The sequence below is a fragment of the Colletes gigas genome, unplaced genomic scaffold, assembly GCF_013123115.1.
Source record: "Colletes gigas isolate AHSC1104 unplaced genomic scaffold, ASM1312311v1 Colletes_gigas_Sc00013, whole genome shotgun sequence".
NCBI classification, from domain to species: Eukaryota; Metazoa; Arthropoda; class Insecta; order Hymenoptera; family Colletidae; genus Colletes; species Colletes gigas.
The window spans coordinates 343,610-413,095 of NW_025106642.1; the positions used below are offsets into that span (position 1 = coordinate 343,610).

The following is a 69,486-nucleotide window of genomic DNA, read 5'->3' on the forward strand; positions in this document are numbered from 1 at the left end:
TTTTAGCCATCTACGTTGACGGTGTTAACGTTCAAGGATATTATCTGTGGTCGATCATCGATAATTTCGAATGGAGACGGGGTTATAGGTAATTTATTTGTCGATCTAAAATAATTATTTGTACAGCAACGCGTAAACGATAATAACGCGAGTTTGGGTAGATATAAAATTGAAGGAATTATTTTGTTAATGTTAATATTTGAATTCGCAGCGAAAAATTTGGCATCGTGTCTGTCGACTTCAACCACGTAAACAAAACACGTACCTTGAAGGATTCTGCTGTTTGGTGGCAAACGGTTTTAGCCGAGAGAAACCTTGTACCTGCAGAATAACCAACTAATTCAATCTGTCAGTCATTGACCATAATACCAGTTACTCGAAGATTCTTGTTCCTCCTATTTCAACTGTATCTGAAATATTTTGTACGCTTTTACATATGTACTTGAGCAAACATTCATACATCTATAATATATAAATTTTAAAATAAATGTGTTTAAGAAGCGTTATTCGATGTTGTATCTGCATGTTGCATTTGAATCATTGTCCTCGCACGATGGAGTAATCTTTCTTCAGATCCCACGTTACGAGCATCCAACGCGTAATAGTTTTCTATCTATCCAGAGAGGGGTTATTCGCTGATCCACTTTCTTCGAAAACTGTCGTAAACCTGCGCCTTTTGGAGTATTATGGCAAACGTACAACGTGTCTCGTATCGGAATATCGAGAAACAAACCACCGAATAAAAGGAAGGACGACGTTTTCGCGAAAGAAACAAACTTTTACGCGCCTCCCCGAATTTTTCTATCCTGTTTAGTATAACCGGGAACCGAATGTTTCACGGAGATTACCTGTCAAGGCTTGGATCCAGATTACCTGTAGCCGTTTTCCGGCAGTAAGATTTCTTCTGCGAGCTCAGGAGCGCGAGAAAGAATACCTTTGCCATAGAACACCCCTTAAACGCGCCCGTTTCTGTTCTTCTTCTCTCCAAATTTCCCTTTTCTGCGTTGTTGCGAACGCTTTGACTTTGCCACCCTGTAAATAAAGCTGACAGCGATGGGAACGCTAAGCAGAAAACGTCATTATCTTGTATCCGTCAGAGTGGGATGAAGTTTAAGAAGGTTATCGGGATGGAGTCCCGAAGATAAATTACTCATAAATGGTAAACAAATATGATTTCACTCTTTGGTCTAAATACGGATACGTTAATTTGACATGGAACTGCAATGTATTCAGCTCGTACCGAAAGTTTCCGCAGTTTTGAATTGTTCGTTCTACACAAACATAATTTAATATTTAATATTGAAAATTGAGATCGCTGAAATTAATAAACTCTTTAAATCGGATAGGATCATTTTTATTTTTTACCACCGGATACAATATTCGTATCGGATATTTTAACAGATTACAAGCGTGAATATGACATTAGATATTTAAAGCTGAGGTTTCGTAATAATAAAAATATGTAATATCAAACCCAAATATCACAAAAATTACAGAAACTTCCACGATGTGCCAGAATAAGAAGGCAATATTTTTAATCAGACGATAAGAGGATGGTATAGTTTTTGTGAAATTTTGATAATGCAAGCAATTACTGCCTAATCAAGAAACCGTGACGGTAAATTCGAAAAAACACAGAGTATTGCGTACAACTTCACATACACCGTCTTCGTCATAAATGGGCCCTGAGAGTGAAACTGTAGACTTGAGAACTGATCTGTTCAAGTAACTTTGCTCGACTAAAAATTTTGTGGATTGATAATCTTTCTCGTTGAACCGATCATGTTTCTTTTTCTTGTTTTACATCTTCAGAGTGACTTTCCGAGGGGAGACAGTATCAGATTCATTCTTATCTTAGCGCTATGACGGCGAATTAAATTATCATGTAACTAGCGACCACTCGAAGCGCAAAGAAAACAGTCGCTTCTCAAAATCAATCTTCGAGTCATCGAGAGTCGAAAGGCATCAATATATGTATATTTTTGCTTTATTCGAGGATCCGTCGTTTCTTTTAGGAAAAGTTCCTGACGGAACGCAGTTTTGACTATTTCACGAATAAATGGCGGTAAATGATACGTCCGTTCGAATTGCGGAAGTATTTGTAAATTAATCATGGTTACAAAAAATTATACGCGATTAGATATCATGTTAATAAGAGACATCTTTCAAACTGTATTATCAACTGATTTGATAACATATGGATCAGAAATATATAAATAACTCCAACGATCGTAACTATTTTCACAGTTCCTCAGTCAACATGTTCGTCACGCTATCGTTCACATCGAGCATCCTTCTCTTTCTCGTGATGTGAGTACTTAGTTTCTAATTGATCGAATAAAAAAGTATTTACGTGTCAAAGTTTTAACAAATTTCTTTAATTTGATGAAACGAGTAGAAAACTTCTTCGGTGATATCTAACTTTGATAAACGATTTCGATTTTAATTAGAAAGCTTTTTCGCGCAATGCTTACCTATCCGTAAACGTGTTCTTTGCAGCACTGCAAATGGCAATAGTGTAGAGAAGGATGATAAATATCTAACGTTTCCAGCAAATTTTCTCCTGGGAGCTTCGACAGCCGCATACCAAATCGAAGGAGCTTGGAACGTGAGTGGTAGGTCGGTCAAATTCAAATGTCCTGTCTTGGTATTGTAAACTTTTCTAATCATTTTCCTTCTACTTAAAAAATGTAGATAAAGGAGAAAGCGTTTGGGATCGATTCAGTCATTACAACGATGGTCGTATTATTAACGATGAAACTGGCGACGTCGCTGCGGACTCGTATCATAAATACAAGGAAGACGTAAATATACTAAAGAGACTCGGGGTAAATAAATTTTTTTACGGAATAATATTGTTTCTGGACACAGCGGTAACAGTTGTTATCCATGTATGGAATGCGTGTTTGCGAATACATATTGTTAATTCGATTAGAATAATGCTAGAGGAATCGAAACATGTCTACATATATTGTTTGCCAACAGTTCACGTCGTACAGATTCTCCGTGAGTTGGCCCAGAATATTACCGACAGGATTCGCGAATAATGTTAGTCAAGATGGCGTTAATTATTACCACAATCTCATCGACGAGCTATTGGCAAACGGTATCGAGCCACTGTTGACGTTATGTCACTGGGATCATCCTCAAGTTTTGGAAGACGCGAACGGCTGGTTGAATCCGGAAATGGTCGACTGGTTCGGCGATTTCGCCAGGGTTGTGTACAGAGAGTACGGTGCAAAGGTGAAACGGTTCATCACGATAAACGAGATCGGTGCTTTATGCAAGAATGGTTATTCTTACGGGTTCCATGCTCCCGGGAAAAAACTGCACGGTTTCGGCGAGTATCTTTGCGTTCACAACGCATTGAAAGCTCACGCGAGGGCTTACAGAATTTACGAGAGAGAGTTTAAACCGACGTACAAGGGTCAAGTCGGATTCATGATCAACTCGCATGCCTACATGCCTAAAATTCCGGAGGACGCAGTGTCGGCGGAGATCGCTTTTCTGTTCAACTGTGGCTGGACCTTGCATCCGATTTATTCGGAGAAAGGCGATTATCCAGAAATTATGAAGAACATGGTAGCCGCCAAGAGCAAGCAGCAAGGTTACGCTAAATCTCGTTTACCGGAGTTTGAGCCCGAGTGGATAGAGTACATACGGTAATGCGCAATCATAACAAGTGGAGAATTTACCGAGATCGTATTAAATCGAACATTGTTATGTTTTCTTACGATAGGGGAACTTCCGATTTTATGGCGGTAAATCACTATACTTCGAAACTAGTTGAACCTGGAGAGAGGGGGAAGGTACCTTCCCATGACAACGATCAGGGTGTAAAATTATCCGTGGACGATTCTTGGAAATCCTCAGCCTCCGCGTGGTTGAAAGTAAATATTACAATAATTGCTTTGCTTCTGTCATCGAACATTTAATTATCAATTTGTTCAAAGATTCAAGAAAGAATTTCATAGAAGATGGCAGTTGTATGAAAAACCATGTATAAATTAAAATGGATCGATCGTATTTAGCGATTATACTTCGATAATTAAGGTTATTAATGCTTTTATTATGTATGGTAGGTTGTACCACGAGGTTTCCGATACGTTCTTCGTCAGTTGTCATCAAAATATGGAAATCCACCAATGTACATCACCGAAAATGGTTTCTCGGACTTGGGAACCCTCAACGACACCGATAGAGTCGATTACTATCGCGAATATTTGAAACAGATGCTTCTGGCCATACATGTTGATGGCGTAAACGTGCGAGGATACTATCTATGGTCTCTCCTCGATAATTTTGAGTGGGAACGGGGGTACAGGTATGACTCTACGTTCCTATAAATCACTATAATTTAACACTATACCAGTATCTTATAACGTAATATGTTGGCGTAATATTTGAATTTGTAGCGAACATTTCGGCATCGTGTACGTCGATATCAACGATCCAAATAGAAAACGGACCCTGAAGGAGTCTGCTACCTGGTGGCAGCAGGTTGCAACCAATAAGAGCGTAATCCATAAGTAAGTCATTGTGTTTGATCATTGGCAGGACTCGGATGTATGTATACATATATGTACGTATCGCCTTTCAGAAAAAGAAAATCGTAGAACAGTAATTTTCTCTCTAGTATTATCCATCATTTTTATATAAATTTTGTATTCATCGTCAATGAATAATGTAGAAATTAACCGAGGAACGAAAACGATATATCGTAATAATTTATTTAAACGTTATTTTATTCGGTCAACGATACCTGTTATCGGCGTTAATAGCGTTTAGCGTAATTCTTCCGATTTTCGTTCGTTTTTAAACGGAAAACACGTCCAACGATTTTACGAGAGTTCATTCGTTGGGCGTTCAACCGTTCCACGTTTTAACCCCATCCGTATTGGAAGATCGAATTGGCCGAGGGTGAGATAAGGCGTTAGGTACGAAGGGATAGAGATAAGGGGCGGGGTTGGAGTTGTAAATGCCCGAGTGCCTATCTCGTTTGTACAGCTTCCTATGCAGTCGGCAGACAGCAGAAAAAGAAGTGCTTTGGCGAGCAGAATCTCCTGTAATTATCTGGAGGCATTGTGCGTGTAGCTTCGGGGGATGCTCTCGAAAACGTACGAAACAATCGAATACAGATACGCGACGGCGCGGCGTGGCGCGTCGCGGCGGTGTATACGCCTCTTCTCGAACGGCACGATCATTTATAGGGAAGATACGTTTCATTCGTCGATAGTCTAACCGAGAAATGCCGTGCTTCGTACGAATTAACAAAATTTCAAATCATTCCAAGTTCGTTCAATTCGATTTTAGAAAAGAAAACGTTACGTCGTTCCTATTTTACATAAAATACTGCGACACCACTTCTTTCATTAATCTATGGTATTCTTTTTCGGATATTCCGTGAAGAAATATCAATATTTGCATACTTTTAACAGCAGATTTACACAGAGGAGTGCGTCCACAGCCCTAATTGGTCGCAGAATGGCGCGGAGCGTCGCTTGGAATGAAAATCAGCGAGGCCTAAAGGCGGTCTGGAGATATTCAAGAATCCTTGTTCCCTAGAGTAAATATTACGTGTGTATAATATATGCAGAGAGTCCGGAAATCCGTGCTTTGGAATCCCATGCGAGGGATTAGCCATCCACCAGAGCTGAGTAAATTGGGGGGACACCGGCCCGAGGAAGTGACGCTATATCCGGTTAATTTTATTACCGGTGCTGGTGGAAGGAACGAGTAAACGCTTCGAATGACACGAGGCGCAGGAACGAGGACGACATGGACGGACGGACGGACGAAAATAAAGGGGAATTACGGGGAAAGAAAGTACGTCACGATGAATGGTAGGCGCAAGGGATGAAAAGAGATTGTCGCATTAAATATTTCCCGTATACGCTCGTTAATCTCTTTTGTAACGTTTGCAGACTGGATTTTTTACTTGTCTTTGATATCGCGTAACTGTCTCTCGAAGGAATGCTTTGCTCGGCAAATAAAGTTACGTCACTTTTATCTTTCTTATCGCCTCGACGTTCTCTAACACGGAAGTAAGATATTTAACGCGTTATTTAGATACTACTAATCTAGACTTCCGTGTTTAATGTTATTATACCAGTTCTACTGTATTCGGTTGTTATCCAAATAAGAGGATAGTTAACCGAAATAAGATTTACGTCAGGTAAATATTACGATTGTATGGTTTGCTCATGGTGTTACGAACTTCTTTCCTCACACACATTACACGAAGGTGAGTTATTCCTTTGTTTTTTAGATATACGATAAAATTCTCTTTCTCCCCTCCAAAGTGTCGCATTACGTGTACGAAAACGCCGCGTTACAGAGTTCTGCGGTTCCATAGAAATTCGGAATTTATTATTCTCTTTAAAGTGTAAAGCACCGTGAGAAGTCTTTTCCGTAAGAATCGTTCTCCCCTCGTTATCTCACGAGCCCGTAATAATCGGCGATTCGATAAACGCGAAGAGACAGCATCCACATGGAAAGACAGTCCTTTGTGCCGGTATGAAAAGCTCGGTAAAGTGTGCATCAGAAACCGAAGAACGTCGGAGAACAGAAAGAAAGAGCGGAAAATCCTCGAGACGTCGACGGTGTAATTGTAAAAGTTCGCGGTGACGATGTACGAAACAATAACTGCCGGCAAATCATATGAAACAATGGCGGGGCAGATTGTATCTTCCCTTCCTCGCCCCCATCTTCTTTTCCCTCGGCTTTTCTGTCCCCCGTTACTCGAGCCGGGTTCGACGCGTTTCTGACAAACAGCTTCGCGTCACTATCGTTCTATAACATCGTGATTCTTAAAGGCGTTTGCCTTTGCCGGATCGAAAGGAGCTTGAAACCGTCGGGAATGAAGGAGGCAAAGGGAGATGGCGCGTTATCAAGCTGAGAAACAAAGAAACTCCCTGTAGCATCAGCTCCGAGAACTGAAAGAAAGCACTTGGAGAAAAGGAAATCTCCTCCTCTATCGTTTTCTGATAATCTTCTCGGTACGTCGCGATGAAAAGGGTTTTGATTCCGTCCGATTGTGACCTGGCTGAGACCAGAGGACTGGGAAGTATCGGGAAATGTTAAAGCGACCGGTGATAGTGGAAATTAAATGCTCCTTCTTGTCGAAATTCACACTCTATCGTATCAGTAGTTTACATTTTCGAACAGGCCGAAGACTAGCAGAGCCAAATTTAAATACTTTGGCTGCAATGAAACGATATCGAAACATTGCTTAAAATATATAAATTGAAATTAATTTTTAATATATCGATCTAACGTTAACTGGTCGACTCGTTTTCTGCTTATCGTTGCTTATATGCGTAAGTACGCGAGAAATTTTATGATTAAACCGAGTGCATTTGAAACCGCTATGCACGTAACGATTGTTAAAAATATCACAATGTCCATGTCAAATCGTTGATACCAAGGTACCCAAACCAAGTCTGTATGAAGGTGCTTAGCGCCTTTGTGACGGATCACAAATTCCGTCCACCAAGCAAGGTGCTTCACCAAATCGTAGGGCTGATCCTGAACGAAACTTCGGATTTCAAGCATTCTTTCTTTGTACCTGAAAAAAACAAACAAAATCATCGTAAGAGAGAACTTCTATCATTCGTATTTATAAAAGTTCATTTTGTTGCCTGTATCGTATAGCATTTAATACTGTTATAGTACTTAATTTTTGTTCGTTATGATATCCTGAATAGCAGATTCCAATTCATTCTTCGTCAAAGTCACAAGTTCTAAATATTTCCCAACACCAAGGGCTTCCATCCTCTGCACTTGATAGTCTTGATCCCCTAACACTGGGAACCCTAGTAAAGGTACCGCGAAATGAACAGCCTCTTGACTGCTTTGGACGCCTCCTTGGTACATAAACAGCTTGATATTTGGTTGCGCTGTATCAGAACAGACATTCATTGACAATCACAGATCGTAAACATCCGATAAAAGCTACAGCTGTACCGAGAATAGTTTGTTGAGGGAACCATGTTGCGGTAAAAATATTGTCAGCTTTTCCTGGAAGTTCCTTCTCTATTTTCCACAAGATTGTGTACGGCAACTTGGCGAATACATCCAAAAACATTTCTATAGTTTCGTTAGGCATAGACGAGCTTAGTGCATTGGTACCAAGGTTGAAGTAGATAAAGCCATTTTTTGCGCCTTCTACGAAACGTTTCATGTCCTGCGACCAAAAGTATCGGCATAATTGTACAAGTTTATCCGACGAAGGATGCTGGAATATACCTTTGGTAGTGGAACAGTCTTGTTAGAAATGTGGAACGAAGTGAATGTTAGCAAATTCGGAAGTTTTAGCTTGGCAGGCGTTAGAACTTGGTCATGATTGACAAATATAACGCTGATGTTCTTCATTATGTTTATCAGAGGCGGTATATTGGCTCCGAAATACTTTTCAGCGATCATCTGTTGATAGGGGAACAAGTCACGATAAATTACGTATATGAAGCGCCACAAAGTGTAAAAGTTTTGTATTCTTTTCCAGAATGATAAGTTTGATCCTGTGTTCCTTCCGTTTTCCCAGGTGGATTCATGCGAAGGCAGTATAAGTCCACCTAGTGCGTGCTCCTCGATGGAAGATAACGACAATGAGCTCAAACCTACGATAACGTAAAGCATACTGACTCGAACGAGAGGTGATAGTGTAACAGCAAGGAATACCTATTAGAGGAGCATTAAATCTGTGGGCGAATGCTAATAGCGATGAAACGGTAAATAGTTCCACTATAACCACATCGAAAGTTGCGTTACTGCAAGGATCGTATAGCTCTTTCATCTGTTGATTAGTGAATACGGCCTCTACAAATATCTCGCTAAATTTGCATGCGTTTTCGTGAATAAACTTTAACCAAGGCACCCCTTCGAATCGTTGACGAACGTAATCGTTATCTTTTATGTAACCGTAAGAGTCTTTGATATGGATCTGGGTTATGTTCGTCACGTTTAAGATGGGTATAGGATTCGTAGTGGCGAGCACAATTTCATGACCACGTCTGTTCAATTCCAACCATAATTTTGTGTACGGGATGTGATGACTATAGAAGGGCGTCGGAATTATCACTAGGATCCTTGTACATTCGAGCTTCGTCACGAAACACAGGCCATATACGATCATCGGTATAGTCACGTTAACGAACTTCATGATGCGGCGTTAAAAAGAACCGTTATTAAAATTATCAACGAAACTACCGAAGGTATGAACGATTTGTCTTTACGTTAACAGTAAACTGTAGAGAGAATGACTGATACAATCGTTATCGACGAAAGATTTCCAATTTTTTTTTACATTCTAATTACTTATTATAAATGTAGAATTTCAAATCTATTTCTGTACGATGTTGACCTCGTTAAAATTCACGCGATTATCATAAAATGATTAATGAATGAGACCGTCAATATATTTAGATATATGTGACATTTAAGGAGGGACAATTCTGTAAAAATTAACTACAAAACAATTTATTGCATTTGAAAAAACGATAGGAAAATTGCTATGCGAACAGACGTTTTATTAGTATTTCAAAGGCAAATGTAAAATTTATTTGCCGTATACCTTTGAAATTCGTAATGAACATTGGAACCTAGGTATCGCGTAACGATAACATTTATACATGCATACGTATCGATAGAAATTTGTTTGGCATGCACGTTTCAAATGGTAACCATAATGCACATTGAATTGTTGAATTATGCAAAACTATTCGAGCATATATTATATTATATGTTAAAGCTTTCAAAATTTCAGAATACATGGCACCTGGATCGATTAGAGGGTTGATTTATTTCTTAGATACATAGATTATGACTGTTGTGTGATGAATTTTCCAACTTATTCTTCGTTAAAGTCACAATTTCGAAATACTTCCACATGCCAATAGTGGTCAGGATCGATGATAGGAAGATTCGAATGCGTAGCTGTTTCTTATTTCTCCACTTTGCCTATTCTTTATTTTAAAAACAGAGAGAACGGACATGACGGGAAACCGTTCCTTTCTGGGCATGGAGACCAGTTGGCTTGGCTTTACCAGCCAACACGGAAAGACTTTCAACGTACAAGAATACTTAACGAACAGAGTGATTGAGATACAGCAACGTTGAGAGAATTTTCATCTACTTTACATTCGACTGTTGGTAGTTGAGACCGATGGGATACGGTATTGAATTTTACTAGAAAATGAACATTTTGGTTTCTATATTTTCCTCAGAACGTTATCGGAGTCTTATCGATTAGCATATGCATTTGGAAGTAATAAGTATCGTACTATCTTGAAAAATAATTGAAATCATCGATCTTTTAGAAAATAAGTCTCGAGCATTTACCTTCAGACCAACGAACGAGTATTTTCCAATTTCCAATCATGTACTGCAAAGTTGTGCAAGTGAAAACATAAAATGAAACTAGATTACGACAATAGAATTTTTTTGAAGAAAATTTATGAAAGGACTTTTCTAGAAAATGTTGACAGGTAACGGAACCTTCCTATCAATCGCTCAACTTGAAGAGTAAATGAAATTGAACACTTTGCATTCAAAGTACACTTTGAGCCACAGACATTTTATTTCTGAGATTATTCCATTTAGTTGTTGGGCACATTTGCTTAAGTGAAAACATTGTTTTTTTTATACTTTCATATTACATTTTATACATAGAATACACGTACGTATTGTTGAAGAAATCATTACATTCTGGTTAGTATATTACAAATCAATATACACATAACTATTTCACTGACGTAAATTAATCGTACACTCTTTGATCTGTCGTCAAGTGATTAACTTGTTTTCTGCTTCAGATGTACAGAATTAATTCGTCTTTGTTTACAAGTACGCAAAATTAATTTAATGATAAGTCTGAATGTATATGAAACTAATATGTAGGTTAATATCGTGAAAGATATCACAATGTCCATGTCGTTCCGTTGGTACCAAGGTTGACTGATCACGGTGGAACGAAGATGCGGAGCCCCTTTGTAACGAATCACAAATTCTGTCCACCAAGCAAGGTATTTCGCGTAATCGTATGGCGTGTCTTTAGTGAGATCTCGGAGTTTCAACATGTTCTGTTTGTACCTAGGATAGTCACAGCAAAATTGCCACGAAAAAACAAATATACATATAGCAGATGCCAATAATAAGAAAAGCAGCGTATTGCATTTCTTCAGCCATTTTCTGTTCAAGAATAACATATACTTACTCTTTGTTACTTATGATCTCTCGAATGGCGCTTTCGAACTCATTACTATCCACAGTAGTGATCTCTAAACATTTTCCAACACCGAGTTTTACCATTCTTCTCACTTGATAGTCCTGGTCCGCCATCACCGGAAACCCTAACACAGGTACTGCAAAATGTATAGTTTCCTCGGTACTTTGTATACCTCCTTGGTAGACGAAGAGCTTGATGTTCGGGTGTGCTGTGCAACAAAATTATTAATGCTGTTGGAAATGAAATGTAATTTAACTCACGCGTGTAACAAATAGTATATGCGCGCAAGTCGCTAGAATAAAATAAAAGTATTGATAAATGTAGGTATATGTATGTATAATAGAATGTGAAGAAAGCAATAGACATCCCATCTTTATTGTACCAAGAATAGTTTGTTGAGGAAACCAAGGCGCGGCGAAGACATTATCTGGCTTCTCCGGGAATTCCATTTCGAACTTCCATACCACTCTGTATGGCAACTTGGCGAACACATCGCGGAAAATTCGTATAGTTTCGTTAGGTAGAGACGCGGACCGTACATTGGTGCCGAGGTTGAAGTAAATGAAACCATTTTTCGCGTTGTCCACGAAATGTTTTAAATCCTGCGATCAGAATAAACAATTATCGAGATGTACAGAATAATATCTTTATAGTTGCTAGATGGAATATACCTTCGGCAGGGGTGTCGGGTTCTCCGAAATCTGTAACGTGGAGAACGTGATGTGGTTCTGTGATTTCAATCGAGCGGGCGAAACAAATTCATCGTTGTTGATGAACACGAGGGTGATGTTTCTTATTATTTCGATCAAAGGTGGTATGCTTTTGCCGAAGTATTTCTCGACCATCGAATGCTGACGAGAAATTGTCTCCTGGTAACAGATGTACAAGTGACGCCATAAGCCCACGAAATTTTTCACTCTGTCCCAGAATGTTGGATCCGTTCCGGTATAGACGTTTTCCCATGTAGATTCGTGAGAAGGCAACACAAGCCCACCTAAGATGTACTCTTGAAAAGCGGGTAATCCGAAGGAGCTCAACCCTACGGTCAGATAAAGAATACCAAACTAAAGACACCATCGAACGACGATGTTTTAGAATTTTAAAGTAGACAGACGTATTAAAACGACTAACAAACTTTGGTAAGGATCGTACAAAAATCTAAACTCAAGTTTAATACCTATAAGAGGCGCGTTAAATCGATGAGCGAGTGCACAAGCACCAGGCGTGAAAAGCATCTCTGTCATAACCACGTCGAACGTCGCGTTGCTATTGGGCGAGTACAACTCTTTTGCCATTGGATGTTCAAACGTGTTTTTTAAAAAACCATCACCCAGCACCCGTATGTTTGTTTCTAGAAATGTTAGCCATGATATCCCTTCGTAACGGTAACGAATAAAGTCTAGATCTTTCATCAACTCGTAACTCTTTTCAATATTGATCTGAGTAATATTCGTCACATCCAAATCGCGAATGTAATTCGTGGTGATGAATACAATCTCGTGGCCACGTTTGTTCAGTTCCAGAAATAATCGGTTATACGTGATTTGATGACTGTAGGATGGCGTCGCGATAACTACCAGAATTCTAGCGCATTCAAAACGTTTAAGGATACAAAAAATACACAAAATCGAGATTATGACGAACTTCATATTGATACGACGAAACGAACCGTCACTAAAGTCGATCATAAAACTACTAAAATAAGAGATTGCAATTGCATTACCGATATGATTACCAAGCTGTGGGCGTTATCGCCTAAATTACTATGTGCATACATATTGTTGATTGTCAGAAGTAATATAGAGACAAAATAAATTTTTCAGTCATCGATCCACAGAAAAAAGAAACAGGAATTCGTAACAGGAGAATATAGAAGTTAAATTTTTTCAGAAATATTAATATCAAAAGCATATCAATAGAATATTTTCAGTCCATTACAATGCTACATCATTTACATAATGAATAACTCGGTTGTACATCTTTTATTTTGTTGGAATCCGGGTGATCAAGTAATGCTCTGTTTTTATTATAACAGTTTATTCATTTACGTTGACTTCTTGCGCAACTGAAAGCTGTCTCATTACTACTGTTACACATATGTATACATATTTACCATTGGATAGGAATTTCATTCGGTGATAAAAAAAATAAATCCAAGAGGCAGAATTTCGTTGGCCTTACACGCAAGCTCGACTGCTCGAAATCGATTTTTTGGCAGACGCTAATATCGTCGAACGGACGGGAAATTTAATTTCACGCCGCGAGTGAAATGGCCTCGGCGAAAGGGAGGATATTTCGAAAAGGACGGAGAAAAAGTTGGAGCAGTTTTCACGAACATCAGAAGGAATTTGGTCGTTTCGTGCGAACCGGTATTCCGGTGCGCAGCCTTTTCGAATTCATTTGCCGCTTAAAATTGCGCAGGAAATCTGCGCACGGATCCGCTCCCGGATTGGAAAGCCATTCGCAGCTCGGCTGTGCGATAATTCGACTACTCCATTACGGCGTGTTCCGTCCGTGTACCTTTCAATTCGGTGCACGGTTTCGCGAAAACGGGCGAGAGAACGGAGGGTAGAAAGGGGTTTCGCGATCCCACGCACACGCGACGCGTCGTTTGCCCGCGGGCTCATCAACATGTACGAGACAGTTTCGATAGTTTCAAATAAATACAATTCCGAAAGGAATGTTGCGACTTTGTACCAGTCACCGGCATATGTATAATATAATGCGTTCGATCGATACAACATTGAAACTCTAGACAAACAAATCGATACACGAGATACTTATTTCGTTTATTTGATGTTAATAGCCAGCGGGTGATTAGAGAAATGATTACTTGCAACGTCGTAACTAATTCGTAGCGATGGTTTTGATCCTCGTGGGTCTTATCGAGGAGATCGCCTCGCGAACGACCGATAGAGACAGCTCGATGGGATGACGATGGAAAGACGAGCGGATTAACGGAACGAAAATCGATGGCACGGGGGTTATCAGGATGGGAAGCGTGACAAGGGAGGGGTGTAAAAAGTGTGAGAAAAAGGAACGAGGCTCGAAAGCTCTGTAAGTACCGGTAGTCGAGGAGGCTTCCAGAAGTTAGATCCCAAGGAGCAGAATCGGGTTGAAAAAGTGTTTAGAGTCACGGGTTATGCTCGGCTGCTCTGGCAAATGAGATTGAGTGAAAACTCCTAGCGAACCATTCCAACCAATCCACCCGCTGGAATGTATCACTTCGGCGTAGACGCGCGTGATTAATGGCTTTCCCATGGAAAAGAATCTCGTTTACGTTGGGAGAAAAGTACCACGAAGCCCCAAGGTACCGGGTTACAATTGATTCAACCTATTCGAATGTGTGTTTTCCTTCAGTCAGCGGAAGACTTTCGTCAGAAAGCGCAACAACTTGTTCCGAGAGGTGGAAAATCGCAACATATCAACGCGTTCTTGACAGTTTAATTCGCATTGCTCTTCTTCTGGTCGGGGGTATCGTTACTGTTGCGAACGTTACGACCATTCCTCGTTTTACATTTTATGTATGAAATTCTCGTTATCTTGTTGACAAGTTTGATGGGATATTGATTTTTGGTATTTCAAGTTTTTCGAGTTTCAATTTCCTGAACAGCACCGAATTACATGCGCTTGAAACGTTTACGTAGCTTCGAATGAACCAGTAAAACTAAAAAGCGATTTTAAAATGCTCAAAAGTCTTTTACTTTCTCCATAATATTTTCATTTACGCCGTTAGCGATTCTGCAGGTTCTTTGCTGTATCCAGTGAACCCCGTAACACACCGTATAAGAAGAATCTGTTCTGATAGCAAGTCCCAGCGAAGACCCGAGTCCCGGATCGTCGCGTTAAAAAATTTACGAGATATCTTCCGTTGCAATATTAATCCCTCAATTTCGTAGACGCGGCGCAGAGCCGTGGCCAAGTACTACGCAACTCAATTATCAGCGTAGCGCAACGCCAAAAAGTCTTCGCCTCGTCATTGATCAAATAAAAGTTTCACGCGCAAAAACGGTTGATAAAGAGGCAACGGCGGCCTTAGGAAAAGACTGGAGCGAGATGCGCCGACGGGGGCTGAGGATAAAATAAGTCGAAACCGGGCGTGCATCCGTACACAAGAAGCCGGCTGAAACAGCGAAGGGATCAAAGTATTGGTGAACATGATAGAGGAGCGTGTCCCGGAGAAGCAGAGAGCCAAGGCTAGCTCGTTGCTCACTCAAGAGACGAAGATGAATGGCATCAGCTTGAATCCCGACAGAATCCATCCACCTCCGACTTACCAGCCTGCAGGAGTCATCTTCTTCTTCTTCTACTCTTCTCCTTCCTCGCTCGTTACGATTAACTTCACCTGGGAATTTTCAGTTCGATTTTTGCTAGCCACATCGAGCGATCATTCCACGAATTAAGATAACATGTTTCGACGAGGCTCGCGTACGCGTTAAACTTGTCTTGTCAAACTTGCAGGAAAAGTAATTTATAAACTCCTAAATCCAGTACACCCTGCTGCATTTACCGTTCGTTTCACTACTCTCTACCTTGCACCGTTTACAAATTTTTAAACTGGAAATCACTTGAGATCAATTTAAAGCGAAAGGTCTGAGAAGACTGCACGGGAACGCAAACATTGAAAATATTTAAATAAAATTAGGAATTGTGAAATAGCTCGCATACGCGATACGCCGAGATTTTCGTAAAATGCCTTCGAATTGGATTCGTTCGACATTTTCCAGCGAAAGTATGTCCGAGCGAACTATCAGAAAGAATTTCTCTGGAACGCTTCCCTGGAATTTACTTGGAGGAAAAATTGGAAAGATGTTCAGTTGATCGGGGAATGCAAATCTCGGGGGCTTTTAATTAGCTGCCCGTCCCCGTTTAAATGCAGCCTAACTTGTTCCGCGACAGGTTCTGAGATTCAAGTCGAAATTGAATTTCGCCCAAGAATGAGAAGAGTTCTTCGTGAAATCGAATGAGGGGCCAGATCTCCTGACACCTCGTTAGTTGGAAAATTTCATTGAATATCAACTACGACGAGAACGTTCGCCCTCGATGTCACGTTATCTTCCCCCGTAAAAAATGGCACAATTTATATTAATATAATCCCAAGTTACCCAACTGCTGTCGATTCTACGAAATCGTATTTTTTTTTTTTTGTTCGTTTAAAATACCCTCGTAGAAAAATGTCTAGTTAGCCGATGGAAAGCCACAGGGTAGAGAATTTTTTAACGTACAGCCGAAAGACCATAAAATTTCCTCTATTTTCCGTGATGTTTGAAATCTGTTGCCTTACAGTTTTATACCATTTTTATTTATATTTAATTTATATTTCAAACGTGTCTTGCTAACTGTTTTCTAAATGTATAATGTGATACGTTCATCCGCAGACCTGGATACACCGTGATACATCTAGCAACCATGCATGATATGTAGCCGAAATGAACCAATCCTTCCGCGTCTCATAAAGACTGATGGCAGTATAAAAAGATTTGAGAGGCAAAAGTGCAGCTTTTTATCGCGGAAAACTACCCCAATGTGGGATCTCTGTCAAATAAGTTTAGTGTCTTGCCCGTGTGTAGCGAGAGTCGAGCAGATTTCTGAAAATGGCGCGGGGAAGGGATGCCGGATAACAAGGAGGAACAGAGTCGTATATGGTCTACGACAACATGATCGAAGAGAAACGAGATGATTCTCGAGGGAGACGCTCGGTCGAATCAGTTTCCGCTGCCTTTTATTATATTGCCCTTCACCGCAACGGCAAATACGATAATATTCTTGATTGTCTAGGGTTTCCGAAGGAGATTTTTCATTGTTTATTCAATATTCTTGAAAGCTCGCCAAAGTAAAACTTATTTTCCCAGTAAGTGACGTTTTCTGTAATTTCGAAAGATTTTCAAAGCAAAATAGTACGGTCACTCTTGCAGAATTTGAAGTTTTCAAAGCCTTTGAGGATTTAGCTCCAAAGTAGCGCAAATTATTTATGCTTCTCTCAGTTATAGTATGGGAACACGATTAAAATGATGTATTCCAAACGTTAATTGTTTCACATTTTTATTGTACATATTATAACTATGGAGAGTCATATAACCAGGTGATTTAAATGTCGCATTAATAAATTTAATTAACTCCACTGTATTTGTTCGATAAAATTAAATAATACACGGTTCCCTTATCAGGTTAATTAATATGTTCAAACAAATAACAGTTTATCCGAATAACTGTTTATCGAATACATGTTACAAATAAATTGTTGCACAGAGTTTCTATACTTTATCTATTATTAAAACAACATTCTGTACCTTTTGCCTTGTTCTTGCAATTACCGTTAATATCATCTTGTAGACCGTCGGTAAAAATAGTATCTAATCGCGAGATTCCACTTACAGCACTTTAAACGAGCTGAGATCGATACCTCGAGAGATACGGTGATGCCCACCGGGCCGGTTTCCTCAGAATCCAATCAAGCTTTAAGGGGTTTCGACGTGACAATTCCGGAGATTGTACCATGGTAATTTCAATTCGTCGCTTCAAATCCTCGATCGTAACGAATCTTCGCGTTTAATTGTTAATCGTGTCGATATCGTGTCAGAATCTCATTTTACATGGAACAGAGCGAATGTTCCATCAACTGTTCGCTTGATAATCATGAAAATACGCACCAACTTCGACATTACGTAGTAGTTAATGCAAATAATGAAGAAGTTAATTAAAATATTAATTAAATATTATTATTTATAATTGAAAGCAAACGTCAAGGTATATTTAACAACGTGTACCGTTATAAATTCGAGTAAATAAAATGAATTATTCAAACTTCTTTCCTATTGTACGAATAATTGTTCAATGAGCATAAATGGAATCAATGGAAACTATTCCTTTTTCATCCCTTTGCTTTCCCTTCCATTTTCTTCCTTTTAGTCTTTTATTTCTACTTTCTTCTTTGATCAATTTGCAGGTGCATATATTTAATTGGATCATTAATTCGTTCTCTTCGAATGATTTCGTTTGTGATTATCGAATTCATCTGTATGACTACTTTTCAGATTCATATCACCGGGATCACTTTGTAATCAGAAAAAGGTGGAGGTTGTCTGGTAATCGAAGAAAGATACGAATCGGTTGCTGAGTAGAAACCGATGCGAATAACATAGTAATCGCGAAGTGATACAAATCACTTAGCAAGCGGAAAGGACGGATGTTCGCACATTTTACCGTGACGTTCGATAGTCGGAATTATCGACGATGTACGTCATGAAACAGGACGAACTAAGTTCCCCGATAAAATCTCCGGAATCCTTGCCAGAAATGAGGCCATTCGAGTGGAATCGAACTTCTGTATCTCCTGATTTCCTTACGCGATTTATTTCCTCGATTTCTCGCAAAAGAATGGAATGTGTGTTTCACTGTTCTCTATTATCTCCTTTGCGACGCCGAATATCGCGGGCTGTGAACCGATAGAACCGTTACCGTCGAGTGTCCAGGAATCGTTCAATTTCATAACTCAATCGTTACCGTTCGTGCGCGAAGCTACTTTCAATGAATCGGATAAAATCAAGTCCCACGCTTTAACCGTAACTTTCTCTACCTTTAAAATATCGTATATTACAGTAGATATACTTTACAAAATCTGTACAATTAAACAGTTTCTTCTAGTAAAACTCGACCGTCTAAATTCACAGTAACGACGAATAAACAAAGGTGTGTAGGATGTAAACTGAATGTAACAAAAGATACATAGCCCAGGTGGATAGTGGATAAGAATGAAAAACACCATCAGAAGTTAAGATTATAGTATACACCGGGTAGATACTATGTTTCCATTCAACAGAGTTACTGTCACGGAGGGCCATTGGAAGCGAAACCTGCATATGCGCTTTCAACTGCATTCGCATGATGCCAAGCTATTTGCTAAACTTGGCTCAACATTGTTTAGGACTGCGACGGTAGATGGAAACCAGAAATTCGAGAACGGCGACAGTATACAGGGTGTTCGACCACCCTTGGGACAAATTTTAACGGGCAATTCTAGAGGTCAAAATAAGACGAAGATCAAGAATATCAATTTCTAGACTGAGACTTCATTAAAAAGTTATTAATGTTTAATGTTCCGCCCGTAGAGTGGCAATCTGCGAACAGTAGTTCTCATCACAGACAAAGTATAGAACTGGACCTTGTACTCAATGTATATTTTCAGTCCATTTTTTGGGGGCTCCAGAGCCCCATTAATACGCTGTGTTTGCATTTTCAAACATTAAAATCCTTCAAACCGTTCAGAAGTTATGATTTTTTAAACATACGTATGAAATTTCAGTGAAACATGTCAATGTATGGTCAGTCATAAAATATACGTCGTTTGCAGTTTGAAAAATTTAAATCCTCCAATTCGTTCAGAAGTTATGATGTTTTAAATATTCGCACGAAAATTCGGGCAGATATTTCTGGCCACAAATTATATTTTCGGTAAGGAATTTTTTTCTCGAAACCGAGTAGGATTTCGGGGGTACGTCTATTGACCAAAAATGCTTCTAATTGACTCCTGCAACTAAAAATGTTTATTCCAGAACGATTTGAAATTTTTTAATTTCACCGAAAAATTTCAACACATACTCGAATTTTTTTCTCGAAACTGAGTAGGAATTCGGGGGTATGTGTGTTCGTTAAAAATGCTTGTAATTGACTCCCGCAGCCGAAAATAATTTTTTTAGAATGATTTAAAATTTTTTTTTTCTCCGAAAAATTTAGGCATCTACGCCCTGTCGATTCTTCTTTAGAATTCTCTAAAATCTCTAGAATCTCCCATTAAAATTTGTTCGAGTGGTGGCCGAACACTCTGTGTACGAAGAAACGGATAAAGAAAAGCGAAGAAAAGCAAGGAAGAAAGAAATTTCAACTTTCGAATGCGAGTCACGTGGAAATAAAAGCAATTTGGAAATCCTGGAACTTTTCTATTGCATCTTGGTATAATTAGAAAAAAAGAAACACCGAACCTCGTAGAGGCTGTCGTTCCTAGGAATTTAAAAGTCTACTTCTACGCCGATAAATCTGACGAATCGACGGTCCTCGAGAAGTGAAACTTTACGGTTGCAGTTTAACGGATCGCCTGAATAGCGTCTCGTGCTTAGCTTAGTTTTAAACGCAAACTGTAAAGTCGGTGTTATTAAAACGGCGAGAAAACGTTTCAGTGAAACGATCCTCTGGTGCGTTTATGTTCAAGCGGGGAAGTTTCTATGCGCGAGGCGTCATAATGATTGTCAATTTCATTTCTGAAACTGTATAGCATTTTATATTTTCTATAATTTCTTTAGAACCACTTTTTAGCTAAAATATAAAATAGCTGTATGATTAGATTGTACTTGATCGTGTAAAATTTAATTTTAGAGTGTTTCGATCGTGGAACTTTCCTTGCAAGCACTCGACAATGTTCAGATCGTGGATGGCGATAAATTATTTTCAACTCTCGATTGATTTTGCTGTCACCTTGTAATGCATCTTACATACACGGTTCGTCTTACGCGGAAACCTTCAAATAGAATTAATCGCTTAAATCGAAAGCTTACTGTATTTATTAACGCGGTCCACATAAGTCAACCTCCTTCTACTTAGAATCGTGGTTGAATTAGAATGGTATCACTTTACCTGTGCCTGGCCTCTTACGTATATTCGCCCAATACATGTCTACCGTACGTCTCGTTTCATTAATGTTTATATTCGCGTATCAGTGGTCTGGTATAGGTAAACGAACAAGAATAAATAAGAGACGTGTTGAGTATCAGAAAATCGTTGAACTAAAAGTAAAAATGGGGGTCTGCAGCATCGAGAACGGGAAGTTTCTTGGAGAATATCGGCGATAGGCGACCGGTAAATCGCACGGGGTGCGAAATATTCCAAGTATGTACAGAGATTTGACGTATGTAATCGATAGCAGTGGGATTGTTGGCAGGGCAGACGTCCTAATGTATTCGGCGCCTCGAGTATCGACGTACACGTGTCGTTATACATACATACATACAGATGCTCGATACGATTCTCGACGTCGCGTCGTGTCAGGGTTGCGAATCCGACTGCGAGAAATACATGTATATCCACGGGGGTTGGCTCGCGTTATTTCGGAAGAATGGCTGTCGTTTTCCCGGCTGGTGCGTCGACATCCGAGCCTCGACGTGTGTATACATACGTACGTGTACGCTGAGCTCGATCAGCGCAATTTTTCTGTTCGGTTGGCTCTGCCGAGTTCCGGTGCCGGGGAAACGCGAACACTGAAACGGGAGGACCGTTTGCGGGGGATAAATCGCAAGCAATGTTTACTTTTAATTTCATTACACCGACACGGACTTAGCGGCTTTAATAAAGAGCGCCGTTCCTCGTAAAAATTGCTACGCTCTGTTTTACCGGGGAATGCGTTCCCGCGGACTTCACTCCCTTATTTCTGCCCGTACAGAGCAATTTTTACCGCTTCGTTCCATCTGCTTTCGTTTTTCTACGATCATTCTCGAAGCGCGATTACACAAATAGAATATAAACCTTTACCGAAAAGTTTCCGAATAAATGGACAAAAACTGCCACTGTCTATCTTACACTATATTGCGTGCATCGTATCGATCGATTTCACCAAGGAATTTGACATTCTAAATCATAACTTGTTGCTTGACGAAGCACGGTAATTTAGGCATTCGTGGTACTGGTTTAAACTTGTTCGGCGTATATCTTACGTTTCGCTCGCAACAAGTTATGATACTAATCCAGATATTTGAGAAGATAATTGCACATTGAGCTTTCGTCTCTGTACGGTAATCTAATTAGAACCGAGGATAGGCTCTTATCTGGACACGAATTTAGTAGCTTACGACACGAGAGCTACTTTTTCGGAACGCTGTATGAACTTCAAATCAAATAATACGAAACCCGTATAATAATTTGATTCTTTACAGCGTAATGGAGAAGTTATTATTACGTTTAATAAAGGTGAGAAATCTAGCGTCGTCAGTTTCTGAGGATTCCTGCTGACAAACTATGGAAAATCGTGGTCTTGGCACGAGCAAGAACAGTCTGATTAATGGATATCCTTTAACGGGTTTCCAGGAGGCAAGATAAGGAGAAATAAAACACGGCCCTCAAGATAAAGTTTGATAAGAGCCAGCAGCTTGTTTTGCAATGCTTCCCGATATATCGATAATATCGTTGATGAAGAAATCGCGTTTTATTTATATTTATCTTTCGAGATGTTTCCCTGTCTTTCGTAAGATTGATGAAAACTCATTAAAGTGAACCTTCCTCTAGAAAACATTGTGCTTTACATTTTCTTTCGGGTTCCGAGCGTTTATAGCTGCCTTTCGAAGAGTTGCGTAATATATCATCCTGCCGCTTAAAGGGAACCGTAGCTTAAACGGTCGTAATAAATAAGAATAAACGTTGATGAGATTTCTCTGCCAATTTGATCATTTCTTCTCTGGTCCTATGCAATATATCCAGAGTATATTATGCAGAATATTCCCTTTTGATATTAAGAATAATTGATTATACGCGGTATCTATTACGTTGTTTCACAAAATATTGCGCACTTCATAACCTTAATTTATTAAGCAATAAATGCATACAAATAGAATTTCAAGGACGATGATTTATGATCCTCTGCTATCGTCCTGAAACTAATTGCATTTCTCTACCAACCCTTGCAATTCTTTTTCATCTCTCGTTCAAAGAACGCGCTATTGCTCGGAAAAATGAGTTATCAATTTTACTGTTTACAGACACCATAATTAAATTCAATAATTATCATATAAAAATTTCTCATATTTGTCCGTATTTCACATTCTCTAAAAGCATTGCTAATATTTGAAACGTTCAAAATTTTTTAAATTTCATAGGATGAGAAATTTGACTAAAATCTCCGCAGAAACCAAAGCCCCAGCGTTTATTGGATTCGAATGAAAGATTAATATTCGTCCGTACGGTGATTCTGACGCGACTCCTTTCATTAGTTTGAATCGCATTCCACGATGGTAGAAACAAAGGTCGAAAGAACGAGGATCTTACCGCGGACAAGACGTCGCGTCGGGCCGTTTCATGGAGTTACATTCCATCCAAGATTTTCAAATTACCGGATTATCTCGATGGAAGCTGGCGTAGCAAGCATCTAGAGCGCTTAGCGTCGGCTTGCGGCGACCGCCGCGGTTTTCAGCTCGATTATGTCGACGCTTCTGACGCTTCCGTTCCTCTTCTCCTTCTTCTTCTTCTTCTTCTTTTCTTATTTCCTTTAAATAGAGCAGGAGAATTATGCTCGTGACTCAGCGGATAGTTGAAATTCCCTCGTCCCATGAACGACATTTTATTCGCGACTAGAACGATCCCCTGTCACGCATACTGTTCGAAGCAGAAATTCTTAATAACTTCGCGTCGAAATATTCTCGAAATCTTTTCGCGCAACGTATGCATTACACGTCTGCGAATCACTGAAACGTTAAAGGTTAATATTTTCGAGATATGAAATTCTCGAGGCGAAGCGCGGTGTATTGGATCAGGTTTGCTGTTCGACCAAACCGTGTAATCTAAAAAATAATTGTTGTCCGTTGAAAGAATCGCGAAAGTATTTTAGTTACTCGAAAATAAGAATTTCGCATCTCGTTCGGTTTAAAGGATATTAGCCTGTAACAATTTTAGCGACCCAGCCTGCATAACACGCGATATCCTTGTCATTTTTCATCGTGACCGAGAGACAGGAGTTTAAAGCGATAGCAAATTCGATTCGACCGTGGTTTAAACGTCTTTCACGAGGTGACCCAAGGAACTGGGTCGAACTTGGTGCTCTTTTCCAACCAGTAAGTAAAGGCTTGCAAGCGAGATAAGAAATTGGTAGAGAGAAATATTAAATGGTTTAACGAGTGGTACCTCCTTTATGATACTGTATTTCTACAAGATGCAACAGCGTACTCGGAGAATGCAATTGCAAATTTTTATTTTATACAGTTACGTAATTTACTTCGACATCGAAAACGCTTTACGATGTTTCGAGCCTAACAATTGTATCGGATAAAAGTCCGCGTGACTCGTTTCGCTTGCACAATTTCCAACGGTACCGTAGCTTGCTTGAGAAAAACGGCCCAAGAATGGTAATTCGCGCCGCTTCTAACGTTCAGCTGACTGAAACGTCTCCGTAACAGACGTGAGATAATGCACCGCCGAAAAACGATCCCTCGTAAGAAACGTCGATCTTGTGTCAATCGCTGGTAACTAAAAACGGAAACACTTTCGCGGGTGCAATGATCTCGAAGCCGTTATGTCACTCGATTTTCTACCGATCGATCTCGACGCAGATTTTTATTCACAGGAGTGGAAAGTGCGAAATCGTTCGTGCGGCACGCGTCTCGCGGACACAATTCGTCCGCGTTTTAGCGAGGTGTTCCTTGTCTCCTTCCCTCGACGACCGCTGGATCTTATTCTAAATCCTTTCGTCGAAACAGCGAACGAGACCGTACGACGAGTTACTCGAGCAGAAAACAATTTCGTGACAATAGAAAGTTCTGTCATTGATACCAGGAGCGACACAAACTTTTAGAAAGCACTCCATCGTCGTTCAAGTAAGGAACATTTCTAGCAACGTTGAAACATTAAACAAATATTATTTATTCGGTTGTACGCGCAATCACATACATATTTACCAAACAGTACGTCGTCTCTCGGCGATTAAAAGCATCCGACACCTGGGATTACAATTTCCTACAAAAGTAAATACCATCGAGGAAAGCGAAAAAATTTCATCGTTTGAATTTCATTCGACGGATTCGGTAAATACAGTTAACCCGATTACGCGAAAATTCGATCTAAATCGCTTTCGTATTATACATATAGGGCGTGGTATAGAACTGTTTGAACAATGCTTGCAAACAGTAGATTTTTTTCTATCGCGTCAGACGATCGTTTCAAGTTAAAAATACAAACATTCTTTCAATTAGTTAAAAGCATTTTAAAAGCTGCACCGACTTTTCAAATTATTCCCTCTTTTATAACTGCTTCGTAACATTTTGATCGACCGAATCTATGCGCGCAATTAAATAAATTACGTACTGGAACTTTCGTTTCGCCGTACGATCTAACAACTGTTCGAACTTGGAACCAGTTTTATTATCCCAAGTAAATTCCGAGTCGAGTATTTCCAGTTCCAACTATGTCAGTCCGCGAAACGACCATGCTGAAGTCGTTCAAAAGCTCGATAGCCCGAGGTTGTTGCGAAATTCGTTCAGTCTCCGTCATCTGCCTCGACATCCCTTCTGCCGCGAAGAAAATTCCCAGTCAGAGTTTGAGTGGGAGGAGGCGGATAAAGCAGTCTCTGCTCAAGTTTAGCAACGAACGATCGACACCAATATCGGTGAATCAGAAACATCGACGATATGTGGCGAGGATCGGTCCTTCTTACCATTTTCATCTGCCGTGGTGGCTTCGCCGCGCCTCTAGGCCACGACAAACTGCTGTCTGTACGTCGTCGGGTCGTTCGCGAATTGCCGCCATTAGCGATCGCTACGGAGCTCGAGGATCTATTAAGCGCAGAGAACGCTCCGGGAAAGGATCAGGCACTTAAAACGCGTATGAAAAATACATCCGGTACGTTCTTTACCATCAAACTAATTAAGTAATTATTAAATCGAACCATTCACTGTCGAGTAACTAAAGGTACATGCAAAATGAACATGAATTTTGATTAATTTAATTTCTACTTACGACGAAATTAACATAAATTATTACGCTGTTGATCGCACGGAGCGCGAAATTTATGATTAAAATTCTCCCGTGTTTTAAAGTTTATAAACGATTCTATTTAATTAATTAATAAATTTTCATTAACCGATTGAGCTCGCGGTTTATTTGCGTCCGAGAAGAATAAAATAAACAACGCCGGTAGCTTTTCAATTATCGCATAAAGTTTGATGCACGTTACCGCGATAGAATGAATTCTACTAATAATACGTTTCGTTTCCAAGCAATCTCGATAACGTTGCAACAAATACAAAAATGTACCAGATCGTCAACGCCGAGTGAATTTAATCATGAACAGTCGTGATTAAATTGAATAGACTCCCTGGAAATTAATTCAGGGAATCCCTTTTCAGCTTTCGTTTAAAAATTGTTATTTTCTCAATTGAGCCCGAATTCTTCCATAAAAAGGTACGAAAAGCAGAAACGGCAACGCATTCGGCGAAAAGGATTCGCGGGGAGGAAGCGTTAAGATCTGTCTCGAGTTTTCGCGAGGTTTGGGGGCTACCGTAAGCGATAACGAGGAATAACATGGTGGTTTTAGGGAAATCAGACGAGGGAGGTTACTACAAGACGTACGGGAGCGACGCCGAGGGCGAGAAGGGTTACATGAAGGCAAGCTACAGCAAGGGCAATCATGGTTATAAGACCCTCGACACCTTCCACAAGCAGGATGGCGACAAGTACGCATTCGAGAAGCACACTGCCTACGGCGGAGCACGAGGTGACAAGAAAAGTAGCCACCACGACGATGCCGACTCTCGTTCCAGGAAAAGCGGTGATCACGAGGGCGCAGGTAGAGCGAAATTGTACAATGTAAAGCACGTAATTGCACAGCAACCACGGAGAACAAGGGAACCTGGGGAACGACGTTCCTTCCTAATTTGCAAAGTCGGGGACATGAATTTTTAATTGAACAAGGCTTGCTTGATGGTGCTTGCGAGGTAGCGCAGACGATCATCACGACCGGTTGCAATTTTACTTTCAACGAGAGACGATCTTGTTCGACTTTCGATCAAACACTTTTATCAGAATATTCGCGGATAATTTTCAATCTTGGTGGCTTGGTTAAACGAGGACAGAGGCGATTGTTTGCGATATCCTATTCCACGAATCGTTACTTGAACTTGAACTTGAACAGATCCTTCGTTTATATTTTCCGTGAATTTTCTTTGTCCTTGATTTGAAGAGACTTTCAATTGAACTGTCGAGGGAACAATCTGACTACATCTAATAAACTTCCCAACGGTTCGAAAAAGTTCTACGCCTCGAAATTAATGCGATCACCTCGAAACGTTGTTTCGTGCTCGTTTACGAACTGCATTATAAACTTGTCCAGGTACCATCGTCGATACTCATTACGCGGCTGATGAGGTGGATCTCGACGATCATGGCAATGAACACGTCGAAGCCAGTGATCACGGTAGCTATTCCAGCAACGACGGTGCTTCCTATACGGATCATGGACCAGAATCCTCGAGTTACGGTCACAGTGAAAGCTATACTGCTGGAGACGGAGACGATGGTTCTTACCAAACCCACAGCTCCTACTCGACGAACTACGGCGACGAACATGGAAACCAGGGAGGCCATTACTATTAATTCTCCACCCACTGAATTGGCCTCTTGGGTTATCCACCATTTTACCTCGAGCTGTCTCTATGCTAGAAAACTTTTATACGCTGATTGTTTTCCCGTAATTATGTATAATAAGTCATCGACCTTTCGCGATTAACTTCTAAGTCAACTTGGCATTTTCCAAATTATTTTCTTTACATATTGAACAAACGTAAAATATTTTCTAAAGTATTGTTTTTTATGGCTTTATTGTTAAACAACAATCGTAGACGAAACTACTCCAAGTCACGTCGCAGGCGAAATATAATAGCAGCAACGATCGTTTCCGTCCTTTGATACGATTATGATTGGTGTATTGTTACGGACGAGCGTCCATGACGTACAAGAGAAGCAATACTGTTATTAAATTTTACACGATAGACACATAAATATCCCAGTTTACAATGTTACGAAAAATCAATGTACACGGTTCAATGCAATTATATTTCGGTATAATGTGGCTTGTTAAGACTCGGCGTTTCCATCGAACGTTGTGTTCCAGCTAGCAACGTTTCGATTGTTACTTTGCAATAACACGAGCACCGATAATTTCTGAAATACATTGCGTACACTGTGTAACGAATTCAACGCGTAATTTTGATGCTGTTTAAAGGTGGTGCATTGTTATTACGAAATTTAATGATATCTTGCGTGTATCGTATCGATGAATCGATCTAAATTGCAATTAGTCGATCGAACCTAATGTTCGTCGGAGCTAGTTAAATTAACATTGTCTGTCTACGATCGATAATTTATTCCCGACGGGTAATAAGTAATAGGCGCGAGTGTGTTCTCGGAATCTGATATGTTTGTTAATCTGGATAAGCAAACAATAAACGCTTTCGACCTTTAACGTTTAAAGATGTTATACAAATAAGATGCATTTCGCCATTCAAAACGATGAGTGAAGTCGATGTGAAACGTGCTCTAACTGTGAGGGAAGCATTAAAAATAAATGATTATCATGTAAACTTTTTGAGAAATCTATGTGAAACTTCTTTGGGTATGTAGCGTTAAAGTAAATGTGAAAATAAACATAGAAGGCAACATAAATTATAATAGTTTATATGCTCGTTAGATAGGGGATGAAATGCCCTTTAAAATGAGCGTTTGTACGAGTCGATAGCTTTATTAGTTCCGGAGATATAGCGATTTTAGTTTCGCGTCGATGCGGTGGTTAGTTTCGGATATACATATGTATGCATGCATAAGGGTCCGTAGCGTTTGTTTACTTTCTTACTACGGCCTTGTCAAGGTCGTTGACCGGCACGTGCTCGTCGAAACTAGGTCACTGGGCCACTCGCTCGCGAGTCACGTGCGAGAAAGAGAGGTCCGGCGCGACGCGTCAGACGGAGACAGAGATAGTCGAATTAAGAAAAATTACCCCTTTACATAAATTACGATATCTCGGAAACGGAAAGTCCGATCGACAAAAACCAAAAGCCATTTTAAAGGGGAAGGTTTACCGCTTCCAACGATCGCTCGGTTATGCAGATAACATGAGTAGTTTCGAAACTGCACGCGTCTAAGGGTATTTTAGTACTCTTAAAAAGTATCGAACCTATCGATTTCAAATTTTGTATACATACTCGTGCGTATTTCTTTCAATAAATACGGGGTTAAAATTCCGTTAGCATAATTGAACGTTGAGTATAGAGCCCTGGGACGTCGTTAGCGTGGGCTTGGTCGACCTACGAAGAACTCGCTGGTGTTTGTTAAAAAGTACGCTCAGTCACGCGACCATCGCATCAGACTAGTTGTGGCAGCGTGCAACGCTTGACGCCCAAACGCCAGAATTCGTACCGGTAAATTTTGCAATTATTTATAACGAGGAAACTTTCGTGACGCCCACGGACAGGGAATCGGTTCGTTAATTGCTCGGGATAATTATTGTTAAACGCCACGCGTGACAAAGGATGATTCAGCTGTCATCGAGGCCTCTTGTCTGATTCGCGGTAGACTTATGGTTTGCGCGACCATTGCACGGAATTCGTCCAACTTTTTCGATTGATTCTCCTCCGACATTAACCAGTTAGTCAATTCTATTTACGAGGAGAGAGAAGCGTTTGTAATCTTTGTTACGCGTGACTTTAAAACTTTTTGAAATTGTAACATTTTTAATCGATTCCGGCATAAACGTATAGTTTATAGGAGATGTAAACAGTGTCGCACAATTTTCGAATTATCGTCTCTCTGTTCGTTTGTTTATTGGATTGCTCGTTCCTGATTAATTCAAAACGTGTCGAACCGAGCACAGAGTGGGGCGACAGGGTAAGGGATGATTTTACGTGAAAAATAAGTGGAAAACGTCGAATGGTATCTTTTTACACGGTACTCCATTTTTCGAGAGATAATTGAAAGCTATTTTACTATCGCTCCTCCGGCCAACGTGGGCAAGCGAAGAATCGAATTAAAAAAAAAGGGTATAAAGAAAAAACGAAAAAAAAAGAGATGTCGGTAGAAATTACTTGGACGCTGGCGAAGCCACGGTTAACAGCTAGCAGTAAATAAAATCGTGTTTCATTGGGTGATAAAAGAGAAATTGGCAGCGCGCGACCGGTAGCACTTGGTGGAAATGTTTTCGAGTTACAAGGAACAGTTGAGGGCCTAATTTAATAGCCGGTGGCCTCTTCTTTTCCAAACGAAGGGATGGATACTTCTCAACGGTTGCGAACCGCTAGCGTCCTTCGATCTGCTTACAAAGCAATCTCTCCATCTGGAAGGTCCAAAGGGAACGGCACCTAATCTAATCTCCGTTACGACGATGCCGAGTCCAAATCGAAGTTGGCAGAGCCTCCGGTATCCGGTTTTCTCCCTGTCTAAAGGAGCTCGATGGAACGCTGTGCAGTAACCAATCTTTATCTTGATTATGCAGCGCCAACGCCGGAGGAGCCAATCTCTAGCCGAACAGCCTGCCAAATAAGGTCGTAAAGAGCCCGAATCTATCGATCACCGTTTCAAACTGCGAATTCGGTCCTCCTGATTTGCAATGGAGATTCGAGGACGACGATGCGCCCCGCGGAATAAGTAGCTCGAAAGAAAGGTCGATTTTGTATCGGGTTCACGAATGCCCAGCCCTACATCGTCTGGTTATTTCCAGATACTTTGTGGGAAGTTCTTAATGAACGCGAACGAGCAACGTCCGTAAAGAACTGGACTCGCTCGAATCGTTAGCCAGCGTGGTGTCGAATAATTTCCCGTTCGTCAATTAACAGATTGGAGCAGATCTTTCTTGTTATCCGTGGGTACAAATTTTCTTACTTTACAACTGTCGAGGACAATCGATCCGAAGGGCCTTCTGATACCGTCGGCACTGCTTGTCCCGAATAACATGAATATCGAAGAATAAAAATGATGTTAAAAGACGTGAACAAAATTAATTGATTGCTATTCTAATTACTTTTATATACATATTATTATTAGTATCATTATCACGATAAAGAAGCACTTTATAGTTTGAAGAATACTTATAGGAGGTTCCACAACAGTTTTCAGTAAAACAATTTGCATTTAAGACGTTCATATTTTCGAGCTAATCGCTGCTATACACACAGTTCCAAAACTAATATCATAAAGATATCGAATAGCCCCAAGATTTTGCAAAGTTGTAAAATAAAAAATAAATTACTTCCGGAATATGGCGTTGTAAATGTCGCGGCATTTACGAGTCTAGGGGAAGATGGGAGAAATTTATGTCATCGGTAATAAGATTAGCTTCGATATTGAACAGTTTATCGATGATTCGATTCCCACTATTATGCTGTGCAGGTTCACCGGAGAACTAAATATAAATGGTGTTTATAAATAATCAGATATGCTCGGCTTAGCTAAAGGCTGTCAAAAGGCTGATCCGATACATTGAAAAACTTATAAATCGTTGCACAGTCCACAATTCCAATTTTAGAAACGTTTGTCACAGTCATGCACTGATTGGCAAAAATATAAAGTACTGTTTCTTGACACTATAATAGAGTTTCAGCGATTTCATTTTAGAAAGTTCGTGTACCGAACGATTCTAAAAACTTGGAAGGGCTGTAATTAAAGAAAACTGTTACGTTGCTTGATCCGAGCTATATTCCTGTATTTAATTTTTTTATCCAGTGCACGATGCAATTAGAAAATGGACCAACTCTTTAAAAATAAGCTGCGAAACATGTCAAATTTTCTTCAACGTTCGTCAAACGTCATAAATAAATAATGTAACAAACAACTCGTTAAATTGTATATTGCGAAATATAATCATTAAAATGCTTCGTCTCTTTCCTGTACAAATAACATACATCGCAATAACAATTGTGATTGTACACTACCAGGAAGACAAGGTAATTTATTGATCAGGCATGCACTGTTCAGTCAATTCGTCTCACCGTGGATTAAAAAAGCAATCAGTATGCGCTAATACGTCGGTCGAAGAAAAAATATGGACAGGCGTAACTAATAAAGACAAACAAGCGTGCGTGATTGTTCTATAGAAAATTTTACATAGTAGAATCTAATCGTATTATTTCTTGCTTCGACGAATCGATGCGTAGCCAACGCGGACTTAAACTTTCTCATCCAGCTCGGTTATGCATCAAGATTCCTACTGCTTCCTGATCCCCTGTAACTGTCTTCTCTTATTCTCACTTGACAGACGTTCGTATTTCTATTTGTCATTTTTAATGCTTCCATGACAATTGTTATAAGCTCCCTTCTACGCTCTAGGGATTCTCAACTTTCGCTGGCTCGTGACACCCTTTTTACGAGGAACATTATCGAACCAGCACACGTAAAATCTCATGAAATTTGTGGAATACTAAACTACCTTTGTAATTTGTTTGACTCGTTTAGAAGCAAACGCATTTCGATCGACGTGAATACCGATATTTGCCTGAGCCATTCGTTGCTCAACCAGATTCGAGCGTTTCCTTAAATTCTCCGCGTCAGAAATACCGTTTTATTATAAGAACGAGAAAGTGTGAAAGGTCCGCCCCGCCTGAGTTGGCTTATCGAGTCGACGCGATGCGACGTGACGCGACGCGACGCGACGCGACGCGACGCGGTCGCGCGGATGAAAGTGGAGTCGGCGGAAAGGATCAAACTCCCCGTGACGAAACAATCGAACCGTGGATATTTAAGTATCACCCGTAGCGGCGTCGGTCATCAGTCCGATGATCGCATCGAAACCAGATCGAGATGCTGCGACGAGTCCTCTCCCCTATCGGCGTCGTCTCGTGTTTGCTGGTGTTGCAAGCGTGTCACGCGCGGGAACCGAGCGTTTTACGCGTTCGTCGCGATGGCGAAATGACGGAGGACAACGCGCCGGAGGATTCGACGACGACCGTTCAGAATTCGAGCGATCAAGATTCGGAGAGCGACCTGGCGCCGGCAGCTACGGGTCATCAGGGTCATCATCACGAGTCGGGGGGCGGTCAGAGTCATCGGGCGGATCATCACGAGGAGCACGCCGCGAAAGGAGACAAAGGATACAAGAGTCATCATCATCACGATAAGAACGACAAGGGTGAACACGATAAAGAACACCACTCCGGCCACCACGAGGAGCATGGAGGTCACAAGAAAGGTCATCACGACGAGCACGAGAAGTACGGGGAGCATCACGAAGGCGAGAAGGGACACAAGGGCGGGAAATTCGGGGAGAAGAAGGGGCACAAGAAGGGGCACAAAACCAAGGGCTATCACAACAAGTTCCACAAGGACGAGTATCACAAGGAGCACAAGTTCTACGACGACTACCATAAAGGAGGCCACCATAAGAAGCACGGGGACTTCCACGGGCACCACGAGAAGAAGGAGGGTGAACACAAGAAGGGCGGTCATCAACATTCCGGTTATCACGAGGACCATCAGGGCAAGAAGGGACACCACGATAAGGGCCACGTTGACGAACAGCATAAGGGTCATCATGGCAAGCACGGTCACGACGATCATTATAGCCATCATGATTCTTACGGGAAGAAGGGTGACCAACAATCTGGGAAGAAGTTTGGGTACGGCAAGGGGCACAAAGGCTGAGAGGAAGCGTTCAAGACTGATCAAGTACTGCGCCAGATGGATCTTCTTTCTCAAGACGGTCCAATGTTATTTTCACTTTAGAGCTGTTAGAATTACTTTTAACCGAGTATCGAGTACAAGTTTGTTATATTGCAAATGACGCGAGTCTGCGCGTGGTAACAACGATTCGTTTATCGAACGACAATATTGTTATTCCGCTACGAGGAAGTAATAAATTGATAATTTTGTAAAAAGAAACTGATGAATTTGAAATGTTTCGCGAGTATCCTTATTGTTATACGTGCATTCTTACGTTATAATTTACACACGATCGCGTTCAGCGCCCCGAATATTTCACAAAACGAAGGCGAAGTAATGCATCGTCGGACCGATACATATATTATGCCCGGCATTGTGTAAATACATTATGTAAACGCACGCGTACGTATAGGTGCTTGCGAGAAAAACTATACACCGTCTCGTCTCGCTCTCTTTTCACCTTTCTTGCGGCTGGGCAAATAAGTTTCTCCGCGGCTCGTACTTGTCTCATAATGTCCACATTAGTCAACGCTAAGCATGCTGTTACTTTTTATCGAGTTTTCAATGCAACAAGTTACCTTTCACTCTTTACTTTTTCACTCGCAATGAAATACAATACTTTTGCCTGCCTCGAATTAAACAGGAACGCGCGGCAATACTCTTTACGTGGAATTGTTTTAAACGTCAACGGCGTTTAAAAATGCCAACAATTTCTGTCGCGAGTCGGATACTTTGTCGTTTAAACCACATTTTTTTAAATCGTTTAGTAATACGTCTAGTTTTTGCGAACAAACAAACTTTCGCCCAAATTGTTTCGAAAATATTTTTACGCGATAAACGAATTGCTCCTTGAAAACGTTGTTCTCGTCTATAGCGAATGCGCATACATAACTGATTTTAATCACGTACCGAGAAAGTCAGTAATACGCCAGTGATAGAGTTTAATCGGTCGCGTCGCCGATTCAATTGATTTTCGGATATTAATGCGCTGTTCGATGGAAACGCGTATTGCGATTTAACGCGGTTCAATTTGCAGATAAATAACACATGCTCGGCGTATTTTCATGGAAGGACTGCTAATAATTATGTTATTCCATTATAACACGAACGATACGTACTTCCTACATACGGCTTGAAATTCGCGTCTACGTGTCGTTTGCGCAAACTGCACCTGTTCGCGGTGCGTATCCGATGTGTAACAATGACGTCCGAGTATCGTATGCGCGTGGTACCTTGATACAGAATAAAATTTGATAATTAATAGAAATCGTATAATATTGCGCGGAGTAATTTTTCATTTCAGTTGCATCGGGTACCGAGTAAATTGTTAATGAACGTGACAACACCCCCGTGAGGCTTTCGCGCGAGTATCTTCCGCAATCGACGCGCGCAACCTGTCAGTTTATCAATTTTCCTTGATCCACGCGCTTATTAATAGCTCTACCGTTTACACGAGCGTTTCCATCGCGTTTCTTTCTGTTTACCTATCCGCCTGTCTGTCTGCCGTATAATCCCACACCTTCAAGGGCTTTATTTACACCGGATAGCGGCTGGAACGCGTCGAGAACACGTACTCGCATTTGCTCGACGCCGCGTCCACATAATGACCAGAACGAAAAACAACGCGTTCATCGAAATTGGATGAGCAATCGAGTGTAAAAAGAAAAAAACGAAAAAAAAAATAATAAAAAGAACCTCACACGAATTCCGCGAGTTCGCTTTTAATCGAATGGACGTGGACACGCCGGTTCGCGATGTAATCCGAACAATTTTACTATTTATGAGAGAACATTCCGATACATCGGGTGCCTGTTTTCGCGTCACGCAATGAATGTTTTCCCATTGTAAAGCATTTCACGGTGTCCGGTTTGTGAAATTTAATTTGATGCCGTCGCGGGTCAAACGGTAGCGAAAATTTCATCAAATTTATACAGTATTTTCAGTGAAAAATTAATCCGTTTAGTTGGTCCTGACGGGATCAGAATAATTGCGAATTAAATGGTTCGTTGTTATTGCGTATCCAGTTTGCATAGATTCAGCTACTCGAACCGATCTCGATCCAAGCTCGTTACATATAGATGGAGATTTTAAGGAAAGATTAGTAGAGAGTTTGCGAATACGAGGAGGTAAGAGATTGAAATATCATGTTGCGGTATACGAGAAGGAACCAGAAAATGTGCCAGAGTGAATGATAAGAATGGACAGAAGGGATTTGGGTCGCGTGCTGCAGGAGCTGGTGGCATGAAATTCAGAGCTCAAGCATAGATACATACTACGTATGTACGTATGTAGGTGTGGCGGAGCGAAGGACTTTATACTATACTAGACAAGAGAAGCGTACGATCCACTTTTGTGTCACGTTGAGTCAGCCGGATTCATTGAGAAGTGGGACGATGTGGTCATATTTACTGGCTGAAAAAGAGGACAGAAGATACGCAGCCTGAACGTGCTGCACGCTAGGCGAAACAGTTTTAGTTAAGCAGAGTGGTAGACAGAGTATCATAGTTACGCGCAGAGAGCATAAGTAGTTGGCGTAAGTACAGATTTTGGCGACAGTAGAGAATGTTAGTTGGAACAGTGTTTCTAAAACTTGGTTCGTCTACCGACTCTCTCGATGAAGGAAAACATTTAACGTAGCTCCTAAAATAGAATTAGATTATCAATGAAAAGAATATACGTATAATGAGAGCTGGTGGATCTTCACCTTTCGCGGATCCTTAGGAGCCTGCTGAAGGCACTTTGAGAAACACTGTGTCTTGGAGGATATCAAAGTTTTCGACGGAAACGAGCTGTTTGGAATTTGATCGTCCCATGGGACGAGAAATTCCATGGGGGATCGAAGGTTACGCCAAGCATTTTCAGGGATGATTGAGCTGGAATAAGGGTTTAGTTTATTTTAACAGGAAAAAGTGACAGAACGTGAAAGTATAGGATAGGCGAGAAGAAGAGATGATTTGATATACCGTTCTCGTCCGTGTGACGAAAAGTTTTCGAAAGGAATCGAAGGTCTCGCCAGGTATTTTCAGAGATGATTGAGCTGGAATAAAGGTTTCGTTTGTTTTAACGGAAAAGAATGTGACAGATTGTGAAAGTATACAGGGTGCTCCTCCACCCGAGCCCCGCGATAACGTGAGATCGGTAGAAAAGGTGATATTTTGAGCAAAAAATTGATATAAAACACGAGACAGACGTACAGAAGAAACCTTCGAGTCTAAAAATTAGACAGCGTTTACTCATTTTCGTTACGCGTTGAAAGCAACTTTTCTTTTCCAACAAAAATGAACGTTTTTAAATACTGAAAGCGATTGTACCTGGAACAAAGTTACGTCCACCGAAAAATGTCTCCTTCGAAACAGAAGAAAGTGGATGTAAAAACATTTAACGAAACAACCGTCGGTAGCAGAGATAAAATTAGAATGTAACGCATTAGCGCGCGTGTTTCGCGCTAAAAAAAAACATCCTGACGTGCACTGTCGTCGACGAATTTTCCAGCTTCATTTTGAATTTTCGTCCGCGACAGAACGTTGAAACGTACATACATCTCGCGTGCTATACATATTTTCGTATTCCCGACGCGCCTTTTCGTCCGTCACAGCCGGAATTTACACGTTCCCTTTAATTTAAACGCTTCCCATTGCCCCTGGCTCGCATACCAAGTTCTCGTTACCTTCAACTTGTGTGCCGGTGTAAACTCTATTAGCAGCTTCGTTCGCGACTCGATTTCATTAAAACAAGACTGGTTACCGGGTATCGTGAAACGCTCGCTCGTCTCGAGCACACCTCAGCGAATTATCCAGTCGCGACATTCTCGCGATATCCAGAGAATTAATAAGTCAGACTGGTTTGGGCACGGAAATGGCTAATTTAATGTGTCTAGAGAACGCTGCCGCGTCTCAAACGGAAACATTAAGGTTTAATTCTTATGAGATGGAACGGAACACGACCGATTATACAGGTTCCGTTTCTGGATTTAGACAAGCTTTCAGTCCAGACCAGCTATTTCCAACCGGACATCGATTAAAATTTTTTCGTCACAGAGATCCAGAAATTAATAAGATCGTACATTAATTACCGAGAGTGTAGCGTTCTTGTATCAGCGAATACTTGTCACAGCATTCGAAGGTGAAAAAGGGATCGTTGAAACTTCTGTAAGCTGCATCTGTCGTCTCTAGCGATTAAATCGATTCGATCGATACTCACGCAGTAGCAAACAAGTTTTAAGTTTTTTAAGGAAATCCTTGTAAGAAGAGGAAATCGATGTCGAACGGTTTAAATTAAATGAAGCAATCGCGGCGCTGCAGCATCTTCGTTAGTCGAAGAAGAAGATAAATTACCGATGTACAACTGATCAATCCCACGGACCGGTCGCAGTCGGTTAAGTGGACAAGAAAGCCTTTAATCAAAGACGATCGAATTTATCCAAAGAAGCGTAGAGCACTTTCCTTGTTTCCGGTCCGCTAACAAAAAGGTTTCCCCGATTCTGCGAGACGGAAGAACAGGCGTCCAAGTTGACAATGATACGTTGTCACGCGTTCGTTATCACGACAATATTTTTTTTTGGGGAAATAAAGAATAATTTATAAAATATCTTGGAGATTTTTCTGTGATTACATCGATGACAACAATTTTGAAACAGTCGAGTATACGATATGTACACATGTATACTCGTATAAGTATACTTTTGGTGAATCTATTTCGTGTTGAAATCGCGATAATTGGACCAACTCCGACGAGCATGGGATCCATCATCCGCGAATCCAGCCGCACTCTGATCGACAAATAATTAATATTGTATTTTGCTGAAAGAAACGAAGCACAATGAGAATCCCAACTCCATCGAGGAGCGCTCGTTCTCGGTCCAAAACACAGGTTTCTATTAATTTTCCCCGTTGTTCGTATCACGCCGCGCCGTCGGTCTCGAGACGCGCGCATCGATGGCTCGAGTATTCTCATTAATTTGGCCGAACGACAGGATTATTGCACGATCGATCCAAGGTGCGAGCGGGCCTGGATGCTCGTGGCACCCTTTTAACACGCCGTTCTGCACGTGTATGCTTCCTCCGGCACTCCGGCACTGGGTACGGTGAGGCGCGGCACGACGCGTCGCGTCGAGTTCCTTCTTTTCTTTTGCCAGTCGCGCGACCACTCCAATTAGATTAATTAAGCCAGCCACGCGTACGTGCATCACGGAATGGAACAATGGCCCCACGGTGTTTCGGCGAGGGCCGGGACGGAATTGTCACACGCCAGAGAATTTCAAGTAGATCCGCTCGCTTGTACACAATCTCCGGCCGAGAATGGGTAACCGTGATCGCGGCCGGCTGCAACATACCCCATCCAACCCGCCCTGAAAGAAGCGTATAAAGCTCCGTTAATCCGTGTCCGGTGCACCGGAATCCAGTCTCTAGATAGAGCCACAAATGGCCACGGCAATTTCATTTGCCGGGGATGGAATCGTTAATCAAACCTGCCTGAGCCGCGTCCCAACGAGTTCGAACCGCGCTGCTGGTCTTCGCTACGTCTCTAGCGACGGCACACTGATACGATACATATTGATGATATTCGAGCAATTCCGTACCGAGTCAGTGGCTCTCCGACCTCACCGATCCTCTTCTGAACAACTTTTAACCGATTCCTTACAATTACATTTTTATTCCTCATATTCATTCATTATCCTGCCCCCTTTGTCCTCTTTCAAAACTGAAAATTTCTCGGCTTTTAGCAATTTTATTTGTTATATACGCGTATAATTACGTCATAATATCGTTTTCCCTCTTCTGTGCAACAAAAAATAATTAAAATTTAGGTCGTTTCAATACCTGTGTATATTAGATGAACCCGTGGATCGATGGTTTACAGATAATAAATGATTTTCAGGACACGTTTCATTTAGCGACGTGATTAATATCGAATACTTGGCGAGCAAATGTGATAAGAGAATTCATTAATAAGTAAAGGAATTTATACTAGGCAAGCAATATGATTTCAAGCTGCGGTTTACGCGGAATTTCTGGCGTATTAAAATCCATTTTCGATCATAATAATAATTCACGCGGGAGCTTAATGGCGAGAAGAGTGGAATGTAAAGACTGCATTATCGAATAATTTAATATTTTACTGCATTTCTGGTCCGCAAGTGTTTTCATTGTATCAATTATTCGATCGCATTTAGGTTTTGATTCCACGGTAAATATCAGTTTATACTTTGCAGAATTTTCAAAACCTCCCTGTGTAATATATTTTATGCAACTATAATTTTATTGCTGGGAAAATTCGTGCAAAAGTAACCACATCTCTTAACAGTGCATAAATAAATTTTTAACTAAATAGGAACATTACGCGTTACAACGAAAATCTATATGTGTAAACAAATATGCTATTATAAATAGCAACTAACGATCCATCTTATACCCCCACTTCTTCTTATCATCGTATTCATCAGATTTCCCATAACGATAATCGTTGTAATAATAATCCTCAGGATCGTTCTCGTTACCGTATTCCATATAATCGCTAATATCGTGTCCCTTTTTATAATAATTCTTCTTTCCATAATCTCCATCGTGGTCATCGTGAATATACTCTTCTCCTTTATGGTGTCCATCATTTCCGTGCGCAAAATCGTCTTCTTTTCCGTCCTCTTGCTCGTCAAAGTCAGATTCATAATCACTGTCGTGAAATTCTTTACGTTTCACGAACTCGTCGAGTTTCTTCGTTTCGTGGTGACCGTTAGTACTATGTCCCTTTCCATGGTGACCATCCTCGTGAAACGATTCACCATCTTCGTCCTTTTCGTCCACACGATGCCCGTCGTAGTAATCGTCATCGTAATTGCGGTGCTCGCCCCCGGCCTCGTTTACGGCGTATCCTTCATAGTCTTTGTTCAGATCGTGATCATCTCTCCTAATTTCTTCGACGTCCTGGTAATCTTTATAGCTCTCGTCGGCGCTATCACCGTGTTTATTTTCGTGACCGGAGTGACGATCGGCGCCGCCGCCCTCCTCGTAACGATGAGAACGAAGGCCAGCCTCTGTTTCCGGATCCTCGTAATTTATACTCATCGCGAAGCTGCCGGGCGCCAAAATCGCCAAGAGTATCATGACTGCTGGTACTCCACGTACGACAAACATATCGGTTTCCTTTAATTTTCCGCTGGCCGCGTTCCCGCCTTCAAAGGGGGTGCAAATGTATATCTATGCTTCGGTGATTTCGCCCTGCTGATTGGAAAAGTATACATATAACGATTTATGTGTCAAGTAACCACATGTGTCTATCGTCACATGTGGGACCCGCTTCGTCGTCAGATCGAGGACACGAAAACAATGAAAATGTTCGAGTAAACGTGCGAGTAAATGTGCCCCGGTTCAATGGTTCTTAACCTTCCTCGTGAAATTCGTTTCTTTCGATCAAATGGAAAGTGCAATGATAGGATATGTTTCGAATACGATAACAAATTGAACCAATTTAATTATTTGTTCTATTAAATTACATTCGAGTTTCATTTTAGTTGAGAATTTTCATTGTTCGAGTTACGCGTTTAATTAATATATTTATATTAAAGTCGTATCATCGTGCACTCCATTCCGTGCAAGTAAGTGGAGATTGTACTTTCGAGATTATCAGGAAACGCAAACGTACAATCTTTATATTTACCTATGTATCAGTTACACGTATTCGCAGTATTTACGCAGTGGCCACGATGTAACCAATGCGGGGAATTGGTTCGCAAACGATCTTCCGGAATAGTTATTCGACTGTTTAACGAGGCAAGTGGCAAACTCTGGATATTACAACCGTCGTAATAGCTGCCCCGGCCAATATGATAGGGATATGCCATGATCTAACTTTTATATGTCTTTCACCTGTGGCACCTCTATGCCTCGTCGGTGATAGTTGGGGAAAACGTGCAAAACGTTGCTAATGCATCGGGAACGTCTGTGAACGGCGTGTTAGGTTCGATTTCTGGCCGAAATCGCGGCGGAGAACACATTTGCTACGCGTTACCGTGGATTACAGTGTTTTGCCACCCCGATCTTTTTCGCCGAAAAGAATTATATAAATTCGATTGGACGACACCAGTCGTATTAAGATTATTTGCCACGGATACTTCTTACAGCTTATTACGGCAACGGAACTGTGGAGTTTTTGTAAGCTGGTAAACGATCGGGGAGGAATCGATGGCGTGGGAACCTTTATATTACGATCTACCAATCTTGATGATTTACGTTCAATTTATATTATTTTACCACGCTAACAATGTACAATAAATCGTAAAATAAACTCGTTTGGAAATTGAAGGGAAACGCGAAATAAATTTCCATTAAAAAATTATTATGCAATAATTCTTGTCGTTTCTACGACAACAATTTTCAAATTTAATCTCTTTAGGAATTATTTTAAAAATTTATTTCTGGTATCCAGCAGCGTTGCGTGCTTTACGGTCCCCTCGTGGCATATAAATTGTAATAAAGATGCCACGAAATCTCTCTGTCTCTTTCATCGTTTATAAAATGATTTCATTATAGAATATTTTATCTGCTTTAAACGTATTTATCGAGAAAATATTGATATTTCCACGAATGGTTTTGCAATTTCATCGTACCGACTACAATTGTTACATTATTTATCGGGCATTAATAGTTTCGAACAAATAAACAGGGAACACATTTAATCGGTAATCAATTTTGTTTGTACCACACGTTGCACGTACAAATTTATTGTTATAATATTTAAAATTTAACCAACTTCTAAAACTTTTACGGACTCTACGATGTAGAATCGTGTATATCGAGGGGTGTTTACATAAGATAGGACAATATTTTATTATCGATGACACTTTAATTATTAAAATTATTTGTACGTGATAAATTTCATCGCAGTGGCTACAATTAATCAACGACACGATATGAAGCAACAAAAGTAATAAAGTATCAGTACATCCACGGGATCTTTCAACGACCATGATGCCCGTGGCCGCCATCCCCACCGCCACCCCCACCGCCACCGCCACCGCCGCTCGAGAACCCATGCATCTTGCCACCATGATGTTCGCTCTTTTTCCCATAATCGTCGTGATGCGAATGATGCTCGTCGTATCCGTGTTTTCCGTGATAGCCCTTATGGTCGTCGTCGTAATGTCCCTTATCGAAGTGCCCTTTCTTTCCATGGTGGTCCTCTTGATGACCGGAATGGTGGTGTCCACCCTTTTTGTGATGGCCGTCTTTGCTTTCGTGATGTCCATGATGATTCCCGTGTTTCTCGTGGTGTCCACCTTTATGGTAGTCGTCGTAGAACTTGTGCTCTTTGTGATATTCGTCTTTGTGGGCCTTGTGATGGTAACCGTGAGTCTTCTCGCCCTTCTTGTGGCCCTTTTTGTGCCCGAACTTGGAGCCCTTGTGTCCGTGCTCGTGCTCGTGATGATCTCCGTGCTCCTCGTGTTCGTCGTGGTGGCCCTTTTTCTGCCCGCCGTGTTCCTCGTGATGGCCCTCGTCGTGATCCTTGCCGTAATGTCCGTGATCGCCTTTGTCGTGATGATGATGGCCCTTGTAGCCCTTTTCCGCCTTATCGCCGTGTTCCTCGTGATGGTGGCCATGGTGATCGTGCCCGCCACCCTCCTCATGGTGGTGGCCGTGATGACTGCCAGCCATCACGAGGTCCCTCCTCTCCCTAGCATCTCTCGCCGTCGACTGGCAGACAAACGCGCAGATCACGGCCAGAACGATGCACAGGCAGAAACCTTTTGCCATACTGGTGCCTTTTGTGGACCAACGAGTGCTATCGACTGATCACGTCGCTTTAACGCAAAGCTTATATACCGGCCGTCATACCGGCGTTTTATACGTAATCGCTTTCGTTCCTTCCAGTGCACGGAATCCTTATTTCGTAAACGTCACCGACTTGTGGCCCATATCCCTTGTCGCCGTCGCGCCGCGGAGGTTGCTCCCGATAGAACAGTGACGTTCGTTTCGGCCATCGAGCAAACGATCTGGCAGCCCACATTGCACAGAGCTATAAACTTTGTCCCTGAACGATGTCCGCGATGCGAGAGAAATTCCTCTCTTTGCCCATTCAATGCATTCTACCAATTTTATACGATACTAACTGTTATTCGCAGCTTCGACCGCATTTAATCTTACACACGAACAATATATGCGAATAAAACTTGACTTGGTTCGAACGAAAATGTTCTTAAATTCAATTTTCGATCAATTCTCTCGTATATGTTTATGCTGCCAAAGTATCAGCCTGATATATATATATATATATATATATATATTTTATAGTTCTGACAAGTATTTTGCGATGTTTTAAGTTTAGAAATTTCTACATTTCATCGTTACCCCGTTTCTTAGTGTAATTATTAATGTTACTTTGTACCAGACGTGGAAAGTACAAAGACAGACGCCTGATAAAAAGTCAATCAATTTGTAACCGGCAGAGTACGGTACAAGGTATATTACAAAACAAAACTGGTGGTTCATAGTATGGAAATAGCGTTTTCACCGTTCAACGAATCTGTTTGCGCAACCATGTTTTTCGCTTTCGTTCCTAATTAAACCTTAACGTTCCTTATTTTTATCAGGAGTTTCTATTTCCTTCGGCGAGATTTCATCGATAAAATAACGTCGGATCGGGATTGATCTAAATGGACTTAAATGAAAATACATCATAATGATGTTCGACGAGATTCTGTCGATAAAACGACGTCGGATCGGGATTGCATTAAACAGACTTTAATGAGAATACATTGTAATGACGTTCGACGAGCGCTGGAAGAGATCAGCCGTGTCGAGAAATTCTATGAAAGAGGCACAGCTGTTTGATATATTTTGCGGTCGATGGACAGGGAAAGTGTTGGCGTCGATAAATAGAATATTATCTATTTTCTCCTGCATAGCGGCCGAATACTTTGAATGTATAACGAGCAAGCAAACTATCCGATTTGAAACGTTGCTAATGTAAAGCAAGTTACCGAAATCGATGCTCGGATTGCATCTCGAGATCTCGACATCGAGTCGCGCGAGTCGTCACGAAACGACGCACAATCGTGCAAAAACCAAGTGGAAAGAGACAATTGTTTACAGACCGATAGAGCAGTGTCAGTTATATAGCCGGCGATTTCGATCGTGTGTTACGCAACGGTTTCGATCAACGGAAATCGACGAATTACTGACTAAGCGGGTTAAGGAGACGTTACTTTCGCAACGTCGCGTCAACGGGCCAGAAAAGAGCCGTTGCTTCCTTAATATCGATTATTCCCCGTCCGATATATAATCCGAGCGTGGTGACCGGATTAATCATACCGAAAGCTGCGCCGGAGCCGAACGTTTCGGTACCACCCGGTCCATTTCGCGTACAACCGTCACGATGTCGCGCCTCGCGATCTGCTTGCTGTCCGCGTACATCGTCTGTCAGTGTTTGACGGCTGGCCGCGAGATCGGTAACGAGTACGAGGACCTAGCGACAGCCGCCTCCCATCATCATCACGAGAAAGGTGGCGGAGACGAGCACCATTCCGACCATCATCACAGTCACGGGGATAAAGGCGACAAGGGCTACAAATCGTCCCACCACGACGAGAAAGGGGAGAAGGGCCATCACGACAAAGACGGACACCACGGGCACTACGAGGAGGACGACGGCCACAAGAAGAGCCATCATCACGACGACGGTTACTACTCCGAGCATCACAAGGGCGAGAAGGGCGAGAAGGGACACAAATTCCACGAGGAGGGCCACTACGGGAAAGGGCACAACACCAAGGGACATCACGAAGTTCACAAGCTAGACGAGTTCAAGAAGGACAAGGAATTCTTCGACGAGCACCACGACTCTGGCCACCACGAGGACCAAGGCGGCCACCACCACGAGCACGGTCACAAGAAAGGTGGACACTTCAAGAAAGGACATCACGATCACGGCGATCACGAGGATCACTACGGGAAGAAGGGACATTACGAGAAGGGGCATCATCATCACGATCACAAGGGCTACAAGAGCGAGGGTGGCCACGACGAGCATCATGATCATCACTCCAACCATGGCGACAAGGGAGGACACGACGACCACAAGTCCTGGGGATTCAAGAAGGGCCATTAAGACCCTTGATCTTTGTATTTTACCGAAATAAACGTACATTTGGAATTCATTTCGATCGATCGTAGTAAAGATTTCCTATATTTTTTTAACTAGACTCGAAATATAGTATATCGTGCGTCGTTAAATGCGACTATTTCAAAACTTTATTTTAGCAACACGTAACTTGTCGATCGACTGTGTTTCCGCAATAGTTGAATGCCTCCAGCTTTTTAAGCTGGACATGCTACGTTATACTTGTCGCTACAAAAAAGTAGGTCAGTAACACTTTCCAGGACGATTACCTCATCCGATCGAGCCGTAGAACCGTTCTTACTCCAACAAAAATATCCTACTTTCTTTTCTTTTAAGTACGTCGATTCAATTTACCCCTACAATACACATAAATATATTGAAAATTACACCGAGGCTATTTTTAAGTCTGAATTTTGTGAATATACTAAACGAAAATGTAATACAAGGTACAGGAAAATATACTCGAAGAACTTGGCTACAGCGTCCCTCTTTAATGAGCAGCATATGTTACAATAAACATAAAATAACAACAGACCGATAGATCGAACCAAAATCGATCGTAGCAGCTATCAACGATGACCGGAATCATTTTCAAACTTTTGTACTTGGTTCGAATTTGAACTTTCATCGACACTGTAATTCTCGCGATCCGCGCGATACGATTTTTCAGCTTCTTCGTTCGCGTGACCCTGATCCTGACTCTCTCGATGTCCTTTAACGTAGTATCCTTTCTTGCCGCGATCCTGGCGATCGTTTCCTGAAGAGCGACGACCACCTTTCTTACTATTACCTTCGTCTGCTTTGTAATCCTTCTCGAAATTCTCGTACTTGTCGGAGAAACCCTTTTTATGATCATCGTCGTAGAAATCCGTCTTCTTCTTGTACTCGTCTTTGCAATAGACATTGTGAAAACCGTTGGTTTTGTGTCCCTTGTTACGATACGACGAGCGTCCATAATCACTTCCTTCTTGGTCATTCTCTGCTTCCTCGTGGGAACCATACGTTTCTGCCTCGTCAACGTGTCCCTCGTCATGTTCACCGCTGTTACTATAGTATCCTAAAAATTTTCCATAGGTCGTACGAATCTTCATACCTTCATTATCCTCTAATAAAACTTACCTTTCTGGTTTTCGTTACTATCAATACCACGTTCGCCTTTCTCAAATTCTTCGAGCTTTTTATAACCCTTGGCAGCCTTCTCCCCGTGCCGAGAGTACTCACCGTCTCCAGCTTCGGAGGACCCATCGTAACTACCACCAACGTTCATCTTTGTCGAATGATCTACATCATGAATTTCTTCGTTGTCATCGTGCTCGCTCTGCTCGCCTTGCTCGGGAATTTCATCCTCCTGTTCGACGCTATCGTAGCTGTCATCGTGCTCTTCCTCGAATGCATTACGCGTTCCATCGTCCGTACGAGGATGAAAACGAAGGAGCTCTTTGGCAGGAATATTTTCAGTGACGGGCACATCGGCGTGCTGGACCGATCGTTGGTCCCCGTAATCATCGGTAGTCTCTTGGCGAGTCTGTTTCTCAGCTTGCGAAACATCCACAGAGGACGCATAGGGGATCAGGAGCGGCGGCATCGTTGCAGGAGCAACGTGTGCAACAGGTGCAACGGCGTCGACGACGTAGTGCACGGTGTCCGGTGCATGATAGTAGCGTCCGCTTCCGTGATTGGTGTATCGCATGTAGTAAACCGGAATACCCTGTTGCTGGCTATACACGTATCCAGTGGCCGACCTCTCGAGATCCGCGACTCTCATCTTGGTCATAGTCTGCGTCCCTGACGGGGCTGCTCCGTCGTTCCGACCAATCAGAACCAACCCCCACACCACGATCGCCGAAATCATGCCGCTCTATAGTCTGGAATCTCGATCCTCGAGCTTGCGTGTTATTTCTCGTCGCTGAACTGGAATCCACGCTGGTGTGGTCTGTCAATCGCCGGCATTGCTTTATATACACACGAGAACGTGATTCGTGGCAGCGAATAAGGGATCGCAGAGTGGAACCTGGCATTCCACGGTCGAGCTCGATAATTCAAGTACGCCGTGTTATCGACGGCATTGCTCTACTTGCCCAACGTTCTCTGGACCCGAGATTTGCGTAACGCGTAAACCAGAAGGCCGACACACCGCTCGATGGTTACGGAGGTTTTCGAAAATTATTTTCTCATTGTCAAATGGTTGCATACTGCGTTTAGACGGTTCGTTTTACGCCGAAATTATCACGTCGACGTTTCAATTATTATTTATTAACCCCTATAGACGTAACATGATTCATGGAGAGTTTTAAGAACTCGGCTCTTAGTGGTAGAGGCCTTACGGCAACAGGCTAATTTACAACAGAGATAGCGGGAGAACTTGTAGATAAATCGAAAGAAATTAATGTTGTGCAACCGTCGGTCCAAGTAGAAAGTCTGCGCTACAGAAATGCACAATTGATACATTCAAATGTGCAACAGTTGCATAACATTCCCCAGCTAATACAGAAATGTGCGATTTTACTTCAAAGATAAGATGCAGAATACAGTAAAAGCGTTTTATCACAATATCTCGATTCTTAAAAAAACATTTCCAACGAACGTGTCTAAAATAAAGAATCATTATCTTTGCACGAACGAACAAAACGCTAACCGATAGATTTCCAAACTCCACCCAGGATTTCGTAACCTCAGCGGCCGTTGTCCTCAAGGCCGCTTAACCAGGGATCATCGAACGGTAGATTAAGCCAGAGTGTTGGATCACAGTCGATCTGGCACGAAAATTTCACCATGGAATCGTTCGATCAGACTTACAATTAGTCGACACGTCCCGCCGTCTGCCCTTCCAAATGCATTTTGCAGTTCTGGGCGAGAGGCGATCGCGTCGAGTCGTTGGAGCGGCCGTCGCGACAATATAAAAGTGGTGGACTTATGGTAGCGTGATTACAGTACATCTGAACGCGTTTCCGCGAACCAGTCCGCCCGTAACAGTTGTGCCACATCGTTCAGGTGGGATGAAAGAACATAGTAGACGAGAGAATACTGGAGAGAAAAAATGAGAATCTCGAGGGGTGGGTGGCACGTTGTTTATGCGATTCTTTGCATTTACGTGCGTTCGACGATACAAACCGATGTCTCCGACGACGACGACGACGACGACGATCCAGAGATCGACGCGAGACGGGATTTCAGGGTCACATCCAGGGAGGAGTTTCCTCCAGAGCCAGTCTTCGAGAGGAAACTGATCCCCATAAAGTCGCCTCGCGTCCAAAAGTTCGTTATGTTGCCCTTGGAACCAGACGCTGAGATACTACCGGCTCATTATACGAGCGTCAAGCCTCCTGGAGTCGATCACATGGAATTGAGGTACGCGGAGACGCAAATTCTCGAGGCTGCTCCCACGACTCAACTATCGGAGAAGTCTGATCGGAGCGGAGGTACCATAAACCAAACCAAGAGAGTGGTTACCATCGAGAAAGGGCAGGAGGGTGATCGTCGCAAGGAGAAGAAGAAGACTCGATACACCGAGGCTGCTGGAAAGAAGAAGACTCATTCCGAACGCGATAACGATTCAAAGTCCGAGGTAGAACAGGCTGGGGGGCAAGCAGGAGCAGTCTACGGGAGATATAACGACGATAAGGTGAACCGTAAAGCCGCCGGTTTTCGTAATGTTTATCACAAAGATGAGTACAAGAAGGATCACGATTTTTACGATAACGACGATCACGGCGGGCACTCGAAGAAACACGGTCGCTATAATGAAAAGCACATTGCTGTCGAGGGTACGTTCAAGAAGGGTGACAACAAGGAGGGAACAACGAAGAACTCCCAGGCCGAGCAGGAATCCAAAGGTCACGACGCTCGTCGTGGTTACGACGAATTCTTTAAAAACTTTCAGGGTTTCGTGAAACATACCGGTTGAAACGAGGGTGCAAAGTTTGGCTTCGTCTAAAGCGCGCTTGCTAGCTTCTACCGATAGAAATCTAATGTACAACGTACGAAGAAAACCGTAGATCGTATTTAGTTTTTTAATAAATTCATACTTTTTCGTAATTTACTCGTTTGATCGAATACGCGTCAATATTATAGCCTATAATTCAGCCTATTAATATTCAAATAGCGAGACTGTTAATAATTAATTTGTAGGTTCTATGTCGCGTTCCAGGTGCAATGTGTGTATCATGATAATATTAATTCTAATTAATACGTATTGCAATAAATACGAGGTGGATATTCCCTTCGATTACGCGATATGTTGAAAGCATTTATCCCTGTGGAGATAGATCTCTTTCAAGATGTCTGCCTCGACTTACTACGCAAAAGAACGAGACGTTCTTTTATTACAAAAACACCGGAAGAAAATATAGTTCCCGTATACAAGAATTGGAAAACCAAGGTATAAAACAGCCCTTGTAACGCTGTAACTTCGCAACAACAATTTTTCTCTCTCTGAAACAAGACGCACTCCAACCTCAAAGAGAAATCAATTCTCCTCCGAGTTTTATTTTCTATCGACTGCGTGTCCGTTTCTTTTTTATGGCAACTTTTCCATCGACTGCTCGGGATTTCTCATTTCGAGTGGCATCGATCCGACGCGAAACCGGGATCCAGAATATATACATGTACATATACTTTCATATTTCCCCGCAGTTCATCAGGACGTATTGTTCGGTTCCCTTTCCTTGTTTCGATCCCACGCGGTGCCCAATGATTCGCTTGCCTTGTTTCGCGCGTCAGCAACCGAAGGCTGGCTGATTAATGGATATTAATATGCCGGGCATTGTTGCGCCGATAAATTGCAATCTTTCGGCCTCCTATCGGACGAAACGAGAATAAAAGGCCGTAATTGATGCAACCACCGGCGTGTTGCACCTCGCGTTCTCGTTATCCTTGCCCACTCGCGATTATCCACAAGCTCCACGATCGTTTCTAAAATACAGCAGCGCCTTTAACGTACGCATCTATTACGAGAATGCTCCGCCATCCGACCGTCCTATTTCGAATTTCAAAATAAGACCCAGAGGTGTCTAAAACGTTCCATTTGAAAACTCTTGTATCCCATTCACGCGCATCGTCGTTTCAGCGAGCCTCGTTTCCATGCCCTCGTTAAACATATGCTGCGACGTCGATGCGCGGGCGTTGCTCGTAAATTCTGGCTTCCGAACAACGCGTACGTTGTTCACCTAGAAATTCCATCCTCGTCTCAGTAGCCCCGTTTTTCTGAAAATGAGAATTTTCACATCGAGCAACGACAAGCCTTTTGCCTGTCAACGGTGGATGGATTACGATAGCCGAGTGTTGTTCGTAAATTCTGCACGGGAGTGGTCTCAGTCTTCTGCGTGATTTATCGTAGAATGCTATTCTCTGTCAAAGTTATGTTCTATACGTATCCTGTTTTATTGAATGTAGTGGTAAATCTTTTAGATTTACGATGCACCGATTCTTGAAGCAGGATAAATTATTTCGCCAGACTATGGTGATATTCATAAATTCTGCTCTAGAATGCGACAGATTTCGGAGTTGCGTTTCACGTATATTTATAGTTACTATACTTTTGCTCTCTTGAATCTTCTTTACTCGTAAGAAGTCAAACGTTCTACGAACCTGATGTAAAAATTTCAAAATTCGATACCAGGAGAACTTTTGTAAGAACGAAATTGGATTCTAAACTGTAACGGTAAGAAAAGTAGTTTCTAAAAAGTCATCTTCTCGGCTGCCAATACTATTTTCTACACCGTTTCGACGTTCCCGAGTATTTTACCAACCCCTTTGCACTTTCTCCGTCGAACACGCATGTAGGCGCGAGGGTATGATTTTCTCAGCACAGATATTCCACGTGTGTGTACGTGATCTACGATATACATATACTCGCGCTTCTGGATAATGTGAAATCATGTACGTGTACGCACACCGTATCGATGGATGTACATAGACGGTAGCGTGCACTCGTATAGACAAAGATGGGGCGTAAACGTGTGGATCGTGCGCGTATTGGTGCCCGTATATCGGAGGCGGTGAAACGCGGCGCGAGTAATACATAAATCAGCTAGTCTGCTAGCTGCCATATCATTTCGTACAACAGCTATGAATGAATAGAGCCGTGTTTGAGTTATCGTTTCGCTTGCTCTTCCGGAATACACCGCAGCCCGCGGGGTCTTGAGCTTTTTCACGCATCCAACAGCTTCTACAACGAGCAACAACGATCTCGCAAGCATGTATTCGCGCAAGTATTCCGAGTAATAATAATTCTGTAAACCGTTTCTACACCAAAATTACGAAGCGAAAAAGTGTAACGGGGATCCCATAAATATTGTACATTCAATGGTTCAGAATATATAAAAACGTTATTCACGCCTGTTTACATTTTAAATTGTTTTCAACACCTAGCGATCGCGCCCGCCACTTTGGGAAACGTAGTTTTAAATAATTCGCCGATACGCGATAGAGTGTGAGCTATGTGTATAAATAATAAATACAGAGTACGGTGAACGTATTAATACGGTATCAAAGAGCAATTGGCATTCAAATTATCGATATTATACAATTTTTAATTCTTTCGGTGTATGATAATTTACGGCCGCTATTTACTTTGTGGTTATTGTACGGCACGTTCGTGCAACGGTTGTTTAATGAATTTGCGACGGATATCGCGATTTTAATGCAACGTAACGTATCATCGTTGACTATTGTTAATGTACACTTGGGGACATTAATTTATTCCCCGCTACAATGAATAGCACAACAACTGCGGACGCGTTACGAAAAAGAATCCTCTGGGGGATGTCGACGCTACACACTTATCACAGAGTGCAACGTCGTGGGATTGTGCATTAATCGAATATCGTAATTGAATTGTCGATACGATGCGTGAATCTCTTCACTCGGATGTCCAACTAGAATATATGAATTACGAGCGAAACTCTAAGAATATCTGTTTTAAACATTTTTTAACGAGCTGAAAATAAATCGTAAAATGTTATTTTATCGATAAAAGTGGCGGGACGAAACGAAATGACTACGTTTCTGTTGAAATCGTTCGTGACGTCTATTGTCAAACGTCTCAAGGATGCCGCGAGTTATCATAAAATTGGAAATAGGAAGGCTAATTTTCATCTTGCGAGAAGAAATTTGGAAATGAAATGTCCCGTAAGTTTAATTTTACGTATACGTATTAAAATCCACAGAATAAGTGGAATTTAAGATCAGTACGAACGTCCATCGTTTAAATAACCTCGAACAAGTTGCAACTATGTGTATGTACACCGTTGACATTTCTGTTATGTCATCGACGGTATACGAGATAGTGTATGCTCAGCCCTACTTTCTTGCTCTGCTTTTACCCTGAATTTTCAGTACCAAAGCACACATACCGACGTCCATCTGTTTGGATAATCAATCGATCACGATTATAGAGAATCGAAAACAGGACACCGTTAAAACGCAAACAAACTTCCATTAGGCAGTTTTGCCCACATATAAATCTCTCGCGACCTTCCAGGACGGTCCAGTTTATACGACGCGTTTGGCCTTGCCCCCCGATTACGATAACGTGGTGGAATTCATGTGCGAGGAGTATTACAAGGGTGAACCCATAGTTCATAATATCGGCATGAAAGGCACGGAGGCGCCAGAGTGCTGGCGGCAGTTGATGTACGAGCAAGTACGAGCAGGTCTTTCGATCATCGCCGTGGACCAGGATCACTGTATCATAGGGGCGGCCCTGAACGCCGTGATAATCCCATCGGAGTGGAAAACTCTGTGCGAGTTCGCGAAAAGTTGCGAACCCGTACCCATCAGACGCATCATTGAGTTTTACAGCTACGTGGTGAGGGAAGTGAATGTTTGGGAACGTTATTGCGTGTGGCAGGTGTTTGAGCAGAGCTGCGTAGCCGTGTCCAGCGATTTCCGAGGAATGGGAATCGCTAAGAAGCTCATCGCGGAGAGTTGGTACCTGGCGCGCGATTGCAGCTACTCGTTGTTTTTAATACAGTGCAACAGCAGGTGAATCAGACCCCGACGTAGACAAATAATTTTAACAACACCAATTATTATACAGAGTCTTTCCGGGCTGTAGATACTGTGCAAAAATATGCGAAAACTTTGGATGGGAAATGATTTGGAGTATACCGTTCGATAAGTACGTGCACGGCTGCGAATCTGTCTTCAAGCACATCAAGGAACCACATACCGTCAGTCAGGTATTCGTCGATCGATTGAGAAAATGTAAACCTTACTGCAAGACTCCCAAGAAATGCGAGAAAATAACGTATCCGCCGAAATTAGAATAAGTGCTTTTACCATTAATTTAGTTGCTAGTCCCCGTAATTACGTTTTCTATCATTAACGAGCAAAGCGATTTAAATGTAATAATAAATGTTGCGAAACATTTAACTCTTCTTAAACGTTAGACACTTTTAGTCCAATTATTTCCTATTGCAAGATATTTCGTTCACTTTGTATAATAAAATACCGAGGAAGAAATATTAATTGGCGGGGGTTCAACGACTCGAGCCACCCGGGGCGCGAAATGTCGTCGATCGACGAGAATAAAGCGCGGCAACGTACAAATTAAATTCTCGATATTTGACTTGTGTGCTTGTCTCGACTCGGCCGTCGTGCTTCCAAGTTAAACTTCTGCGGCGGACGGAATTAGAAATGTCAGGAGAGTTTCTGTTCGAAGCGAATTTGGTCTGTTAAGTTCGGCACGGAGAATGGAGTTTCTCGCAAACCGTCAATTAAGTGAACTGCTGCCGGATCGCGGGTAAAATAATTGTCGTCGGACGCAATGATTCGTCCTCTGTAACGGTGCGGCGGCACCGCCAACGATGAAACAAAACCGATCCGCGACACATACATAAATCGCGCTACGTGTATTTTTACTGTCGACAGGCTGAAAAGTGGCCGGCAAATTGCCGACCGAATTGATCTATTGCCGGTTGAGTAGACTCATTTGTAAAACAATTTCAGACGGACGCCCGATCGTCCATTACCGGCCTGTTATTGGCGGAATTCGGAAGCGACGCGGTGCGGCGCGGCGCGGCGGCTGCAAACACAGCCGGCCGCTATAATTTAACCATCTGATCGTGGTCATTTTATGAGATTGCCTTTGATTCGCAAAAAAAGAAACGCGCGGTCATTAATATTACATGCCGGATCGTTTTGGGAACGAACGATCAATTTTGTTCTAAATAAATCAACTGTCATCCGATTAAAACTCCTCTTCGCGAGGCAGGAATAACGGAATAGGAGTACTATAAATTTCAGGCGATAAAACTACAAAGTAAAACAAGGAGAAAGTGTCGCTCAACGAAAAGCAAAAGCTTTTACGGTTAAAATAAGTAATTGTTATAATCCTTTTAATCTTCAAAGCAGACTCAACTGTTGACGACAAACTGTATGATTTATGATCTTGTCTCGTTTAGTATCAAGTCCATCACAGGCTTCCAACCTGACGTTAATCCAATATGCAACCGAGGTCTTTATTCCTCGAGTATTTTCAACGTATGCTCGGTGGCCAGGCTCTTTTACCTCTTTCGAAACGAGAACGCAGCTCGCTAGAGAATTAAAGGAAAGCTTGCACAAAGAAGTAGAATAACAGAAATTATGAACGACACGTTTCACCGACACAGTCGAACGAGAAACACGTACATAGTATATATGTATAGTGTAACGATCGTCGAACATATAATCGTAAAACTTAAATTGTTTTTTCTCTGACATTTTAAAATAATAAAAATTACACCCGAAAGATATTTCCCAGAACTTTTAAAGAATACGCACGCTCAGAAAGTAATAAAAATAAACGATAATTGTATCAAGACCATGTGGCGTGGTGCTTACCAGCAAAAATAAGACAGAGCAAGAAATGAAAGATAGAACACATGGTATTTTTCTTGTTTCGGAGCTGCCGTTACGAAGACAACAACGGACGAGACGCGCGTGACGGTTAAATCGCGTAAACTGCCGTCTCGAAGGTTACCGGTGTTTACCGTGTTCCCGATTTTCAGTTGAAACGTGTCGAGTCAGTCGTCGTACTGTCGCTCACTCGTTCACACCGAATAAACGTGAATCTGATTTCGCAAGTTCTATCGTTTTAAGACTTTCGTTTGCCATAGTTCATCCTCCTACGCCAGTGAGCCCTGCCCTGATTCCACATCCACAACCCCCTACGCGTGTCGAGAAATTCGATACGGGAATCATTCCTTCGAGTCTCGCACATATAATATCGTTTGTATCCTTTCGATCTCTTCTTATCGTGTCTGTAGATAAACGTTTGACGCGTGTGAGTGAATTAATTTACCAACAAGTCGTCGACGAGAATACCGGTAATAAAATAATTCATGAACAAATCGCTATTATTATAAAAGTTTCATCGCGAAGCAGTGTTATGCGCCGAGACCGATTTTGAATGCGTAGAAAGGTGCGGCGAATGAATTGCGAGAAAATTGCGTAGTAAAAGTAACGACATGATAGACAATGTTAATAAACTTGAAGCTCGCTCGAGTAAAGTGTACACAACGCGCGCGCGGTAGTACACGATGTAGAGGAAAACTCGTAAATTACCCGAGAATACCGAGGTAAGATTATCGTTAAATCAGATTTAAACACACGCGAATCAAATGCAAATGTTTATTTGGACAGAGTATTTCTGTATATCAAGCGGGAGAGTCAAAGCAAACTATTTCTAATAAATTTATCTTAGCTCGATCTGTTTGTTCGTTCGTTTTCGACGCGATAGATGAAAGTCTCTTGTTGCTAAGCGGAAAATAGAAATCTGCTCGGTGAAGACGAAAACACGGGAATGCCTCTCCTTAATAAGAGTAACGATGCTGGTTCGCCGCTTTGTCCACGCTTCGGTCGACAAATTTTCCTTGTTTTCAACGCGACGCTCTTCTCTTCTCGTCCTGAAATTTCGCCAGCCTTGATTGCCAGGTGAAACGAGGGCGAATTAAAGCGAACGTCGCAGAAAACGAGTTTCTTCTGGGCGAGTGGTAAAGCGGTTCCACTCCAAAGACTCGGCGGGACAGAATTAAATCGACACCAGAATTTGACACGGTCTTTTCAACGAGAAAACACAATTCCGCGGCGTAGCTCTTGGTCGATGGCTCGACTTTTCATCGTTTTGATTTTCCTCGAAGCCATTTTCCCTTTGGCGATACCGAACGGACCGCAAAGAACGCTCGTCGTTCCTCCACCGTGTCGGCAAGGCTCGGAGCGAAACAGGATTTCATCGTTCAATTAGCGAGTTGCTAAATGTTCGAGATAACGAGCCTCGCATTGTGCACTTCCCTTTATGTCGCGCATTGTTCTCCGTCGTGCGATTCCAGACGCGGAAACGGAGCGATTAAATTTTACGTCGTCTTAAGAGTTCGCTGTCGCCATTTCCGAGGAAACGCGACGTTACCTGTTGACGATCCGCAATCAAAGTTCCATTCCCGCTGCAATTTTCCATTAGGGACTCGATAAATAAGGTAATCGATACACGCGGCTCATGAAATTTACCAAATACTTTCATTCGAGCAAATTTATTGCGCAACAAAAGTCAAAAGCGTTCGAAATGCTAACGAATCCAGTTCGGAGGACAGCCTCTTCTCTCAAGGATGGTATGATCCGCGGACGACGTTCATTCTTAGTCGATACACGCGTAGTTCGCACGTAAGCGCATGCATTAAATGCGTTTCCAGTGTACGTCGAATCAAAATCAAATCGAGTTTGGAACGTGGTCGGATGGCTGCGGATCCAAGGAGACGGGTAGAGGCGGGAATCCCCAGACCAAGACGACGCCGGTCCCCCTAACTCACCCCGAAGTTTCTCAACTGTAATTCCGACTCGATAGTTGCCACGGTATTACGGAACTACGCGCACCTCCCTAACTCCATTAATCATTACGGCTTTGAGATCGGCACGGGATCGTTTTTGAGAGGAAGACCGAACGAACAGTTGCCTATGACTCGAATCCTAATCCATCTTAGACGGTATACTTACGTCGATCTTCCTTCTTTGCCGTAGCCAGAGTCCCTGGCTGACATTACGACCGTATTAGAACCCCGATAGCATTTACCTTGTTTTAACCAGGTAACCAACAGTTCGTTTAAAGCAAAAGGAAGCCCGATATATGTAGAATTTATTGGTTTTCGAGAAAAGAGCTCGTAGCACGCGGTTCAGACCACGTGGCATACACCTTACCCTATCCATCTTGGATTCACTCGCTTCTGAATACGTCGAGGAGGACATTGAGAAACGGTGGGGGCAACCGAGACACGGTTAAATGCTCGGTAAATTGGTAGGGATAACTATGTGACAGAGGGAACGTACGTTAACTTTGTTCACGCTACCCCATTTCCTTCCAGGCACGCATCTCGTTCTCGAGCTTGTTGACGCGATACTGTACGACGTATGTAGATGCGTCGAATCATTATACCATCAACCGCCTGGTGATAACACGCACCTTTGTAATATCTAACCCAGACCCAACTCAACCTACAATATTTACCAATATTTCAATTTTACAGAAAGAAATTCTTCAAAGAGAAAACTGAAAGTGCGTCGCATTGCAATGGTAATTTTGAGAAATTTCAATGTTCCCAGGGAAAGCGGTTCTCCTCGTCGGAGTAGCGAAGAACATGCCTGCTTGACGTTTGTCGGGGTTCCGTGCACTTGGACACACCGTGAACGAGCTTAATCTGCATAATTCTAACTCCGATGTAGCGGGTCGTTCTGTATTTCGGGGAACACGCGCCTCTATCTCCGGTAATTCCACTAATATCGGGAATTGTTTGCCGAATTGAAATAGTTCGGGCAGAGACTTCCTTCCCCGCCCGTTCCCCGCCCGTTCCCCGCGAGCTATCATCGTGACCATGCGTGTAGGCATCGCCACAGTTCCATCTAAGCGAATCTCCCTCCGAAATTGTTTCGCGTAGAACAGTCGTCGTGCTGTGTTAAAGGATCCTCCGAATGGAATTCGCACGCATTAATCCGTGTTCGTTGGATTTGCCGTTATTGCGAACGGAACGGTCTTATCAAAGTTAACATTCCTTCGGTAGATGTTGCTCGCTTTGCCGAACACTAACTTTGCCGCGTCGAAATTAATAATTCCAAATCCACGTCGATGAGTATTGGAACGGAGCTTGACGAATTCGAGTGAAAATAGCTATGACGATTGGAACGGATATTGGTAACATGCGGTGAGATCGATAATCATTTGACAATGTGACTTTAATCGTTCATTGGCTCTATTATATTATTTTTTTGATCGCTTTGCACCAAGACAAAAATATTACTCGCGCGACGACGCGCGACGTCGTCGATCTACATATACAAGCGAGAGTAACTCGAATGTTTACCCTTATACGTCAAGATACACATTCGTGTTTGCACACTATCTGTGTACCGTTATAACTCTTCCCGTGAAATATGGCGGAAGAAAAAGATGATACATGCCAAGTATGAGTTATGGACCGTTTTTGTATTCCAAGCACCTTCTCCCGGCAACTTCGGGACCGTTAATAAACATTATTTCAGAGAGAGACACTTTCTTCAAAAAGAATATGAATTATTGACCTTAAATACATGTACGGGAAGTTGAACGTTTTCACGTCTTGCAGTAGAAAAAATATTTCGTTTTGGACGAAAAAATGTCAATTTAATCGAATCGGTCTAAGCTCGTTCAGCACGTAAGTACGATGATTCCTCTGTCAATTTGATTGACAATTCGCGTATCTGCACGTGATTGCGAGCCACGAATAGCACCATCGCGTCACGTCGGCACGAGATAACCCTCTCCCAGTTACCGTACAATTTCTTCCAGTTCTGTTCTCGTTAAAATGTCTACATCGGCCGTTCTGTCACCAGGTGGTGCAGACAATACTGACCGACGATCGAATTGGATTTCGCTGTTTCGCGGCTCACATGCCGCGCTACCCCTTTCCACTTTCCGTTTCCCATTCCTTCCTCCTTTTCTTACGTACAACGGACATTCTTCTTCCGGTTTTGTCATTTTCCACGACACATCCCGGACTGAACCGTGAAACGCGATACTGCTATTTCGTCTCTCGATTTAAGGGAATTGTTGAGGCGCGAATCCGTTGGCGAGGCAAAACGGTGAAAAATGTGATAATATTTCCCGAGTTTAAGTAACTTTCTCATTTGTAAATGGATCGAGAGAAATGAAATGGGAGTGTTTCGCGATGGTCGCGTGTGATGCGAGCGATAAGATGCCTCCGTTGACCGCAGCCACGTTTTGCGATCACTGGGCTCGATCGAACACCGCCATCGAAGCTCGGCAATTGGAGAAATTCGGGTCTCGGTTAGTTTGGAAAATCATATCGTTGTCGTGCCTTGCAACGTGTGTCGGGCATCCTAGTAATTAGGGCTCCCTTGCTGGCAGCGTGCACGTCCATTTGGCAGATGAACCTAACTCAGCGTGCAAGGATCCATTAACACGTATATTCGCGCCAAGGAACGTACAGCCGCGGTAATATATACCACAGTGTAACATCGTACGCACACGTGCGACCCCGTCGTTGCATCCGAACGGACCGTCAGCTCGAATGCACACAGCAAAACGAACCCACCGAACACGCGTATTCTACGAACATTGCGGCAACAATTAGGAGAGCCCTTTGCCGTCGCGCAAAATACATACCTACGTCCGTTCGCGGAATGCATGTGTTGCCTATACAATTGTGACGCGTACATATCTGCGGCCCGACGACTATGCTGTCCTGACTCCTGTTACAACGCTATGCCGCGCATGTTGCGCCGCTCTGTCTCGTAAATCGTATTGTTTACACAGAGAGCTATTAGCCAACGTTGGTATTCCCCACCCCTCGCTGTTGTTCTTAACTTTGTACGAACCCCGCTGGTCGATGGAGATCCATCCGACCACGGTATTTCGCATTCCATAGGCTTAATGGACAATATTAAATGGACGACCACGTCCGACGCTTCCAATATACGAATACCTCTTTGAATAAATATGTATACCCGATGATTCGTTGCCCCGTTGTTTACGCGAAACGTTAAAAAGCGAGGATGTACCTTTACAGTGCATGTTTGCACGCGTAACCCGACGCCTTCCTTCATTCCGTTGACCCAGAAATACCTCTTGTCACTCGTTTAGCTCCCCACCGTTACGGATACGTAGGTACGCTTTCGCTCGTCGCGAGTTCGAATCGAAATCGTGCCTCAGTTTATGACGCTCGAGCGACAGTAAAGAAGGGAAACGAAAACAGAACGACGCGTATTCCGATCTGGGTGCACGTTTCGCCACCAAGATAAAACCGTGAACGTGTGGCCTTAAGCGGATCCGAAATCCACGTTTTCGTTTATCCTTTGCTAATGTTACGACTCCGAAAGAAACGATTGCTGAACCGTCGAATTATTAGCTCTAGAATTTACACGCGATTAAATTTATTTGGAAAATTCCGATGCTTTTACCAATTATTCGAATTTATTGGAATAAGCCATAAAATCTTATATTTCCTTGGTACAATGCGATAACGAATACCGATAAAAAAGAAAAGTAATTAAAATAGGCTTTAAACTTGTCTGGATAAAAATATGCCTAATTTGGCTAGATAGGCTTCGGAGTATCGATCTCCCGGGGGCTCGAGCCACGGTTTCAGTCGTAAACGTTGGATCCCTTAGCGTTTAAGGTTGAGCCTTAAAGCTTCGAAAGACTGAAGCTTTATACATCATTAGTAGAAACCATTCCTGAGCTTGGATAGCGTAGGACTCGAGGGAAAAGAAAGTACACAGGGATTCGAACCGATGATCTTTGAATTGCTGGCCATCGATCTTAAATACCGTACCACTGTTTCTCCGTTACTATTTCCGGTTCTACAACAAATACTCCAAGAATTTAATAAAATAAATACTGGACATTCATCGAGCCCTTATATTAATTATCATAAATTTTAGCGTATCGTATCCGTCGGGAAAAATAACGATAAATCGATCGGTCACGTGGTTTTGGTCGGTGCATCGACGGTCCGAGAATTGTTTAAACTTTATCTGCCTCGAGCAGCCGCAGATAATCGATAATTTAGCGAACCACGATGAACAATTCAATAACTTCTCTACTTCCGCCGGCTATTACGTTCGTACCGCGTAAACTTCGCTTACATAAAGATCCCATTTTAAACTTCATCGTCACTTACACGGTACGTTAAATCGTCCGGCTCGGACGATTTATTCCGCTGCCTGGGAAAATCTGATCCGCCTTATCTACACAATTTTACGCCCAATTAATATTTATGTCGAGACACTTTTCTCCTCCGGTAATTTAGCGATCGCCTCGATCGAGCTGGAACGCGACGGAAAATGGAAACAGCAGGGATGAAATTCCCTCTCCAAAGGTTCTCTTGGACAGTGAACGATCTCGCGCGATTATGGGCTCTTTCGGACGAGATAATGGACCGACGCCGAATGGCTAGAGACGTTATAAGCAATGCAAACGTTCGTACATAATAATCTGTCTATATCTATCTGCCTAATCGGATTAAACTCAAGTAGCCATTCGAGAACAATTCTCGCATTTACAAACGTGACTCTTCCTTTGAACAAAACGACGAAGAAGATAACCAAATTAACAGTTCAGTGGGTTTCAACGTCTACTTGATTTTAATTCGATTACAGTGAACGCGATACCGAGACTGTACCGACGACTGATTTCTTTGGAGACGACGCCTACACAAATCGATTGGTAATTAATAATTTTTGAACATCGGTCGACATCCACCGGATGTCCTATCTGAAACAGCTCTAACGAAGGAAACAAAGATGTTCGGTGTAACTGCAACGACAGCGTGTCGTAAATACCATGCGAGTCCATTTAAAGTTTTTCAATTACTTTGATATCTCCCATCGACGGTGGCACGGCATCCTCGTGGAGGTTGAAGCAAACCAGCCATCCCTTCCGGGAAAACGTTTCATAAACAAGCCTTTGTGCGGCCCATCCGAAAATTGAATTGGAAAGTTCGCTCGGTCAGCGTGGGAAAGCTGAAAACGCTGCGCCGCGACGCGACGCGACGCGACGCAACGCGGCGGTTCCGCCGGTGGGACGACGCGGACACATAGACCCTCGTCCCGTGATACCGTCAATTTTCTGGACGATTTTTCCCTCCGACGAGCGACCACCGCGATGACGCGCAAGCTTCGTTTATTCGCATTCACTCGACTGAAATTTCATTTATCGCAGCCGGTCTCTGCAATTTCGTTTAACCCTCGAACGGACGACTCTGGGTCATCTTCGACCCGTCTCTTATCTAGTGTTCATTCACAGTCAAATATCCGTATTTTTCGAAATACTATCAATAACAATTCCATACTATACTTGGAACAGAAAGTGGCTGCCGCGTCTGACCATGTATCACTTTTTCTACTTGCGTCCAACGTTTATTTCTTTTATTTTGACTAGTTCGTAATTTAATCGTACCACTCTGTCGACGCTGTGCAAATTCATCATTTTATCAAAACCTAATAAATAAATGATTCAAAGAGGAGAACAATCGTCGTGTAGATTTGTACGGCTCGGTTTGCCCGCCGACCACAAACTGTCCAGGAATAATGCACGCTCTGAACAAGGTCTAGACACCACGGCGACGGTCTTGGGGTGAATCAACCCCTATAAACACTCGCATCGCCCTTTTCTAAAGAGCCGAGCATCGTTCAAACTCACGGACCGGACGATCTTTAACGCATTGCGTACTCCCGACGCCGTTCGTCCGTTTCAATTTGAGGCAATGTTCGCCTCTGGTCGGTTGCCATTATTGTCAACAAGGCGGAGCGTTTATTACATTTGTCCCCGACCTTCCCAACCGTGCACGTGGCCGCACACAGGGGTAACATAATTCATCGTGCTGGGGTTGCTGAAAATTCGCCGAGCCACATTCGCTGACGCTCTGTTTGCGCTCGCGCGTTGATGTAGTAATCGCGAGTTTGGTAAATTCTATGAAACCCGACGTCTTGCGTCTCGATGCTCGCCACTGACCACGTTTTATCCGTTAACGAAACGCTAAGTGCATAGTTGCTCGCGATCTCTTGGATATATTTTTTCGAAAACCCCTCGACGTACGAATTAATTAAAATTTTTACAGATTTGTTCGTACAAATAGCAAGCTTCACAGTTTTGGCTAAACAGTTATTGGCTTTCCGGAGCAGAGCAATTTTTCGAACGTTTAGCGAACGATTCGAGGTAAACAGCAGAATACTCTTGGCTCCATTATATCGTGCAAACGTCCCTTATGTAAAAGGCAGCACGGTCGCGGCGCTGTTTTATACCATTCTAACGGCATCGCGGAGATTATATGGGCTCTAGCTGCAATTTGCAGATCGATAGATTTTAACGCACTTGGCAGACCTCTCGTAGAATTGGAATGTTTCCAGCGGGAACGGTCCAGGGACGTTAGTCCGCTACGTAATTGGTATTCTTGACGCAGAAATTCATTTACGGAGTCAACGAACACGAAAGGAACTATGGAAGATATTTTTTTAATAAAGGAGCAGACTTTGCGAACGATAAATTCTTACTTTATTTCGTTCGTTGTATTTAAATTCTTTGCCTTCCGAGCGCGATGTACCATTTCGAAAGGCGGACAGTCGCGATTGGTGCAACGTGCCGGGCTTGTACGTACGAATTTTCCTGCACGAAGATTTTTCGCAGACTCGTGGAATTTCTGTCGTTCGAAAATATTTTGGCGAGACAAAGGTTTGCTGCAAATTTGCCCACCGCTTCAGAGTTTCTCTCTTTACTTGCGCACTTTGCTTCCTAGCAGTTGCGTTTCGGGTAATTTTTAACGGAAACGAAAATAAAGGGATCGTGCGTATACGTAATAAGGAAAATGGAACTTGGAGGAAACGTCATCCCTTTAAGCAGATCTATTTTACGATTAAACGATGATCGACGTTGTTCTTTCGAACGGAATGAGACGAATCGAAATGTGATTTTACGATTAAATAATTTAAATATAAAATACGTACCAATTGACGTGACGCGTATGATTGGTTTACAGGTCTGATCTACACGCGCGTTATTCAAATCCAGACACGGTAAACTTTGAAGATAAAGCACGATAAGGAAGTTACGAATGGCTGAACGAGGGCTAATGCCGAATTTACTTACCCCTTCACGTGCCCGGCTGCTTTCCACGATTTTTCTACTCGGTTTCGCCCTCCAAGCCGCGGAATACCGGACTGCCTCAACTGACGGACATAATTACAGTTGATTTACCTTTGCCGCGCTAATGTAACGGCAAATATTTACGAGCCGTCGGGTTTTGCAACGTCTTCCACGGAAGGAGTAGCAAGTCTACCTCCGTTTTTCGCCGCTGAGATGTATTTGTCGAGGCCTTATTTACATACCTTCTCGTTATGCGAGTATTTTAATGAAAGTAACCCCGACTTTCCGTTACAAATCCTCTCGTTTCTTATCCACTGACCGTTATCGCCCCCTTTCGCGCGTCCTTCTGTTTCGAAGAAAACGAAATTTCAACGATAACGTATTTGTTCTTCTCCCTAAATTTTTTATAATAATATAACTAGAAATTTTATGAAAAATCTCGATCATTTTCAAAAGTATTTTTTTTTAAATCCCTACGGTACGAGTCCTTTAAAGTCAGCTCCCAAAACGAATGAAGGGAAAGCAGAGTGGAGCGCGGCTGGCGCGTTAGTCTTCTTCTTACTTCTTTCTTTCTGATGCTCTCTTTAATTTTGTCTTTTGCTCCAATGTACTCACCGGGATTGAAGACACATAACGCCGTGTGTGTTTATACGTTTCCGACGGATAATCTCGCTTACAGCCCCCGAAAGTCCTAGCCGATGCTGCATCCGCGGTGAGAAGCATCTGTTCTGGAAACGAATTAAAATAAATCACCGCGAGATAAGGGACGACGGTGCGATACGTGGCTCGGGTTAAAAATCTTGCGATGCCGCACAGCGAAAGATACTTCATACTCGCGGGCGACGGATATTTATGGCACGGTATGAATTACCGCCTCGCATGTCGCAACACGTGCCGAATTTTCGAGCTCCGATGGTTCGAAAAAAACTTTGTAACCAAATAGAAATCTCCCCGAGAAACGCATGAATTATTCAATCTCGTTCGTAGACGCGGTAAGGCTCGACTGTTGCTTATATTCAACACGGTCCATGCTGTCAGAAAATTATTTCACGCTTCTTGCAAAAGCTTACAAACTGATTAAAAAGTTGGATTACAATGTTCAGTTACAGGAAAGTGGCAGTTCTGCTAAATTCGTCACCGTTTCATTTTCTTTGTCTCTTGTTATCTTCACGAGGTCGAAGAATATACCAGTTCACTGAAAGTTCTACTTTACATAATTTATGTGTAACGAAACGTGTCGAAAGAATCTTCCGTTTTAGAGTACCTGTCTCTAAGGTTGTTACTTAATATTTGTCGCAGTGTTCCCTTTCTATACGGAATTCGCGACTCTCCGAAGGTTGGAGGGAAACATTGAGCGACTCAAATATTCTATCGTTCTCTAAACCCTCTTTCAACCCCCGACCAAGGCCGTTTTCCGCCTCTGACGCATAACGCTGTAACGATTACAAGTAAGGACTCGCCGACTGATTGAAAAGTTTTCCGCGGATCCTTTCGTGAATAGTCACCGAACGCGCAATCAAGAATCCTTTCACATGGACTGATAGAAGTGCACTCGAACCCCGCGTTCGTGTTGTATGCAAATCTGCACTTGATTATTTCAATTCATCGCTGTCGGGATTCTTCACGTCCGACGATAAATCGAGAACCGGAAAGCGAGTTTGTAATTTATGCCGGTTGTACCACGAAACGATTCTACGAGCCTTCGACGAAACGATTTGCCAGACCGAGCCTCCTGTCATCATTATTATTATTATTATTTATTGACGGGTACGAATCATCTAATTTACAACAAGAGATTTACACACAAGCGTCGATGATACAATTTTCGAAATAAGTCGAAAGAGTAGTTTCGTATTATATTACACCGACATCAGTGCGTCAACGGTCGTTGCGAACTAAAAATTTTTATATTTTTCGTTATATCTCTGGAAGAATATTAAGTGTAGACGATGTTGAAATTTTTAATCGGATTAGTTTGAATGGCAAAAGTTCGAACGTTCGAAGAACTCGTTCATTAGTACTGGTAGATTGAAACGATTGAGAAGTTCCGATGTTTTCAACAGTTTCAAAGTTACACAACTCCCCGACTAGCTTTTATAGTAGTCGATTACAGAGATCAGGTTCTATTTTCGTTTCCCGATTACTCGGCAAATATTATTTAGTAAAACTAGTTCGAGTACCTAGGTTCGTTGTTGCTCCGAGTACAAACATCATACGTACATACGTATGTTACTGGATGTGATAACTTTCACAGGAGGAAGTAAATATTACATAGATAAAATAAAATTAACATTCTTCGAGGCCTGTAGCATAAACATAACCGTTCGATGTTAAGGTAGCGGGAGCCCTGAAGAAACGATCGCAACGTTATCGCGTTCATAACGCGACTCGCCGTCGTATTTACCTATGGAAATTGTAAATTGCACCATCGCGGGGAATACGATGCAGATTGGCCGAAGAAGATGATAATGCGACCAGTAAATTTCTATCGTGCAAGATAAACGTAGCTGGCGTAGCTAAGGGTAGGATCCGTATGCGTTTCTAACTGGACGTTCATTTCAATTTCACGGCATATTCAGCGAGCCCACGCTGCGCAAATGGATCGTTTCCTTTATAGTATCGGACGACTGATTCTGCAATTTTCAGCCGGTTTAGCGAGATCCCGTTTCGTATTGCAAATAGATTCGACCCGAACGTTTCTGTTTCGACGGACCAGTGGCTCCCGATGATAATATCGGACATCGAGCGGACGTTTTAGAACTCTGTCGAACAAAGTGTTCCGCAAGATCGATTCGAACGTGATCAAAATGAAAATACTCTAACCACGAGTACGATTATTCGTTGATAAAAAAATCGATACGATATAAAGTTTCGAACCAGGCTACCGCGGCAAGAAATAATTAATCGTATTTTTAAAATAATCGTCCCAAGAAACGATCAAAGCGCCGAGGTAGCAAAGTTCGGGCAGGTCCGAGGGTGGAATCCCTCCTTCACCCAGAAATCAAGTTCCCAGTTCACCAAATTATCAACTTCTGGTTACCATAAACTGAAACTTAACGTAAGTGGTGCTAAATCATCCAGCCCGGCATGTATATTCCTGCGTTAATACGGTCTTACACTCTCGTCGTGCAGTTTATCAAATTGTATAGCGTTGTAAGCCACGCGATGTACACCGGGACGAGTCCTGGGGGAAATAAACTTCCCTACCCCGGGGAAGTTCTGCTTTCGTAGGAAGAATCTCGAGTTTTAAATAAATTAAGCCTTCGTTTCTAACCTCGGGTAAGCAGGCGTCGGTCGTTCCGGCCGAGGCGAGCGTTCCGGCTGAATAATGTATCCTCACGGCCGGCCGGCCGGCCGGCCGGGCAACGAAGAGAGGAGATCCGGCGAACGGCGGGTCAAACGACGAAAGAAGAATCTACGAACGCGTAAATAAACTCTCGATAAGCGCGGATTCGCTCCGACGTCATGATCGGACGTTTAGACAAGTTGAGTGGCAGTAGAAGCAGCCTGTCTTGGCAAGAAGCGCGGAGGAAAAAGAGGCAACCAAGGTGGACGGGGGGTGGTATAGGGGTTGGAAACGGACAAGAAGCGATCCGTAGCTGCGGAGCAGGGGTTGCCCCGTCGAACTTTCTCAATTAAAAGTTAATTACCTTTTGGCTAAGACCACAGAATTTCAATCGACAGTCGAATAATTGTTCCCTGCGTTTGAACTACTGCCGAAGTAATTAACAGTGTAAACATTTACTTTTGATTCCGGCAGCGTTTTTCGTTCTCCTTTCTTTCATTTCGCTGCTACCTTTGTTCCCCGCGGATACCGGGAACGTCATATCATTCGCTGTTTATTTTAATAGGTGGAGTCGGGAATTCTACCGTCCAATTGGATTTAGTACCAGGAACGCGCAGATACATATGTATATTCCTCGATGTCGCCACGATCTTTTTACTGCTAGTTCGAGTTAAGATATCCAGGATAACTGATAAAAACTTGTAAAATTGTTTCGTTTCGAGCAGAAATATTATTCACCGAGAAATAATTGTAGATTCGTTCAATGTCTATGTTTAAGAAAAGAGACTGGACTGGTCGTCAGAGGCGTCGTTGACGCGTGCGTCTAGAGAATATCTCGGGAACGGAAAGTCTGAAATACAATTTGCCTGACGCGTCTGACCATCGGTCGTTCTTTCTACTCGAGTCGATATCCAAGAGAGTTTACCGCGTCCAAAGACGATTCTAAATTGTTCTGCAAATGTGTCGTTGCATATATGTATGTATATTTACCCTCAAGCGTTTATTCGTTTCGTCGAGTAATTTCGTGGACTTTGACAGTACACATATTAAAGTACAATACTAAATATCAACTACAACGAATGATGGACCATTTGACTAAAGTACACAGTTTTAGATTACGATTTACAAGGAAATAAAAATTCCCGACTCCGATAAAATCCTAAAATTCTTAACAAATGCAAACCATTGTGAATAAAAATAATGTGAAACCATCGACACATGATTCGTTCGATCGAATTGTTCTAACCGAGAAGACGAAGAGTTCAGATTTGAATTCATAGTGGATGCACTTCTTGCGTCGCGGGCCAATACAGGGGATGCGAACCAGAGGATGCAACGAGAAGTTAGCAGACATCGTCAAGATGCGTTAAATTGAAT

At 42.2% G+C, this 69,486-nt stretch overlaps 11 protein-coding genes across 13 annotated transcripts in view; 6 read left to right on the plus strand and 5 right to left on the minus strand.

Annotated features, from left to right (window-relative positions):
* Window positions 1-351, plus strand: part of LOC122399300 (myrosinase 1-like) — a 2,400-nt gene extending 2,049 nt beyond the window's left edge. Inside the window, exons 6-7 of the mRNA XM_043399889.1 lie at window positions 1-88; window positions 212-351. The exon at window positions 1-88 is cut by the window's left edge and continues 154 nt beyond it. Coding sequence (XP_043255824.1) covers window positions 1-88; window positions 212-332 — 209 coding nt within the window. The 3' untranslated portion in view covers window positions 333-351. The remainder of the gene's footprint in view (window positions 89-211) is intronic.
* A 1,900-nt stretch (window positions 352-2,251) lies between these two features.
* On the plus strand, window positions 2,252-6,009 carry LOC122399311 (myrosinase 1-like). Of its 2 annotated transcripts, none has more exons than XM_043399905.1 (8): window positions 2,252-2,310; window positions 2,500-2,615; window positions 2,695-2,828; window positions 2,986-3,662; window positions 3,740-3,890; window positions 4,083-4,324; window positions 4,416-4,529; window positions 5,439-6,009. In XM_043399905.1, the coding sequence occupies exons 1-8, from the start codon at window positions 2,261-2,263 to the stop codon at window positions 5,563-5,565; spliced, it is 1,611 nt and encodes a 536-aa protein (XP_043255840.1). In that variant the 5' UTR covers window positions 2,252-2,260; the 3' UTR covers window positions 5,566-6,009. The 2 variants fall into 2 exon arrangements, with proteins under 2 accessions (XP_043255840.1, XP_043255842.1); XM_043399907.1 differs by having other exon boundaries at window positions 5,442-6,009.
* Window positions 6,010-7,259: 1,250 nt separating this feature from the next.
* LOC122399384 (UDP-glucosyltransferase 2-like) lies at window positions 7,260-9,362 on the minus strand. Its single transcript, XM_043400034.1, has 5 exons — window positions 8,680-9,362; window positions 8,248-8,618; window positions 7,966-8,185; window positions 7,682-7,898; window positions 7,260-7,570 (listed from the first exon to the last, which is right to left on the minus strand). The coding sequence occupies exons 1-5, from the start codon at window positions 9,158-9,160 to the stop codon at window positions 7,312-7,314; spliced, it is 1,548 nt and encodes a 515-aa protein (XP_043255969.1). The 5' UTR covers window positions 9,161-9,362; the 3' UTR covers window positions 7,260-7,311.
* A 1,420-nt stretch (window positions 9,363-10,782) lies between these two features.
* On the minus strand, window positions 10,783-12,892 carry LOC122399299 (UDP-glucosyltransferase 2-like). 2 transcript variants are annotated; one of them, XM_043399887.1, is made up of 5 exons: window positions 12,402-12,892; window positions 11,896-12,263; window positions 11,607-11,826; window positions 11,213-11,432; window positions 10,783-11,088 (listed from the first exon to the last, which is right to left on the minus strand). In XM_043399887.1, exons 1-5 carry the CDS (start codon window positions 12,871-12,873, stop codon window positions 10,791-10,793), a joined length of 1,578 nt encoding a protein of 525 aa, XP_043255822.1. In that variant the 5' UTR covers window positions 12,874-12,892; the 3' UTR covers window positions 10,783-10,790. The 2 variants fall into 2 exon arrangements, with proteins under 2 accessions (XP_043255822.1, XP_043255823.1); XM_043399888.1 differs by having other exon boundaries at window positions 11,029-11,078.
* A 12,707-nt stretch (window positions 12,893-25,599) lies between these two features.
* On the plus strand, window positions 25,600-27,562 carry LOC122399457 (stress protein DDR48-like). Its single transcript, XM_043400155.1, has 3 exons — window positions 25,600-25,810; window positions 26,505-26,756; window positions 27,300-27,562. The coding sequence occupies exons 1-3, from the start codon at window positions 25,600-25,602 to the stop codon at window positions 27,560-27,562; spliced, it is 726 nt and encodes a 241-aa protein (XP_043256090.1).
* Window positions 27,563-32,752: 5,190 nt separating this feature from the next.
* Window positions 32,753-33,592, plus strand: LOC122399458 (histidine-rich glycoprotein-like). The gene has a single exon (XM_043400156.1). It carries the CDS (start codon window positions 32,753-32,755, stop codon window positions 33,590-33,592), a length of 840 nt encoding a protein of 279 aa, XP_043256091.1.
* A 6,410-nt stretch (window positions 33,593-40,002) lies between these two features.
* LOC122399459 (protein PFC0760c-like) lies at window positions 40,003-40,710 on the minus strand. The gene has a single exon (XM_043400158.1). The coding sequence runs from the start codon at window positions 40,708-40,710 to the stop codon at window positions 40,003-40,005; it is 708 nt and encodes a 235-aa protein (XP_043256093.1).
* A 1,851-nt stretch (window positions 40,711-42,561) lies between these two features.
* LOC122399460 (histidine-rich glycoprotein-like) lies at window positions 42,562-43,356 on the minus strand. Its single transcript, XM_043400159.1, has one exon. It carries the CDS (start codon window positions 43,354-43,356, stop codon window positions 42,562-42,564), a length of 795 nt encoding a protein of 264 aa, XP_043256094.1.
* A 1,621-nt stretch (window positions 43,357-44,977) lies between these two features.
* On the plus strand, window positions 44,978-45,709 carry LOC122399431 (histidine-rich glycoprotein-like). The gene has a single exon (XM_043400109.1). It carries the CDS (start codon window positions 44,978-44,980, stop codon window positions 45,707-45,709), a length of 732 nt encoding a protein of 243 aa, XP_043256044.1.
* Window positions 45,710-46,290: 581 nt separating this feature from the next.
* Window positions 46,291-47,573, minus strand: LOC122399461 (uncharacterized protein DDB_G0290685-like). Its single transcript, XM_043400160.1, has 2 exons — window positions 46,841-47,573; window positions 46,291-46,778 (listed from the first exon to the last, which is right to left on the minus strand). Exons 1-2 carry the CDS (start codon window positions 47,571-47,573, stop codon window positions 46,291-46,293), a joined length of 1,221 nt encoding a protein of 406 aa, XP_043256095.1.
* A 5,141-nt stretch (window positions 47,574-52,714) lies between these two features.
* LOC122399429 lies at window positions 52,715-54,017 on the plus strand. Its single transcript, XM_043400108.1, has 3 exons — window positions 52,715-52,849; window positions 53,202-53,704; window positions 53,778-54,017. Exons 1-3 carry the CDS (start codon window positions 52,715-52,717, stop codon window positions 53,989-53,991), a joined length of 852 nt encoding a protein of 283 aa, XP_043256043.1. The 3' UTR covers window positions 53,992-54,017.
* The last annotated feature ends 15,469 nt before the right edge of the window (window positions 54,018-69,486 follow it).

What these genes read in the sequence shown, in the direction of transcription:
- LOC122399458 (XM_043400156.1), top strand. Translation starts at nt 32,753, where the DNA reads ATGCTGCGACGAGTCCTCTCCCCTATCGGCGTCGTCTCGTGTTTGCTG.
- LOC122399431 (XM_043400109.1), top strand. Translation starts at nt 44,978, where the DNA reads ATGTCGCGCCTCGCGATCTGCTTGCTGTCCGCGTACATCGTCTGTCAG.
- LOC122399460 (XM_043400159.1), bottom strand. Translation starts at nt 43,356, where the DNA reads ATGGCAAAAGGTTTCTGCCTGTGCATCGTTCTGGCCGTGATCTGCGCG.
- LOC122399384 (XM_043400034.1), bottom strand. Translation starts at nt 9,160, where the DNA reads ATGAAGTTCGTTAACGTGACTATACCGATGATCGTATATGGCCTGTGT. An exon ending in ATTTAATGCTCCTCTAATAG is followed by an intron (nt 8,619 to 8,679) that starts GTATTCCTTGCT and finishes ACGTTATCGTAG; the next exon opens with GTTTGAGCTCATTGTCGTTA. An exon ending in CCCTCAACAAACTATTCTCG is followed by an intron (nt 7,899 to 7,965) that starts GTACAGCTGTAG and finishes GTTCTGATACAG; the next exon opens with CGCAACCAAATATCAAGCTG.
- LOC122399429 (XM_043400108.1), top strand. Translation starts at nt 52,715, where the DNA reads ATGACTACGTTTCTGTTGAAATCGTTCGTGACGTCTATTGTCAAACGT. An exon ending in ATTTGGAAATGAAATGTCCC is followed by an intron (nt 52,850 to 53,201) that starts GTAAGTTTAATT and finishes GCGACCTTCCAG; the next exon opens with GACGGTCCAGTTTATACGAC. An exon ending in TTAATACAGTGCAACAGCAG is followed by an intron (nt 53,705 to 53,777) that starts GTGAATCAGACC and finishes TCCGGGCTGTAG; the next exon opens with ATACTGTGCAAAAATATGCG.
- LOC122399457 (XM_043400155.1), top strand. Translation starts at nt 25,600, where the DNA reads ATGTGGCGAGGATCGGTCCTTCTTACCATTTTCATCTGCCGTGGTGGC. An exon ending in GCGTATGAAAAATACATCCG is followed by an intron (nt 25,811 to 26,504) that starts GTACGTTCTTTA and finishes TGGTGGTTTTAG; the next exon opens with GGAAATCAGACGAGGGAGGT. An exon ending in CGGTGATCACGAGGGCGCAG is followed by an intron (nt 26,757 to 27,299) that starts GTAGAGCGAAAT and finishes AAACTTGTCCAG; the next exon opens with GTACCATCGTCGATACTCAT.
- LOC122399299 (XM_043399887.1), bottom strand. Translation starts at nt 12,873, where the DNA reads ATGAAGTTCGTCATAATCTCGATTTTGTGTATTTTTTGTATCCTTAAA. An exon ending in ACCCGACACCCCTGCCGAAG is followed by an intron (nt 11,827 to 11,895) that starts GTATATTCCATC and finishes TTCTGATCGCAG; the next exon opens with GATTTAAAACATTTCGTGGA. An exon ending in TCCTCAACAAACTATTCTTG is followed by an intron (nt 11,433 to 11,606) that starts GTACAATAAAGA and finishes TTTGTTGCACAG; the next exon opens with CACACCCGAACATCAAGCTC.
- LOC122399459 (XM_043400158.1), bottom strand. Translation starts at nt 40,710, where the DNA reads ATGATACTCTTGGCGATTTTGGCGCCCGGCAGCTTCGCGATGAGTATA.
- LOC122399461 (XM_043400160.1), bottom strand. Translation starts at nt 47,573, where the DNA reads ATGATTTCGGCGATCGTGGTGTGGGGGTTGGTTCTGATTGGTCGGAAC. An exon ending in TAGTAACGAAAACCAGAAAG is followed by an intron (nt 46,779 to 46,840) that starts GTAAGTTTTATT and finishes GAAAATTTTTAG; the next exon opens with GATACTATAGTAACAGCGGT.
- LOC122399311 (XM_043399905.1), top strand. Translation starts at nt 2,261, where the DNA reads ATGTTCGTCACGCTATCGTTCACATCGAGCATCCTTCTCTTTCTCGTG. An exon ending in AGGAGCTTGGAACGTGAGTG is followed by an intron (nt 2,616 to 2,694) that starts GTAGGTCGGTCA and finishes TAAAAAATGTAG; the next exon opens with ATAAAGGAGAAAGCGTTTGG. An exon ending in GAGTGGGAACGGGGGTACAG is followed by an intron (nt 4,325 to 4,415) that starts GTATGACTCTAC and finishes TTGAATTTGTAG; the next exon opens with CGAACATTTCGGCATCGTGT.